Source organism: Nicotiana tomentosiformis, chromosome 9 (assembly GCF_000390325.3).
Source record: "Nicotiana tomentosiformis chromosome 9, ASM39032v3, whole genome shotgun sequence".
Classification (NCBI taxonomy): Eukaryota; Viridiplantae; Streptophyta; class Magnoliopsida; order Solanales; family Solanaceae; genus Nicotiana; species Nicotiana tomentosiformis.
In genome coordinates this window covers 28,124,726-28,196,814 of record NC_090820.1, presented here as the reverse complement: position 1 = coordinate 28,196,814, position 72,089 = coordinate 28,124,726, and the positions used below count along the sequence as shown (strand labels likewise).

Here is a 72,089-nt window from a genome sequence, read left to right as displayed (position 1 = left end):
TGCCACCAGATCGTGATATCATTTTTTGTATATATTTGGCTCTAGGTACCCAGCCTATATCTATTCCACTGTACCGCATGGCTCCGAGAGAGCTGAAGGAGTTGAAGGAGCAGCTTGAGGAGTTGCTAGCAAAAGGGTTCATCAGACCGAGTGTATCACATTGGGGTGCACCAGTTTTATTTGTAAAGAAGAAAGATGGGACTATGCGGATGTGCATTAATTACCGCCAGTTGAACAAAGTTACCATTAAGAACAAGTACCCATTGTCGGGTATTAAAGACTTGTTTGACCAGTTGTAGGGTGCTAGGGTGTTCTCTAAGATCGACTTGAGATCGGGGTACCATCAGTTGAAGATTCGGGATTCCGATGTCCCGAAGACGACTTTCCGGACTAGATATGGCCATTATGAGTTTTTAGTGATGTCTTTTGGCTTAACTAACGCCCCGACGGCGTTTATGGATTTGATGAACAAGGTGTTCCGGTCATATATTGATTTATTTGTCATTGTCTTCATTGACGATATTTTGATCTATTTGCATAGCAGGAGCAGGAGCAGTATCTGAGAGTGGTACTTCAGACCTTGCGGGAGCAGAAGCTATATGCTAAGTTCTCTAAGTGTGAGTTCTGGCTAGATTCTGTGGCATCTTGGGACATGTTGTATCGGGCGAGGGTATTAAGGTTGATCCCATGAATATCGAGGCAGTTCAGAGTTGGCCTCGTCCTACCACAACGACTAAGATCAGGAGATTCCTGGGGTTAGCAGGTTATTATCGTCTGTTTGTGGAGGGCTTATCATCTATTGCAGCACCTTTGATGAGATTAACCCAGAAGGTTGCTCTATTCCGATAGTCCGACAATTGTGAGGCGAGCTTTCAGAATCTCAAGACTGCCTTGATTTCAGCACCGGTGTTAGTGTTGCCTTCTGGTTTAGGGATGTATATTATGTATTGCGACGCTTCACACGTTGTCTTGGGTTGTGTATTGATGCAGGAGGGGTGAGTTATTGCATATGCTTCATGTTAACTGAAGACCTACGAGAAGAATTACCATGTACACAATTTGGAGTTGGTCGCGATTGTTCATGCCCTTAAGATCTGGAGGCATTATCTTTATAGGGTGTACTGTGAGGTTTACACTGATCATCGCAACCTGCACCATTTGTTCGAGCAGAGGGATCTCAATTTGAGGTAGCGCAGGTGGCTTGAGTTACTGAAGGATTATGATATTACCATCCTTTATCATCCGGGCAAGGCGAATGTAGTTGCAGATGCCTTGAGCAGAAAGGCGGAGAGTATGGGTGGTTTTGCATTCATTTCAGCGGAGGAGAGGCCACTAGCTTCGGACATTCAGTCCTTGGCTAAGAGACTTATGAGGTTGGATATTTTAGAGCCCAGCATAGTTCTTGCATGCGTCGTCGCCTAGTCTTCACTATTCGAGCAGATCAAGGCTCGCCAGTTTGATGATCCGCACTTGTTGGTTCTTAGAGAGACAGTACTACAGGGTGGTTCCAGGGAGGTTACTATCGGGGATGATGGTGTTCTACAACTTCAGGGTCGCCTATGTGTTCCTAATGTTGATGGCTTGAGGGTGAAGATCATAGAGGAAGCACATAGTTCTCGAATGAAGAAGGACATAGTTGAGTATGTTGCGAGGTGTCTAAATTTCCAGCAGGTCAAGTACGAGCTTCAGAGTCCAGGTGGCCTACTTCAGCAGATGACTATACCTGAGTGGAAATGAGAGCGCATTACTATGGACTTCGTGGTTGGGTTGCCGCGGACCTTATAGAAGTTTGATGCAATTTGGGTCATTATCGACAGGTTGACCAAGTCGGCACACTCTATTCCGATTGTGACCACGTATACTTCAGAGAGGTTGGCCCAGATTTATATTCAGGAGATAGTTTGGTTGCATGGTGTGATTGTTTCTATTATATCAGGTAGAGGCCCTCAGTTTACTTCATATTTCTGGAGAGCAGTATAGAGTGAGTTGGGAAACAGGGTAGAGCTCAGCATAACTTTCCATCCGCAGACCGACGGGCAGTCAGAGTGGACAGTTCATATCTTGGAGGACATGCGCATAGAATGTGTGATTAACTTTTGAGGGCAGTGGGATCGATTCTTTCCTTTGGCCGAGTTTTCCTACAACAACAGTTATCAGTCCAACATCGAGATGGCTCTATTTGAGGCTTTAGATGGTCGGCGATGTCATTCTCCTATCGGTTGGTTTGAGCCCGGCGAGGCTAAGTTATATGGTACTGATTTGATGAAGGATGCCTTGGAAAAGGTAAAATTGATTTAGGAGCAACTTTGCACGGCACAGTACAGATAGAAGAGTTACGCGGATCAGAAGGCGCGTGATTTATCATTTATGGTGTGCAAGAAAGTTCTCTTGAAGGCCTCACCGATGAAGGGGATCATGAGGTTTGGGAAGAAGGGTAAGTTGAGCCCAAGGTTTATAGACCCATTTGAGGTGTTGAGGCGAGTTGGGGAAGTTGCTTATGAGCTTGCCTTGCCTCCCAATTTATCGAGAGTTCATCCAGTTTTCCACGTATCTATTCTTCAGAGGTATCATGCTGACAGCTCGCATGTGTTAGACTTTAGTACGGTTCAGTTAGATGAGAGCCTGGGTTATGAGGAGGAGCTAGTTGCCATTGTTGACAGGCAGGTTCTCCAGTTGAGGTCCAAGAAGATTTCTATGGTAAAAGTTTAGTGTAGAGGCCAACCAGTCGAGGAGGTGACTTGGGAGGCCGAGGAGGACATGCGGAGCAGATATCCACACTTATTCGGCACTTCAGGTATGATTCTAGACCCGTTCGAGGACGAACGTTTGTTTAAGAGGTGGAGAATGTAACGACTCAATCGATCATTTTGCTTTCTAGAACCCCGTCCCCCTAATAAGACTCTCTGTATGTACCCTTATTGTTTTATGAATTGTGGGGATGGTTAGTTCGGGATTTGGAAGGGTTCGGGTTAAAATCAGAACACTTGGTTCCTTAGTTTGGCTTTAAAAGGGTAAGTTTGACTTCGGTCAACATTTTAAGTAAATGACCTCCGAATCGGGATTTGACGGTTCCAATAGGTTCGCATGATGATTTTGGACTTGAGCGTATGTTCGAATAGGGTTTTGGATGACCTGGGAACATTTTGGCACTTAATAGTGAAAGTTGTCTTATTGAAGGTTTTAAAGTTCTTTAAATTTTGTTTGGAGTCGGATTTAGTATTATAGAGGTCCGTTTAGGATTCCGAGTCTGTGAATAGCTTCATATGGTGATTTAAGTCTTGTACACAAAATTTGGTGTCATTCTGAGTAGGTTAAGTACGATTCGACGCATTCAGAGTAAGTTGGAAGAACTTGAAGTTCATAAGTTGATTCGATTTGGTTTGGGGTGTGATTCTTAGTTTTGATGTTGTTTTATGCGTTCCAAGGGTTCGAGCGAGTTCGTTTTATGTTTTCACACTTGTTGGTATGTTTGGGCGGGGGCCCAGGAGCCTCGGGTGTTAATCGGACTAGGCTCGGACCAAATTTAGACTTAGGAGAAATGGTTGAAGCTTCCAACTTCTGGTGTAACCGTACCTGCGCATGGCCAACCGCAGGTGTGAGCTCGCAGAAGCGAGCACAAAGGTGCAGAAGCGGTCTAGTGAGGGAATCTCAGGAATCGCAAGAGCGGAGAATCTGGGCGCACCTGAGGGCGTGCAGGTGCGATAAAGGAGCCGCATGAGCGTCAAAAGCTGCAGAAGCGGCGCGAGGGTCACAGCAGCGGACCCGCAGAAGCGGGCCAATTGTCTGTAGGTGCAGAGTTTGGCTCAACTGGAGAAGACCGCATCTGCGAGGATTTTTTCGTAGATGCGGGACCGCAGAAGCGGCCATACCTCCGTAGGTGCAAAAATCACTAAATGCAGAACCTTCATTTAAGCTGGGGTTTGAACATTTTTGACTCATTTCCTTCATTCTTGGGGCGATTTTGGAGTTTTTTGAAAGGGATTTTCACCTAGTACTTTGAGGTAAGTAATTACCATCCAATGTAAGTTTAATACATAGATTATGGGTAGATTTTAATATGTAAATTTGTGACAATTATGGGTTTAGGTGAAAAATATAGGTTTTAATAAAAATGAGATTTTAACTACGAAAATGGTTATGGAATGGGATGAAAATTGTATACTTGAGTTTTTAAGGTTATGGGTAATGATTTACTTCAAAAATTTCCGGAATCCGGGTATGTGGAGCCGAGGTAAATTTTAGGAATCTTTCAATTTAGGTGGGGTAATTACTCTTATAATTAAATCATGAACATTTGAGCATGTATTGATTACATTATGTAACATTTGACTAGTTTCGAATTTTACGGCACCGAATTGAGGTTTTAGAGCGAAATTATGACCGGGAAGTGAGCTTTGAGACAAGACAAGTCTCTTGTCTAACCTTGTAAGAGGGAAATTACCCCATAGGTGGTTTAAATTAATGTTTGCCTCTAATTATGGGGGGCTATATACGTACGAGGTGATGAGAGTCTGTGCGTAGCTACTATTTATGTTGTGTCCGGGTAGTTTAGGACCCAAATCATGAATTATTTGAAATGTCGCACCCTATTTGTTAACTAAAGTGCCTACGATATATATTAAGACTGGTTAGAGGAAATTCGAAAGTTTGTTAATGGATTTTGTACTATATTGTGTGCTAGCCTTTAATAGCGTTAAGTCGAATGCTTACAAAGTATCCTCTCTTCTTGTGGAGCGGGCCGAATGCCTCGGCAGTAGATAGTGTATCTATGGTTCGTACCGCTCGATCCTTGGCAATGTACATATTATTATGAATCGGGTCATACGACCTTGGCATAATCGTGTGTGTTAATACTCGGAGTTTAATTATATATTTGATATCATTTCATGGCTTGAAAGGTTAAAAGTATACATGATGGAATTAAACTGGGACTTACCATGTGTGAAAGAAATTCATTGCTTCCTGCTTATTATTGAGTTATTATTATTATTATTTGCATCACCCTTGCTATTTAGAACTTTTGTACTTTTATTGGTAGCCCATAGTAAGTGTCGATGTCGACCCCTCGTCACTACTTATTCGAGGTTAGACTTGATACTTACTGGGTACATGTTGTTTACGTACTCATGCTACACTTCTGCACTGACCGTACAAGATCTGAGGCAGGTGCATCTGGCGGTCCTACCGGCGTGCGTCCCAGATATCCCAAAGTCTAGTGGTGAGCTGCTTCCCGAGCCGTTCTGCATCCCCTAGAATCTCTCTTTTGTATTTATATTTTGTCTATTTTATTTCAGACAGTAGTTAGAGCTTTGTATATTCTACTTGTTGTTCATACACTTGTGACACCAGATTTTGGCACGCGCTCTATTAGACTTTATGGTTTTGGGGGGCATTTACATACTTATGCTTGCACTATGATGTTTTCATTTTAAATCATTCGACTCTCTATTATCAAATTTCTAAACAAATGGGAATTAACTACTGGGAAATTGTTAAAAGGAAGAAATAACGTAGTAAATTCATCATAGGCTTGCCTAGCGGCGATGTTAGGCGCCATCACGGCTTATAGGAGAAATTGGGTCGTGACAATTGATATGTCATTGAGTTATTTAACTTACAGTTTGTGCGGCCATATTTCCCTTTAGTCTATTATAGAAAGAAGGACCTCCTCCTAAATTTGGAATAAAATAAACGTTGGGAAATAATTTTAATTAAACTTCTCATTTTACCTTTAATGTCAAGTTTTACAGTCACACAAATGTTATGGCATATTTAGCGAGAGTTTGGACATAAAAATTGTTAAATGACAAAAAAAAAAAGGTGAAATATTTTTTTAAGTGAAAATGGTATTTGAAAATTAGAGTTTTGTTTGGACATGAATATAATTTTGGATTGTTTTTTAATTTTGTGAGTAACCTGAAGTGAAAATTCTGAAAAATAGCTTTTTGGAGTTTTTACAAATTTGCGAAAAATTTCGAAATGCATCTTCAAGTGAAAAATGAAAATTTTATGGCCAAACACTAATTTCGAAAAAAAGTAAAAAAATTTCTAAAAAAAGTTAAAAAAAAAAAAAAAAAAATCATGGCCAAACGAGCCCTTAAGATTACAAATTTTAAATGTCTTTCCTTCTTTCATTATCTCCGTCCAATGTTAAACAAGGTCACATAACGGAGGGGGTTTATTTGTTCCGGTTTTACGAAAATCGCAGCTCAAAAGAACCTTTTTGACATATTTATTAAATATGAGTACTTGTTTGTGTACTCAATAATGGTAGTGGAATAAAAATTTGATGCTGAGTCCTTCTAAATGTGTAATCTGCTATAATTGGAACTTTTGCTTGAAAGGATCTCCACTAGATTGCTGGGTATAGATTTTAGAGCATATATTCATATTAGATGATGTGTAAGTTTAGTTAAATAATCTATAATATATATATCTCTATATATATATATATATATATATAAGCACAAACCGACAGAAATGTTGATCAACTTTTTTATCATTTAAAAATAAATTTCATATTGAGCAAAATTATTATTTAATTATTTTTATAAAATTTAGGATTTTCAAATAAACTAAAAAATTGCTTATTAATGTTTCCTTATTTGAATTATGCAAAAAGTCCTAATATTTAGAGTATCAAAATCAATTAAAATTTTACCTTATTTGGATTATGAAGCATAATTATAATTACTTTATTGTTATTTTTACTAATATTTTGGACGTTGAAATATAGTTAGCATAAAGACTACACAAATTTTAAAAATATATTTCGAGGTCCTAAATATTAGTTAAAGTAACATGAAATTAATTATAATTGCTTAGCATAATTCAAATAGAGAGAAGATTTATATAAGGTAAAATCTTAATTGATCGTAAAGTCCTAAATATTAGTACTTCCTACATAGTTCAAATAAGAAAAAACTTAATAAGCAAATTTTTAGTTGATTTAAAGTCTTAAAATTTAGGAAAATAGTTAAGTGATAATTTTGTCTAATATGGATTATATTTTTTTAAAGAGTAAAAATTGATCAACACTTCATGTAGGGACATCGTGCTTTTATATATAAATGGATATATATTTTAGGTGTTAGAGTAAACGCAAAAATTTTAGTAAGTCACTTGACCCGCAAGCCAAAAAAATGCAAAGTACAAAATTGTCCTTTTAAATGAGTGGCAGAGAGAGTTTCCCAAGTTTTTTATTTTTTCTCCTCCTAAAGAAATAAAATTTTATGTTAAGTGGATCCCAACAAGTCAAGTCGTTAAGGGTAAAATAGGGATGTAATATAAAATAGTTTTCAAAAGATGCATGTTATTCTTTTTCTTGAAATAGGACAAGGGGAGTTTAATTTGTTGAATTGAAAGTACAAATATTATTAATGTGTGTGTGTGTTGTTACTTGTAAAGGGAGTCTTGGAGAGACTTTTAGTATGTGACGATTTTATCTAAAAGCTTAAGGTGATAGAGAGTGCAGACTTTTATTTTTTTTAATTATGTCTTAACATGTCTCTTCATGTGCGAGGCTGATTCTTTTTTATGAGTCAAGCATGTGAAACTTCTTCTTAATATTGGGTAGTGTGGCAATGAAATCGAGCCCAAGTCCTTTGCCTGTTGTGGTACCATAATAATATAATGGACCTTGGTCATAACTTAACCTTAAAAATTAGCTCATAAGGTGATAATTGCCCAAGATCATATGAGGAGACTAAACCCCATTCGAAATCGATGTGCGACAAACTAAACACCTGCGGCACGCCCACGCCTGCAAATTGGAGCGTGAACAATATAATATGGGAGGCCCACATCAGGTGAACAAGAAGTGGTTAAGTATAGTTTTGATAACTAGGTTGAAGTATGTAACTATCTTACCTAAAGATTTAAACTGTTAGAGAGAGCATATTTTCTTTTTCTTAATCATGTCTCAGTAGAGACTACTACGGCTATATATACCACTCCTATGCGCAAAATTATTTCAGCCTTTTGTGACTGATCTGAACATGAAATTATAAGCAAAGAGGTATTCTAATATTTTAGAACAGAACAAAATTGGTCAAAGAATATTACTTTTACCATCATTTATCGAATGATTGGAGATATAGAGTGGTAAAGTTAGAGTGCTAGTTTAAAAGAACATAAGAAGATGATCACTAGTTTTTGTTGTTTACTTTTATTTATAACTCAAATAAACTTTTTGCTTCTGTAAAATAGAACCCGGATGCAGTTATGTGCTTGGACAGAGAATGGAAGCTCTCTCCAAATGAAGAAAGAGTAGATTAATAAAAAATGTAGTGGTTGGATCTATTTTGGCCACAGGATCAACAATCATCATTTTAGGAACTAATACTCTTTAACATCAGACAAAGTAGTCTTCTTGCTTGCTCTCTCGGTGCAGCTTAAGCTAACGTGTACCGACCTCGTCAATGGCAGGAAAGAAGTCACGCGGACGTCCTAAAAAGCAACAGATCAAGGTTGATGCCAAAATACTTAAGCTTAAAAACATCAGAAGTAGATCATCTGCAGTCATGGAGTCAATATCTGAAACTCCAAAAATGCTAGTAGGAGGTGGAATACTTACCCAGATCCCTTATATCTTAGCCTATGCATCTGCAAGCCAGCAGTAGAAATGAGCAAATCAGGGCCCTATTCCTATGCAAGTTAACTCGAGGGACAGTGTAACACCTCCTCCATCTAGGAGTGTTACTGTTCCATTGGGTAAGGAGCTGGAAGCTGGAAATCAAACTTCAAAATCAGTTGTTGCTACACTGGTAAGGAGAAGGAAGTTGAGAATCAATCACCAGAACACAATATTGTTCCATTGCCGGAAGTTACCAGGGAATCAACTTGGGCTGAGGTTTTTAATGGTAATCGATCAGCTGCTAATGGGATGCCTTTGCATTATATTACCCCTGAATTAGTAGAAGGTAATCTTGTGACCAAACTTGAGAAATCGGACTTGGAAGCTAAAACTTTAATGTGGAAATGTGCCCTAATCATCTATGTAATTGGGGAAAAGCCACGGTATAATTACATGCATAGATATATAAACCAGATGTGGAATAAGGTTACTATGCCAGAGCTCTGTTCTCATGATGATGGTTACTACATTATTAGGTTCCATTCCATGGCTGATATGAACAAAATTTTGTGTGAGGGTCCTTACACAGTCAACAATAGGCCCATGATAATGAAACAATGGAGTCCACAATTTTATTTTGATGCTGAATTTTTAACTAAGATTACTCTGTGGGTAAGATTTTCCAAACTTCCCATGAACTGCTGGGAAGGTAGCTCCTTAAGTAGAATAGCAAGCACAATAGGGATTTCACTGTTTACAGATGAGTGCACTGCTAAACAAACTAGAATCTCTTATGCTTGAATTCTCATTGAGGTGAATGTCACTAAAGCTCTTCCAAGCAAGGTTCCTGTTATGGATGAGTCAGGTATGCTTTTTTATCACATAGTGGAATATGACTGAAAACATGAACTTCGTGGGAAATTCTTAAAAATTGGTCATGATTGTAAAAAAGCTCATAAGGAGAATGTTAATCAGCAGCCCAAAAGAAAAAGGCTGCAACCTATGAATCAAGTGTGGAAGAGCACATGAGTTATGTTAGCTCCTTCACACAAAAATAACCAGGGGCAAGAAGTGATGCTGAATGAACAAGAGATCACTACTTGTACTGATAAGAGCAGGGTAGCAGAGCCAATACTTGCAGAAGGCCAACATAATTTCTTGATAAATGGAAGAAAGCAACTGAAGTAAATGGCATGCCAATGAACTATGCACAAGTAGTTGTCACACCCGATAAGCAAAGCCATGTTCAACTGACAAATGTAGTTATGATGGACAATTTGTCACTACCATCTGCAAGTGGTACATCCAAACCTACTTGATGTCTTGGTTGGTTTAGAACATTAGAGGTACCAACAAGCGGTATAAGCAAAAGGAGTTGGGTACCTATATTAAAGAGAATAATGTTAAACTAGTAGGTTTAGTAGAAACTATAGTCAAAAAGAAAAAGGCAGATGGCATTGCTAATAGGGTAGTGCCAGGATGGCAAGCAAAATTTAACAATGAGCATGTTGTTAATGGGAGAGTGTGGGTATTATGGGATCCTTCTTACTATGATATAACAGTGATAGATCAGTCTGCTCAAGCTATACATTGTGATGTTAGAGGAAGGAAGAACCAAATGAACTATCTTATGACAGTCATATATAGGTTCAACATCATTATGCTGAGAAAACCTCTGTGGTTGCATTTGCAAAACCTTGCAACATAGATCATCAAGCCTTGGCTCATTTGGGGAGATTTTAATCAGTATTAAATTTACAGGACAGACTCCATGGGAACCCCATAATGAGTAATGAGATTCAAGACTTCATAGCCTGTATGTAGTGTTTGAACTTATGTGAATTACCTTGGAAGGGGGAATACTATACATGGTCTAATAAATGACAAGATTCTGATAGAATTTTCAACAGGATTGACAGAGCTATTAGAAATGATGAATGGATGTATATTTTTGGTCATATGGATGGAGGTGGACTATAAAATGCCTTTTATCTCAGATTATTCTCCCATGATGATCACTTTAGGGAGAGCTGAATCCAGTGGCAAGATCCCATTTAAGTTTTTCAATACCTGGGCTGATCATGAGGATTTCTTATCATTGTTTGAGGGAGTTTGGCAGACACAACTACATTCAGACACCATGAAAGATATCTGGTACAAGCTGAAGGCTCTTACGCCAATACTGAAGCAACTTAATAATACAGAGTTTAGAGGAGTAACAACTAAGATGGAACATCTCAGACACAGGCTGTTGCATTCTTAAGAGCAGCTGAGCATGGGTTACTCTAATGCATTAGCATTAGAAGAGAAAAGGTTCCTTGAAGATCTGAAAAGATGGTCACTAATAGAGGAAAACATCCTTCAGCAAAAATCGAGAGCTAAGTGGATAAAATTTGGTGATTCTAAAACCAAATATTTTTCAGCTGGCATGAAGGAAATAAGTCATAGAAAAGTTATTTCAGAACTAAATAATGCCTTTGGAGATAGATTCACTTATCAGAAACAGATCCAATAAGAAATAATTGCCTTCTACAAATCCTTGACGGGATCAAGATCAGCTCAATTGCCTGCAGTGAACAAACAGATAATGAAACTGGAACCTGTCCTCACATACGCCCAGCATGTGAGCCTTTGTGATATGGTCACTGACCAAGAAATATTTGAAGCTCTATGTACAATGGAAAATGGTAAAGCACTAGGTGTTGATGGCTACAATGCACTATTTTTCAAAAGAACTTGGACACTTAATAGACCTGAAGTGTGCTATGCAGTGAAGGAATTCCTTCATTCAGGCAAGCTTTTTAGAGCAATTAATTGCACAGTCATCAGACTGCTTCTTAAGGTTCCTCATCCTACCAATATAAAGGAATATAGACCTATAGCTTGTTGTACTATTTTGTATAAACTAATTGCCAAAGTCATTGCAAACATGCTGCAAAAAGTTATTGTTTCAGTTGTGTCAGACACCCAAGCTGAATTCATTCATGATAGGAAAGTAGCAGATAATGTTCTACTGGCTCATGATTTAGTCAAGGCTTTCTCAAGGAAGAATATTTTTCCAAGATGCCTCATCAAAGTGGACATTCAGAAAGCCTATGATACAGTCGACTGGAGGTACTTGCATCAAGTTCTGGAAGGTCTGGGATTCCCAGTTCAATTTACCAATTGGATCATAGAGTGTGTGTCAACAATGAATTATACCATCCTCAAAAATAGGGAGACTACTAATCCATTTGATGTAGCTAGAGGGATTAGGTAAGGAGATCATATGTCTCCATTGCTCTTTGCCATAGCAATGAAGTATCAGAGCAGGAACCTAAAGACACTTAAGTAGGAGAAAACTTTTCACTATCATCCTATGTGTTTTGGATTGGGCCTAACTCATTTGAGCTTTGATGATGACCTGCCCCTCTTCACAAGAGGAGATTCTACTTTTGTTGTCCTATTGTACCAAATGTTCAACACCTTTTCAGAAGCTTCTGGGCTTAAAGTAAATCTATCCAAAAGCTCAATATATTATGGAGGAATTAGCAATGAATTGAAGCATGCGATTCAACAAGCCCTGGGGTACAATCAAATGTGTCAGTATTGCAATGTCAACCTCTTATTGACAAAATTGTAAGCAGAAGTTCATCATGGACAACAAAGAAACAGTCTTATGTAGGCAAAATACAGCTAGTCCAAACAGTAATCTTTGGCATTCAAGCTTAGTGGACTCAAATCTTCATTATACCTACTAAAGTCATCAAAACAATTGAAGCACGTTGTAGAAGCTATATATGGCTTGGGGCGAATACAATAACCAAAAAGTCATTGGTGGCATGTGATAGGATGTGTTCTCCAAGAGCAGCTAAAGGGTTGAATATGATTAACTTGGCCATGTGGAACAAAGTTGTTATTACTAAGACCTGTTGGGAGTTGGCTAACAAGAAAGACAAGTTATGGATCAGATGGATTCATAGCTACTATATCAAAGAGCAAGAGTTCATGTATATGGGAGAAACAAGCTTGTTGGATGGTTCGAAAAGTGTTTGAAGCAAGGGACAGACTACACCTTATTAGCAATTTGTCACAAGTCACAGTTATAAAGCAAGTGTACATGTAACTACTAGGTGCATTTCCAAAAGTCCCATGGAAAGGATTGATGTGTCCAAACCAAGAAACACCAAAAGCCATCTTCACTATATGGCTTCAGATGCAAGGAAGAATGTTAACAACTTATAGGTTGAAGAAATAGGGAATGCAGATAGATGATACTTGCTGTTTAGTAAACGCGCATTCGCCTACCCAGAGACTAGTCAAAACTATGGGAGCTTCTTCCAATGTGATACCTAAATGTTGTTTATTGAAAAGTTCTTTGTATTATAGCTTTATTTGTACCTTTTTGATGTATGGATGTAGGGTAGAACATAAGAAAATTAGTAAATGATGGTTTCATTATTAGGAAACCAACCAAGATCCACTCTCGATCTCGTGCTCGCAGAATGAAGGAGGCTAAGAGAAAAGGATGCCACTCTGGTTATGGTATGGTTTGTTTCATCAATTCTAATTTTGCAATACATGAGATATCATATTTTATTCTGCGGTACCATTAATTTTGTGATTATGGAGTTCTACAATGAGCAATTTCAAGTTTTTTGACAATGCAAATGTTGCTTTCTAATTCCTACAATGTTATTCCTTTGTGTCACATTGTATAATAACACATATAGGTGAAACATGAGACATTGACGTTGTCTTTTCCTCATTGAAATTTAATTTATCTTCATTCTCATTCCAGAATTTAAAATTTTAAGGGCTTACACGTTACTCTTTTTCGTTAGTTTTTTCAGTTCGTGATTAATGAATTCTCACAAGAAATATGTTTTCTTGCAATCCGATACAAATACTGGCAATCAAACTTTGTGAAATAAATTTATATTTAGGTGAGCTAAGCTTTATACACAATAATGAGTTGTTTGGTAGGATGCATTAAAGAAAATAATGCATGCATTAGCTTTTGGTATTACTAATACCTTGTTTGATATATTTTTTAAAATTTAAATATTACTAATATAAGTATTAGTTATACAACCTATTTGGTATTATCCTTGTATAGGGTAAAATCGGTTCACATTAAATACTCGAATAATAGAATGACACGTGGAACCGAAGACAGACGGAAGACGAAGCGAGTGGAAATCAAAACCGAGGACAACAACTTCGGTAGGCACCGGGCAGACCCCGAAGGGAACATTGTTAACGAGAAAAAACAAATATTTGCCACAAGATGATATTCAATGAAGAATATTTCTCAGTATTAAATATACAATCCGTTACAGAGAATTTTGGCATTGTTCCAAGCTAAATAATACTTTATTTTCTGTCTATCAATATTCTTATTACTGCCTTCGGAAGCCTTTCTCTCAGAACCAAGTTGTCTGCTATCTTATCTCGATTTTGACGCTAAGTCTTGCATTTAATTTAATTTATTTATTATTTTGGGATCAAATCAATTCGCTTGTCCATAAACCACACTATAAATTCAATTGTACCTTTTTACGGGTAAATAGTTTGATGCCCACCGTGGGGCCTAAACAGTTGCGTAATTGAATTGATCTTTGCATCTATTACTAATCTGTTTGATTCTTTGTTTCTTAGCAAAAAAATCATAAAAGATGGCATATAACGATGTCAACATCGCACACAACGTTGAGGCATATGAAAGCTTGCCTCAACACGAGTATTCGATCAGCGACACCCGCAACGAGTAGGACGTAGCCACACCAGTTCATGGCGGGCAATATTCCTGACATCTACATGAAGTGACTCCTCATGATGCAGAAGACAAGCACGTTGTGAAAACGGAGAGGATCCTGAGAGAACAACAAAAGGCCATCATGGGTCATCTCTCACGGCAAGACTAGGCCATGACAAAATTGAGGCAAGCGTTGTCGGGTGCCTCCAACAACGTGAAGGGAAGAGGTCCAGTTCCTCCCGGTGCTCCCGTAAATCAAATAGCGCAAAGGGTTGATAACAACACCTCTAGGGATCTGGTAACAACGGTAATGATCCCTTCAAAACCAAGCTTATGCAGTTTATGCGGGAAATAAATGCTCGAATGGACCAAATTTCAGGTGCACCACCAGGGCTGAAGGGCCCGAACTCAAAGAAATACACCCAATTGTCATTCAAACCGTGTGCGGCACCAGAGCTGATTTCGAAGCGGTTCAAAATTCTAGATATGCCAAAATATGATGGGACTTCGGATCCTCAGGAGCACATCACCACCTATACAACGGCGGTGAAAGGAAATGACTTAGCTCCACACGAGATTGAGTCGATCCTGCTGAAGAAGTTCGGAGAAACCCTCACGAAGGGGGACCTGACATGGTATTCACTTTTACCCGAGCACTCAATAGATTCCTTCGAGATGCTCTCAGATTCTTCATCAAGGACCATGCCGAGGCCAGGAAGGTACAGGCCCGTAAGGATGACATATTCAGAATTGCACAAGGAGAATCCAAATTGTTGCGGGGGTTCGTGACCAGGTTTTAGAAAGAAAGGTTGTTATTACCGGTCGTGCCGGATGAATGGGCGGCTGAGGCGTTCACTAAAGGGTTGAACCCAAGGAGCTCTGACGCTTCCCAAATACTAAAAGAAAGCCTGCTCGAGTTCCAAGTAACTACATGGGTAGATGTCCACAACCAGTACGAATCAAAGATATGAATAAAAGACGACTAGCTCGGTTTCCAGGTATCAACCAAGGGTCTGGATCGAAAAAAAAAACAAGGATAAGTCGAATGATGATTTTGACGTAGATCGACGATCTTTTATAGGCCGGTGTTTGCCCTACGAAAGGGCCAAAGGACACAATAGAGGTTTTCGATCGGCAGACAACTTCACTCTTGATAGAAGAACTACCCGCGACCGGAATAACAGGTCATTGCAGGACAAAAAGGTATAAGGCCCCCGAGATTCCACCTATCCCGGTACAATTTTAATGTTAGCATAGTGGACCTGGTATCGGTGATGAGGAGCATCAAGGAAGCACGGTTCCCAAGGTCGATAAGATCTGACCCCAGCCACATGGACCCCAATCTATGGTGCGAGCATCATGGAACTAACAGCCATTGGACTGGGGACTAACGACATCTGCGAGAGGAAGTGGCTACATTGCTGAAAATGGCCATCTCAGAGAGTTCTTAAGCGACCGGGTTAAAAATAACTATGACCGCAACTCTAACAACGCACATCCCTCAAAGATAGGAGAAGATCCTCCTCGACTAATGATCAACATGATTTTCGGTGGGAACGAGATTAAGGTTCTAACATTTTCAGCAACAAAAAAGACAAAGGTATCAGTGACTCCCAGCAAGAGACTTCGGGAAGTCGCTGAGGACGATATCACCATCACAGAGGAGGACGTCGATGGACTTTTACTACGGCGCAATGATGCCCTGTTAATTTCTCTTAACATTTTGAGTTTTAAAATTAAACGTGTTTTGGTGGACCCAGGAAGTTCAGCCAATATCATTCAATGGAGAGTGTTGGAGCAAGCCAAGCTAACCGAAAGCATCATTCCGGCTACAAAGCTCCTCGCCGAGTTCAACTTGGCAAGTGTGACAACTCGAGGGGAGGTCCTGATGCCTACGAACGACGAAGGGTTTATGAAGACTACCCTATTTGAAGTAGTGGATGGCTACATGGGCTATAACATAATTCTTGGCAGACCGTAGCTACATGAGATGAAGGTTATGCCATCAACATATCTCCAACTTCTGAATTCCCAAACCCATAGGGAATCAAATAAATAAGAGGAGATCAACTGGCAACAAGGAAAATTAATGCGATCTCGGTTACCAGCAGTAAAGGGAAGGAACACGCGGCATAACAATTACAGGAGTCGACGTCCGCTCCTGAACCAAATAAAATCAACAAATAGAGAAGTCATCGGAATCCTATCAGGTACCAAGGTATTTTTAGGTACCGGAAGAAATGGACGCAACCAAATCCACGGAAGAAGAACTCAAACAAGTCGCATTGTTCGAGAAGATCCTAGAGAGGAAGTTCCACTTGGAGATAGGATTAAACCCCGAGCTCAGGTAAGGATTTATAGAATTTCTTAACACTAATGTTGATTGTTTTGCTTGGTCACATGCGGATATAACAGTTATCCCACTAGAGGTGGTCGTACATAAGTTAAGCTTGGACCCCAGCATCCCTCCGATAAGGCAAAAGAAGCGCCCGATTGCCGAGATCCGAAATAGGTTTGTCAAAGAGGAGGTAACTCGATTACTCGATATCGCTTCAATCTGGGAGGTAAAGTATCCTGACTGGCTAGATAATGTAGTAGTAGTTCCAAAAATCTATAATAAATTTCACATGTGCGTAGATTATAAAGATCTGAATAAGACGTGCCCTAAAAACTCATTCCCATTGCCAAATATTGATCAAATGATTAATGACACGACCAGGAACGAGTTGATGAGTTTCTTCGATGCCTATTCCGGGTACGACCAAATAAAAATAAACCCGGGGGATCAGGAAAAAACTTCGTTCATAACGAACTTTGGCACATATTGTTACAATGTGATGCCTTTGGGGCTTAAGAACGCTGGAGCCACTTATTAGAGGCTCATGAACAAAATGTTCGAAAAGAAAATAGGGGAAACAATGGAAGTTTATATAGATGATATGTTGGTTAAATCTTTGAATGCTGGTGACCATCTGAAACACCTTCAAGAAACCTTTCACATCCTAAGGAAGCACAACATGAAGCTTAACCTCAAAAAGTTTGCATTCAGAGTTAGATCCGGTAAATTTTTGGGCTTCCTGGTGTCACAAAGGGGGATCGAAGTCAATCTCGACAAGATTAAATCCATCGAGGACATTCCAGACCAGCTGGCAAATGTGAAAGAAGTGCAAAGGCTAACCAGAAGACCGGCCGCTCTAAGCAAGTTCATTTCTCGGTCCTCAGAAAAATTCCATGACTTATTCCCACTTCTAAAGAAGAAGAAGAACTTTGAATGGACTCTGGAATGCCACCAAGCTCTAAAAGACCTGAAACGGTATTTATCAAGCCCTTCGTTACTATCAAAATCGGAGGAAGGTGAACAATTGCTAGTGTACTTAGTAGTCTCGGAGGTAGCGGTAAGTGTCGTTCTAGTCCGGGAAGACGTAAGTACGCAATCTCCTATCTATTATGTTATAAAAAATTTAACGGGAGCGGAAACTCATTATCCACACCTCAAAAAATTAGCTTTATCTCTCGTAGTCATCGCTCGAAAGCTTAGGCCTTACTTTTAATGCCACCCGATAGTCATGGTGACAACCTTTCCCCTGCGGAATGTCCTTAACAAACCTAAATTGTCAAGTCGATTGGCCAAGTAGGCAGTAAAAATGAGAGAGTTTGACATCGAATATAAACCTAGGACTGCGAGTTTGACATCGAATATAAACCTACGACTTCATGGCCGATTTAAGTCTCGGGCTGCTGCCTTTGGCCACCAAGGAAGTGGTGATGGTGTCGGAAACGATATTAGGAGTTTGGACCCTGTTCATGGACAGAGCTTCCAATGTGAAAATGCTCGGGCTCGGGGTAGTCTTAATTACGCCCTCAGGAGAAACCCTGAGGCAGGCTATAAAAAATATTCCCTTGATTAACAATGAAGCCGAGTATGAGGCTTTGATTGCAGGACTTGAATTGTCCCGGGGACTAGACTTCGAGGTCATTGAATTCAAAAGTGATTCCCAACTAGTAGTATACCAGGTGTATGGAATCTTAGACACCAAAGAGGAAAGCATGCAACAGTATGTAATGAAAGTTCAAACTCTTCTTGCAAGGTTCCGAGAATGTCCAATCACCCACATCCCAAGAGAAGAAAATGCGAAAGCAGACACACTAGCCAATCTAGGCTTGTCAACAAAAATAAAGGGATCAGATTCTGGTACGGTCATGCAGATCATGCACTCGGTATTGGATGTGGACGGTTATTATGAAGTAAACGCAACCAACTTAGTCTAGGACTAGAGAAATGAAATCATCGACTACCTTGAGCACGACAAACTGCCCGAGGACCCGAAGGCATCCAGGGCACTCCGCACCAAAGCAGCCCTCTACAACTTCTGAGGAGGACAATAATATAGAAGGTCATTCCAAGGCCCGTTGGCCCGATGCTTAGGAGCCTTCGAGGCTAATTACGTCATGAGGGATGTTCACGAAGGAATTTGTGGAAATCATTCGGGGAGGACTCGTTGGTGTTAAAATTAGTTAGGGCATGATACTACTGGCCTCGGATGGAACAAGATGCTAAGGCGTTCATTTAGAAATGCGAAAAGAGTCAACGCCATGCGTCGTTAGTACACCAGCTGGCAGAGCTATTGCACTCGATATTATCGCCATGGCCATTCATGAAATGGGGGATGAACATAGTCAGTACGCTGCCTTCAGCTCTCGATAAGTAAGGTTTCTTTTGATTTTAACTAATTACTTCTCTAAGTGGGTTGAAGCAGGTCCTTACCAGAAATCGGCGAGCGCGAATTGCTCAATTTCCTATTGGAGAACATAATTTGCCGGTTCGAAATACCAAAGAAGATAGCCTACGACAACAGGCCGCAGTTTATAGGCGCAAAGGTCACAAAATTTCTTGAGTACATAAAAATCAAAAGAATTACATCTTCTCCATACCATCCGAGCACAAATGGCCAAGCGGAGTCAACGAACAAGGTGATTATTCAAAATCTCAAAAAGAGATTGGAAGCATCCAAAGGCAAGTGGCCAAAGAGTTACCGGGAGTGCTATGTGAATACCGGATAATGACTAAGTCAAGCATGGGAGAGACACTTTTCTCTCTCATATACGGAGCAGAAACTTTGATCCCGGTGGAAGTAGGAGAACCTACCTTGAGGTACTTTCGGGTGGACGAAGAAACAAACAATGAAGCACCTCTAGTCAAATTGGAGTTGCTTGAAGAATGCAGGGACTTGGCGCACATAAGGATGGTGGCCAAGAAATAAAAAATTGAAAGATATTATTATCGAAGAGCCAATCTCTGTTATTTCAAAATAGGGAACTTGGTTTTAAGAAAAGTGACTCAAGACACCTGAGAGCTCAACGAAGGGAAGCTGGGTCCGACGTGGGAAGGCCCCTACCGGGTTTCAGTTATCACCGGAAAAGGATCATATGAACTGGAAAACCACGCCGGAGTAAAGTTGCCAAGCAACTTGAATGTGACCCACATCAAAAGGTATTATTGCCGATGAACACCGCTTATACAGAAAGTATGTGCTACACTCTTTTTTCCGTCATCCAGTTTTGGTCCCAATTGGGTTTTTCTGGTATGGTTTTTAACAAGGCAGCAACAAAAAGCATACTACAAAGGAAACACCATCTGCAAAAATAAGACATTTAAATGATAAGGCATGGAAACAACAAACCACTGCGGGATGGTTAGATAGTCTTTGGCTCGATAACAAAGTTCCTAATGGGAAACAAAGCTTGCTATTGGACCAAAGGTTATCCAATCATTCACGAGTGCTCCTTCCCCACAAGCCACTGGGGGGGTGGTTAGATAATTTTTGGCTTGGTGGCAAAGTTCCGAACGGGAAACTATGCTTGCTACCGGACCAAAGATTATCCAACCATTCACTAGTGGAATCCTCAAAGGATCAAGACTTTTAGTGTTCCAATTTGCATTCTTTATATCACGACCCAAATTCACGTGACCAGCACCCGTCACACTACCCAACCCGAGCGAACCAACCCGTATGTCAAGACCGAGTATAATTTCGGAAGCCAATTGAAAAGCTTTTACATTTTCAAGTCAAGTCACAACATATTTTTCATTTCCAAAATCATACATGAAACTTTTCATAAAAATGATATAATTAAATAAAATAATTATTTACTTTATGCGTGACGTCCACAATCCTATTTTTACAATCCAACACAACTATTTATGGAGCCTCTATACCAAAGAATAGAACCAACACTTGGAATAATTCCAACAAAAGAAAATAAGAAATAACATGATAGCTACCACGAAATAAAAGTGGTGCTTCATAATACCTCGAAAAGAGAGTCATCATGTCCATGTCCACACATCGAGTGTCGTACCTTATGCTGAAATACGTAAAGAAAATGGGACCCTGGAGAGGGGGCCCTAAGGGCTGAGTACACCACGATGATACTCAATAAGTGTCATAGACTCTCTCTAACCGAAGTTCTTGGGACAAACTTTATAAAAATAATGCACCAATATTTGATATAAAATGATAAGAAATTTTATCAATTCATGATCTTTATCATTTTAAATAAAAGCCAAGTGAAATATAACCCACAATATAAGCTTTTAAAATATTTATATCAATCGAAGATTTTGAATAAAATCATACAAAATCACTCTATTCGCATCAAGTCATTGAAATCACTTTCGGTTCCTTAGGCCTAAACATAAGAAAATCATCCTTACCTTTCACTGGGAGTATTATACCATCACCGACACAAGAAGGACAATTAGGTTATGTACCTAGCGTCAAATATTATTTACTCTACTTGCTCATGTCGTCTCATCATAGTATCGTACGAATCGACTCAGCCATGCTAATAATAGTACAAGTACCCCTCTCGAGGAAGAGCACTCTGCCATAGTCTATACCACAAAGTGGCCATCTACGCCTACACCGACATGTGTAGTTTCATGAAGACGAACATAATATATCCGAAGTCAATCTCGGTGAACACAAGTAACTCCCAAAATATTTGATACTTCAAAAATAGATTCATAGCATAGTAACCTCAAAGGATCTATTTTTTTAATCAAATCATAGCATTAATAGAAAATCTAAACCATTTGAACAAAAATTAAATAAACAGCCTTTTACATGTTAAAGCCTTTAGCAATTTAACATCAATCTTTAAAATATACCACAACTTCTATTCTATTTATCAATGTTCAAAAGAAATACGTTTCATGAAAACTTATCTTTAGCACTTAAATAGGTATACTTTTATCAATACGTAAGTTTTGACAAAAACTTATAACATTTACCTTAAGTGTCATTTTGCCAACAGGATTTAAAATAAAATTTTATAAAACAACATGACACTACATAGGCAGCATAATATTTTAGTACATGGAGACATCCGTATTTGTTTGTCCCCACAAGCACAAAAGCACATTTGCAAATAATTTAAGTATTAACTCGAAACATGCTTTTAGAGAAAATCCCTCAAGAAGAGTAAGTTTTAATCAACTTACCTCACTTTCGCTTAATTAATGTTCACAAGCTTTCAATCTTCTTCCATCGTTCTAATATTGATTAAAATGTTCAAGCATCACCAACAAGTCAATATCCTTATTACATCAAAATATGACCTAAAATATTGATCAATATCCATTTATGGCTCATAAGTTGGCTACAAGCCTCCAAAAACTCAAATCGCCGAATAGATTCACATGCTAGTCCATTCAACTTCATTCTTATATTTTAATACCCATTTGAAGTCATTAATGATACTACATCAATTTTCCAATGCCACTAAGTTACTACCCGTCGTCTTCCATAATCAACCCTTGCAAAATATACAATTCGGGCGATTACTTAGTTGATCACTTCCAACTTTTGCTAACAAATAATTTCATAGGTTCATTGTATTCATCAATTTCAACGCCACTATTACTATTCATCTTATCTCTTATTTTCTCAAAAATACTATTCATTCCATGAATTAGAGTTTTATAATCCAATCTTTCAACCATTAAAACTTGTAACAAATGCTTCAAATACTTCTAACTACTCATTTGAAGCATTAGAATTACCTCTAGTAGATCAATGTTGAAAAATCACAACTTTGGTGATTTTTGTGTTTTTGAGGATTTGATGATGAAATCTAGTATTTGGATGCAAGAATGATATTAGAACGCATGTATATTGACTAAGAATCAACCCAAAATATCATTAACAACTTACCTTAGTTGGTTGGACTTGATTTGAGCTTAAAATCGCATCTTCACCTCAAGAACCCTAACCCAAAAACTCAAAATACTCTTTTTCCCCGATTTTGTACTTATAGGCCCAAATTTATGGGTTTCGGACGCGGGCCAGGATGCTTTGCTTCCCCAGTTCACTCCTCCTCCAAGCCCGGATGCAGACCTGGACGCTATGGCAGTAATTCATTGCACACCTTTGGTAATTTGATGATAACTTCTTGTAGGAACGCCCAAATGATGAACGGTTTAAAGGGTTAGAAACTAGACTCAAATATCTTTCATTTTATGGGTTGTTCACCACATAACTCCTTACATTTATCTATATATACTCATCCAAAGTTAGGTCTTACGCGTACTCATTTGAAACTTTTAGTCTATCATGTAATTTCCAACTTGACTTGGATTTAGGGCTCTCCTTAGACCTCACATCACTTATAATATGTCTCATACACTTATTATCATATCCAATTAATATCCATCATATTAATAGTCCTCGTCTGCACATAAAATTATGTATTTAGCACGCATCAACTTTCTTAATAGCACTTAAGCACTTTGAAATTTTCAGGGGTGCTACACTTTACATTCGAACACTAGGAAAGAATGATATGAGAATACGACAACCTGATTGCCACAGAAACTGGGACTATGAAATTCGGGAACAGAAATGTCGCATCGGGATCGGGGACTGCCTAGTCAGCCCTATAGAAACAAGTTGTATATATTAGCCACTAGTAATGGCAATTTCTTTTTCAACAAATTGAATGTTTATGTACTTTTGAAGATAGAAGGAATAAAATAAAGTCCTTTTATTTTTATATTATTTCTTATCCAAATAATGAATTGATTTTATCATTTGAAAGTTAATCAAGTACTTCAAATGCTAGTATCAGAATGAACATGAGACATCCTCTTCAAGAGCACCGTAAGAGTTTATGCCCGAAACCCAAATGCTATCGGGGGGAAATGCACTCCTTGCATAATTCGACGCCAAAAAGTAAACTTTGCACAATGCTTAAACGAAAATCACTTTTATATATCAAACGTGCCAACTACCACAAGTACAAAAATACGAAAAGAAATGAACAAAGGAAAAAGAAAGGAAAAAAACTAAACTATATCACCCCAGAACGTGGGTGAAAGAAGCATCTGCGCCCTCAGGGGAAGTAGGCGGATCTGCCGTCAACTCGGGATCTTATCCTTCATCATTGTCCTCTTCAAGTTCCTCCTCGGTCTCGAGAACTCGAAACCGGAACAATAAGAGTCAGTTGCATCGGGCTGAGCCGGGAGGCGTCTTCGAGCGATTGATGCCAGCTCTAGGGCCCTGGTGATTTCGGCATCAATATCAATGATGCACGCTTTGGAATCTTCTAAGATTTGTCTCCTCATGCTATAAATAGAATGTGTTTTTTCAATAATGAGGGCATCCGCTCGGTGCTGGAGTTCTGATTTAAGCTGCTTAACCTCGGTCGAAAGGCCATCCCGCTCGGATCTCACGGCGCTAAGGCGAAGATCAAGATCACAGATGGTGGTTTTATGAACCTTATTATGTTCCATGATCCTCTTATACCTATCCTCCATCTGGGCACGCTTCTCCTCGGCAACAACGGCTTCTGCAGTCTTGGAATCCAAGGCTGCCTCCAAGTTATTTACTTGCTCAGTGGAGGAAGCCTCGCGCTCGGGAGTAGCAAGCACCACATTTTGAACCTCAAACCATTTAGCCTTAACTTCTTAAAATTGTACATTTAACTAGGAGGCTTCTTGGCTAAGGGCCATCACTTCCTACTCACTCTGCTACAACCGAAGCTCCAACTCACCGGCTGTAGCATCTTGTGCTTCCAGCACCGGGAGACGAGCAGCAACTTGGTCCCTCTCAGCCAACAGTTGATCCCGCTCGAACTTAAGCTTTTCTTAATCGAGGATCAACTTCTGAAAGCACTCAGAAGCAAGGAAGTTGGCCTGCGAAGCAAAAACCCAAGTTAGATCCTGTCATAGCAAGTCAAGAAGAAACAACGAGTAAAAAGAACAAGTACAATATCACTTATACGTTGTGCATGTCATTATTTGTCATACACTCCCCCTGAAAGAGAGTGTATTTTCTTCTTATCTTTCTTTGAAGCCAGCGGCTTTAGGTAATTGGCGAGTTCCACCGGCTAGGACAACAAATGGCACTTGATAGATACCGAGAGGGAGACACTCCTCCTCCTATGAGGATCTGCAGAAGGGGGAGAATAGTTGTGCCCCAAATTCCCATGTTCTGGGGACTGGAGAGGAGAGACAGTCTCCTCTCGGGTGTTAAAATTAGTTAGGGCAGGATACTACTATCCTCGGATGGAACAAGATGCTAAGGCGTTCGTTCAGAAAAGCGACAAGTGTCGACGCCATGCATCGTTAGTGCACCAACCAGCAGAGCTACTGCACTCGGTATTATCCTTGTGTCCATTCATGAAATGGGGGATGAAGATAGTCGATCTGTTGCTACTGGCTCCCGGTAAGGTAAGGTTTCTTTTGATTTTAACTGATTACTTCTCTAAGTGGGTTGAGGCAGGTCCTTACCGAAAAATCGGCGAGCGTAAAATGGTCGATTTCCTGTGGGAGAACATAATTTGACGGTTCGAAATACCGAAGAAGATTGCCTTCGATAACGGGCCACAATTCATAAGCGCAAAGGTCACAAAATTTCTTAAAGACTTGAAAATCAAAAGAATCACATCTTTGCCATACCATCCGAGCGCGAATGGACAATTGGAATCAACAAATAAGGTGATCATTCAAAACCTTAAAAAGAGACTGGAAGCGACCAAAGGCAAATGGACCGAAAAGCTACCGGGAGTGCTATGGTCATACCGAACGACGGGCAAGTCAAGCATGGGAGAGACACCTCTCTCTCTCTCGTATACAAAGCAAAAGCTCTAAACTCGGTGGAAGTAGGAGAACCTAGCTTGAGGTACTTCCAAGCGGACAAAGAAACAAACAATGAAGCATTGCTAATCAAATTGGAGCTACTTGACGAACGCAGGGACTTGGCGCACATGAGGATGGTGGTCCATAAACAAAGAATGGAAAGACACTATAATCGAAGAGAAAATCTCCGCTATTTCAAAGTGGGAGACTTGGTTTTAAGAAAAATGACTCAAAATACCCGAGAGCTCAAAGCAGGGAAGCTGGGTCTAATGTGGAAAGGCCCCTACCAGGTTTCAGTTGTCACCGAGAATGGATCATATAAACTAGAAAAAACCAAGACGGAGTAGAATTTCCAATTAACTAGAATGTGACTCACCTCAAAAGGTATTATTGCTGATGAGCACCGCTTAGACTGAAAGTATGTGCTGCACTCTTTTCCTTTACTTTAGTTTTTATTCCAATTAGGTTTTTCTGGAAAGATTTTTAATGAGGCAGCAAAGGAAAGCATACTACGAAGGAAACGCCATCGACAGAAGTAAGACCTTTAAATGACAAGCCACTATGGGATGGTTAGATAGTCTTTGGCTCGATAGCAAAGTTCTTAATGGGAAACGAAGCTTGATATCAGACAGAAGGCTATTCAACCGTTCACGAGTGCTCCTTACTTACAAGCCACTGGGGGTGGTTAGATAATCTTTGGCTCGGTATCAAAGTAAACGAAGCTTGCTACCGGACCAAAGATTATCCAACTATTCACTAGTGGAATCCTCAAAGGAGCAAGACTTCCAGTGTTCCAATTCACATTCTTCGCATTCGAACACTAGGGGGAAATGATATGAGAATATGGTAACCTGATTGACATAGAAATTGGGACTACAAAATTCATGAACAAAAGTGTCATATCGAGACCAGGGACTGCGCAACCAGCCTCGTAGAAATAAGTTGTATGAATTAGCCATATAATGGCAATTTCTTTTCGAACAAGAAAAATGAATGCTTATGTACTTTTGAAGATAGAAGGAATAAAATAAAGTCCTATTATTTTTATCTTGTTTCTTGTGCAAATGATGAGTTGATTTTATCATTTGAAAGTTAATCAAGTACTTCAAATGCTAGTGTCGGAATAAAAAAGAGACGTCCTCTTCAAGAGCACCGTAAATATAAGAGGGCCCTCTCTTATGAAACCCTCACAGTAAAGGGTTGGTTCCGGAAACATTTATGCCCGGAACCCAAATGTTATCGGGGAAAATGCTTCCTAAGCCTTGCATAATTCGACGCAAAAAAGTAAACTTTGTGTAATGCTTAAACGAAAAGCACTTTTATTTATCAAACGTGCCAAGTAGCACAAGTACAAAAATACAAAAAGTAAACAACAAAGGAAAAAGAAAGCAAAAAACTAAACTATATCACCTCCAGAACTCGGGGGAAAAGAAGCATCAGCACCCCCAGAACTCGAGAATGAGAGGCATTAGCGCCCCTAGGAGAAGTAGGCGGATCTGCCATCGGCTCAAGATCTTGGCCTTCATCATTATCCTCTTCAAGTTCCTCCTCGCTTCCCGAGAACTCGAAACTGGAACCAGAAGAGTCAACTGTATCGGGCTGAGCTGGGAGGTGCCTTTGAGCGGTTGACTCCAGCTCTAAGGGCCTTAGCAATTTCATCGCCAATATCAATGGCACTCGCTTTGGCTCTTCCAAGGTTTTTCTCCTCATGCTATACATAGAATGTATTTTTTTGATGATGAGGGAATCCGCTCGGCGCTGAAGTTCTGATTTGAGCCAATCAACCTCGGTCAAAAGGCTATCCCGCTCGGATCTCGTGACCCTAAGGCTGAGATCAAGGTCACAAATAGTGATTATATGAACCTTATTGTATTCTATAATCCTCTTATACTTATCCTCCATCTAGGCATTCTGCTCCTCAGCAACAACAACCTCTTCAGCTTTGGAGTTCAAGGATGCCTCCAAGTTATTCAATCTCTCAGTGGAGGCAGCCCCACGCTCGGCAGCAGCAAGCACAACATTTGGACCTCAGACCATTTAGCCTTGGCTTCTTGAAACTGTACATTTAACTCACAGGCTTCTTGGATAAGGGCCGTCACTTCTTGCTCACTCTGCTACAGTCGAGCCTCTAACTCTCCAACTTCAGCAGCTTTTGTTTCCAGGACCGGGAGGCGAGCAACAATTTGGTCCCTCTCGGACAACAGTGGATCCCGCTCGAACTTAAGCTTTTCTTTATCGAGGATCAACTTCTGAAGGCCCTCGGAAGCAAGGAAGTTGGCATGCAAAGCAAAGCCCAAGTTTGAAACTCTGTCATAAGGAAACAGACAGTTAAAAGACTAAGCACAATACTATTGTTGTGTTGTGCATGGTATTATTTATCATACACTCCCCCGAAAGAGAGTGTATTTTCTTCTTATCTTTCTCTGAAGCCAGCAGCTTCAGGTAATTGGCGAGTTCCACTGGTCGGGACAGCAGATGGCACTCGGTAGATACCGAGAGGGAGACACTCCTCCTCCTATAGGGATCTGCAGAAGGGGGTGACTAGTTGTGCCCCAAATTCCCATGGACTAGGGACTAGGGAGGAGGGACATCCTCCTCTCGGGTGTCTGCAGGCGGTGGGGGTGATGTAACAACTATTGATGAAAAAAGTATGGTCGGCGTAGAAGGAGATGAAGCTGATGAAGTTGTGGGATGAGACGCAGTTACGGCGGAGGCTGTGCTGGTTGCTCACTAACCAAAGATGGAAGAGGCCCATTACTCGGCCTCACAATACCGGGAGCAACAACTGGGATCGGGAAGGGAGAGTTGACATTCTCCACCAAATCAAATTCTCCCTAGAGCGCTTGGGAATCATACTCGGTTGGGTTTGTAAGCTCTTTAGATTGAGCATTATGTTGAGCTGATGAAGGATGTTGTCTCCTTTGTAGGGAAGCCCCTTAATCACTGGCTTCCCCATCATCATCAATCACCATAGTGACTGTGGTTGGCTCGGGCGCGGCTCTCTTCACCTTTTTGTTCTTGCCCTCGGCCGAGGAAGAACGTCGCCTTTTTGGTAGCTTGTTCTCCGGCCGGGGACTCCGAGAGGAAACGCTTGCACCAGAAGCAGATCCGGTGGTGCCTATTCGGGTAAGAGCCTCCTTCAGCAACCTTGTAGCCTCCACAGGATCAGCCAAAACATCCTCCTTAGGGATGGTAACAGATCCCCGAGGGAGACCTGAATTCAACAAAAAAAGATGTTAACCAATTTTCTTATGCACAAAAATGAAATGAAGACACAATCAGTTTCACGAGTCAACTTACCATGATTTTTGGCCTTCCACATATATTTTGGGGTCCAGTTCTTTCCATCGATGTTCACAGAATCTTCGCCCTTGAATGAGAGTTAGAGTCTGCCATAGACATCTAATGTGACTTAAATCTTTATCTACACACCAAAAACTCCAAAATTTGGCTAGCTCCCCAAATTTTTAGAAATTTTGCCAGAGTTTCCCTTGTAATTGGGGCCTATCCACCTGCCAGAGAATCTCAAAAATCAATCCTAAACAACATATAGATAACACCACATCGCACCATATACATGAAAACAACATCCATGACTCTCGAGGCCAACTCTATGACCTTGCTTACCTTGGTCGTATCCTTGACTTTTCCTTCCTCCATTACGAGGACAATTGGGCACATCACACATTATGCCTGTTATGTGTATCACTCCTTTAATCCTTAGGCTTTTCTCATTTCGTAGCACGACGTGCAAACATTCCTTGATATTAATAAGGGAACTCTGAGACTAACTCGGAACCTTAACACACGATTGAGGATAGAAGAAGAGAAATATTTCCTAAATATCGTTGTAGCCTCCCTATTATAAGTGTGGTCGGCAATACACCGATAAGAGGGACTCTACTGACACAACTCCATGACACCTTAGGACTCTTAAATGGTGCTCTGATACCAAGTTTGTCACGCCCCGAACTTGGGGAGCATGACCGACGCTCAACCGAGTGAACCCAGTAGAGCAAGCCTACGCTACATCAACCTCTCATCATAACTCATGCATGCTTTATTAAAACATAATTAGATCTTGACTTTCATATTGAATACATTTGGCTCAATGGCCCATGAATTTTGTTTTTCTCATGATGGTTACATAGCTTCATAAATATCTGTGAACATAAATACATGACGAAACTCAAAACTTAAGTACATGACCCATAATGTGCATGGAGCTTCTATGGCAATAGATACCTAAGTACATAAAACCAACTAAACTCGAATACCCACTGGAATTGTAGCGGACTCACCATAATCTGCTGCACAGAAGATCCCTATCAAAGATCCATATCATCCTGTAGAAGTATACCTGCATCCATTGAAAGATGCAGCGCCCCCCGCAAAAAGGGACACGAGTGCATGTGGAATAGTACTCGTATGTAAGGCAGACAAAATAACATATGAGAATACGGTAACTCAAATAAGAGGCAAAGTACATCAAGAAACTATAAAACATCCAATAGAATCAAATTTCAAGTCTTATTATACTTACATCATTCTAAACTTCTTTTAGGATCAACTGATCCATATGAACTATACGTGGAATACATAATATAATGTAATTTAAACAACATGTACAAACAAGGCCAATGAAAGTGGCACCTATTGTCTGCGTTAACAATGCACCTCACTAGACTGTCCATATCCCTCTCTTATTTTACACCTATACATTTATAGACCGTCCTTAGTGTTCACATATCATATTATACACATATACATCTTATAGACCGTCCACTGTGTTCACGTATCATATTATACACCTATTCGTTTTATAGACCGTTCATAAGATTTCATACACAATACACCTATGCGTTTCATAGACCGTTCATAGGATTTCATACACAATACGCATGTGCGTTTCATAGACCGTTCACAGTATCACCTATACAATACACTTGTGCGTTTCATAGTCCGTTCATAGTATCACCTATACAATACACTTGTGCGTTTCATAGTCCGTTCACAGTGTTTACTTACACAATACACCTATGTGTTTTATAGATTGTTCACAGTGTTTACTTACATAAAACAAATACACATATGCGTTTCATATACCGTTCATAGTGTTTACTTACATAATACACATGTGCGTTTCATAGACCGCCCACATTGTTTACTTACACAATACACTTGTGCGTTTTATAGACCGTTCACAGTGTTTACTTACACAATACACTTGTGCGTTTCATAGACCGTTCATAGTGTTTACTTACACAATACACCTGTGCGTTTCATAGACCGTTCATTGTGTTTACTTACACAATACACTTGTGCATTTCATAGACCGTTCACAGGATCATAACACATCATTATTCACATGACCATATATATAAACCCAAAGCGACATCACTAGCACTACTTTTAAGGTCATAAGTTCCCGGATCATTGGAACACTTCATGTTCATGTTCATGCTCATCATGAAGGAATACAACTCATTACGTTAACACGTATGGTAAATCAATAAGTCAATTTCAATGGAGCATGGTCCAAATACGTTTTCCATAAGATTTATCGTCAGCATAGGACATCCCTCTTCCATTTCATTATATACTCTCTTGTCATCTTAAGGTCATTAGCTAAGTTCATGATTCTTGAGGACTTAACATCAAAGTTATTTACATACATTATTTCAGAAGCATACAACTATAGTTGAAACCATTGGCACATACGACACCTCATAATCCTCATTTAGGCAAACAACCATATTTCATGTTCATACCATCACTTTCTTATACTTGCCATGGGTGATCATAGGACATCAACAACATTTAAAGTATTTAGGAACATCATAACCTCTCATCATAAGGGAGTATGAGCTTATAACACATTAGACACATAAGTACAAATACATTATCTCATAACCTTTCACACCATATATCACTTCACAATTACTTTCAACTACTTACGACATCATTATTTCATTGGCTCCCTTGGCCATACATATTATTCTTCATTCATGGCACCGTGACCGTATATCATATTCCGCACTTTCATTTCTTTACTTTCAAGGATTATCATCATAAACATCATCATATAGAATACTCTTGAAATACCTTTTCCCAAAAGGGCAATATACAATTTCAACTCATGAATATGTAAGAACTCAAAACATATTGGAAATACCTACCAAACAAAGTATTAGTTAGAACAACCATATTTGGACATGACTTGAGTACAAAAGCCTTTGGATAATTCTAGATGTAATACATCGCCAGCCCCTTAAAGTTGTCCCCACTTTTCACTTACACACTTTATCTTAAGTCTGTTCCATTTAAACACTTTAAATAGGTCTTTACTGTGTCATTTAGATACAATGCGCTGGCATGGCAAGGCATGTGTTTCTCATATTTTTCAAGCTCATGAAATCATCCCAAAAAACAAATTGTACATATTTTTTGCCGGAAACACAAATAGCTTTTGCCGAAAAATTTTCTGATGAACTTCTCTTTTAATTTTTCAGTATTGTTCACACGATTATTACCGTGTACTCCTTCAGATCTGGGTATACTACTACCAACACCTTTAAATCTGGCCACCACCATAAACTTCTCATTTTTCTTCTCGTTTTTAGATAAGATTGCTGCAATTCTAGCCAGAAGATTCAACATCGGCAGGTGCTTCTTAGCGGCCACCTTTTTTTGTTGAGAAAAACAAAAAAACAACTTTTTATTGCTAAAGAAAGGAAGAGCAGTTATAATTTATTAGGCAGGAAGCTTAGAAGCTTCGATATCTGCATCTTGTTTAATCAATTATAGTCATTGTCATCAAAAGCCATTTGAATCGGCAACGACCCAAGTCATCAATGATGGCCAGCATAATTTTCCTCATTCCCAAACTCCTTTCGTCAATGGTGCCGTTGGGGTCACAATCGAAGGTCTCAAAGATGGAATCGCAGAGGTGGGTGAGTTCCTCCGGCAAGGCTACAACTTCGATTCCGAAATGAGCCTCTATATGGCGGAGAGACTCGAATGCTTTGTGAAGCTCAGATTGGGATAAAACGTCGTCGTTGTTGAGGTCCAAATCGGTGAATCCTTTATCGATTGCCTTTGAAAAAGCTTCTTCGTCGTTCACGAATCATTGATTCGTCTTATGGTCACCACTCCCATTTTGTGTGTGTTCAGCTTCATATTTTTCTTTTCCTTTTTTCAAAAGTTTTTCTTAATTCCATGTGTCCCTATTTTGTTCGTCAAGATGGCGTGTGAATTACATGCAACTATTGGGTTTGACTGCCTGTTAATTTTGTGTCTAAATGACAAAGAAAAGACTTATTTAAAGTGTTTAAATAAGTAAACTTAAAATAAAGTGTGTAAGTGAAAAATTTGGATAACTTTAAGGGGCTGTGGATGTATTACACCATAATTCTATTTTCGGAGTCAATTTGGAATAGCTGAATCAAGTCTCATTTGATAATACTTCACACATCATTTCATTTCATTGGCACTATTGGCCACAAGTATAACTTTTATTTTTTTTGGCACGGTGTCCACACTTTATATCCCCAACTCACTACTTTCACTTTCAAGCATCTTTATAGATTATCGACAACAAAAAATTCCTAATCATGACTTTTAGCACACCTATGAGCAATTAAGAGTCTTAAGCACATTGAGACTTCTTACACAATTTGGCATAATAGCCTTTACTTGAAACACTACTTGGAGTCATAATATTTTTATACCCAATTCATGCTTTGAACACATTCCCGAAGGATAACATCATATGATATGAGCATCCGGAATACATTTTGAACATATACCTTTCAACACAAAGCTTATTCGGAATAGTTAATTTTATAATGGATAATTCGGGACTAACAAGAACATCATGGAATACAATTCTAAGAGAGAAATTTAGCCAACATATCTTTGAGCTTTCCTTAAATTACTACAACATTCCAAAAATCTTAGCAACCCCAATCTATTTTGAGACATAACAAAATTGAACACAAATTAGGAAGATATTCATGGTTTCAGCTCATTTGAGCATTTAATCAAACACTAGGTGTGCAAATTTGACGATAAGATTCTTCTACAAGATTTTCTTCATTCCACAAGCTTTATTTCACTTCACAACCCAATCTTTACCCATTTGGGCTCAACAATCTTCCCACAAACCTTATTGGTATCTACATGTATACATAATACTATTACACCCAAGAATCATACTCTCAGTCACCCATCATTTACCTCAAACTCGAAATTGAAGACTAGGGTTAGATCCTTACCTTTTGAGTGAAAATCTTGTGAGATTTCCTTGTTGGATTTCAAAGCTTGGACAAGATCTTGATGAACAAAGTACTTGAGCTACTTCCTCTCTCTAGAACACTTTAACTTCTCTCTAAAAATATAGGTTTTTGCCTTCAAAATGAGCCCCAAAGGCTATTTATCAAAATGGGGTCTGGTTATAAAAATCAGAAAATGGACCCTCCGATCTCAACTCTGCGGTCGCAGAATGGACCACATAACATGTATGTGGTTCACACAATGGACCGCGAAACTAATGCCCAGAACTGGGCTGCACTGGTTAGGTCTGCGACCATTCTGCGGTCCGCAGACCACTTTTGCGGTTCGCATGATGATTTTGCGGTCGCAGAATTGACCGCTAAATCACATTTTGCTAGTCTTGGGGAATTTTGTCATAACTTCTTGTAGGAGTGTCCAAATGACAAACGGTTTAAAGCGTTAAAAACTAGACTCAAAGAGCTTTAATTTGATAGGTAGATCACCTCCTAAGTCGCTATAATTTAGTAGCAGCACACGTTTGAAGTAGGATCTTATGCGTATTGAGACATCCTTTCCACTTAATGTATCCAACTTGTTCCACACAAATTCTTGCCATTCACAAAACTCCTTAGTATGTTCCAACACACCTTAAACATATATTTTCATTTCAAAATAATGTGGTTCTATCCCATGGGTCTCCTTTAATACTCGAACTCGTTATTCCCAAATATCGTTGGCGCACTTTAAAATCTTAAATCATTAGAAAATTTTAGCGGGGCCTTACACCGTGATTACCTCGAGAATCGGCGAAAATATTGCTAAATCGTGGAGTAACACATGTTCAGGGTATTAAATACGGAGAAATATGCGTCTAATCAAGCGTTAGAAACTTTTCAGAAGGGTTCATAAAATTTTCCACCAAGAAAGGAATCTTACCAACCTCCCGATGACACAAAGATGTGCCACCAGAAAGCAGGGGGACTATCGAGTGGAAACCGGAAGACGGAAGACGAAGCGAGTGGAAACCAAGACCGACGACAACAGCTCCGGTTGGCACCGGGCAGACCCCGAAGGGAATATTGTTAACGAGGCAAAACGAATATTTGCCACTAGATGACATTCAATGAAGAATATGTATATAATTCATTACAGAGAATTCTGGCATTCATAACTTGCCGTTACATATTCATCAATGACCCCCATTATTGTCTTTTAAGAGGGGCTTGATCCTAGGACCTTGTTCCCTAAGTTTAGCTATAAATAGTGAATTCAACAGCCATTGTAAGGGAGGAAATTTCTGACAAACTTACGCTACACATTATTCAAGCTAAATAATACTTTATTTTCTCTCTATCAATATTCTTATTATTGCATTCGGAAGCCTTGCTCCCGAAGCCAAGTTGTCTGCTATCTTATCTCGATTTCGACGCTAAGTATTACATTTTATTTAATTTATTTATCATTTTGGGATCAAATCGATTCGCTTGTCTATATAAACCACGCTATAAACTCAACTGTACCGTTTTACGGGTAACAATCCTATGTATAACTAATAGATAAAAAAATTATGGTATTAGCAATACCAAGGCTATTATTGCATGCGTTAACATGGTTAAAGACAAATTGTCCTTAAAGTCCATTGAAGCTAAAAAATATGAAGGGCACTTTTGTCAACAACTAATTTTCTTAAAAATTACTTATGTAATACATTTTAATCTTTAATATACTACAACAAGCAGTGAATAAGAAATAATCTCTTCATAACTAATGCTTGCGTTAATAATCCATGCATTACGAATCTTTGCATTACAATACACCTTATTCAATTCTTATACACCCTACCGAACCAACTGTAAGAGTATAATCTATCTGGCAGATTAATAGAGCACTATGCCAAGCTGTCTTTGCACTTGGCAGTACGTAATAGTTGGCACACCTTAATTAACTAATTAATTATTGTTGATGACTAATCATCAATTTTCTAGATTAACCAATAAATTAATTCCTCAAACCGGATATAATTCGGACTATCCAAAGTCAAAAAGAAAAAATAAATTAAAAAACAAAGAAAAATTGACCCATTGTTGTGTTGCTTTTCTTCTTCAACTTCTTTGAATGAATCAAAAACCAATGCCGTTTCTCAGCTTCTATCTTCTCTCTCTCTAGAATTCAACAACTCTCCTTTCTTCTCCAAAATTCTCTCTCTAGATCCCCAATCATACATATATATTGCGATATTTAATCAATGACGTCGACGGAGCAGTTGATGATGGGAGACGGCGGCGGAGGAGGAGGAGGACCGCGGTACGTGCAGATGCAATCGGAGCCGGAGCCATCAACATTATCGTCGTTTTACTCGTTTCATCAGGATAGTAGCCATGAATCAACTCGAATTTTCGATGAATTGCCTTCGGCTACGATCATTCAGGTCTCTCGTCCTGACGCCGGCGACATCAGCCCCATGCTTCTCACTTATACCATTGAAGTCCATTACAAACAGGCACTAATCTATTCTTCACTCGATTTTACTTCGCCTTAGCTTAATTTCAAATCATTTTGATTCGCGATTTTGTTAGAATTCCCTCAGATTTGTTAGATAATAATTGTAGGCAGTCAATTCCGAAATCTGTTTATTTTTGGATAAGTAGCATTATTTTGGACGCATAATTGGACGATAACATTACCTTATAATTGGACGATAACATTAAATGTGGATTTTTTGCTAAAGAAAGAAGCTGAAAAGAATTTCGGATATCTAATGAATCGTTGAGTTTTTGTTAGGTGATCATTTGGGCAGGTCGTTTCTGTGTTAATTTAGGCTGTCAAACATCAATTTTAGTCTTGATTAAACTAAAAGATGTATCTTTGAGGTCAGAAGGGCAAAAGTTTTGTATACCAAAGTGTATTATGAGTAAACATAGAATGGATATAGAGTACTCATATAGCTGACTCCAACTCGTTCGGGTTTGAGGCCTTGTTGTTGTTCTCAGTGAAAAGGGTTTGCATTTGCTACTAGAAATTGTTGGAGCTAAATAATTTTGATATCTGATTTCCCTTACATTATGTATTCTGAGTGATAAATGACATGAAAGGAGTAACTCACTAAGTCTAACATTGAAGAGTAGAAGGTTGTTAAAAACATTTGTTATTTGGAGCTCAAAGAGCAATTTCTTACTTAGTAGTTGTTTTGTAATGGCCTTGATATCCTTCCGGAGAGACCTTATTCCCCGAAATATTTGTCCTCTATCTCTTTCAGTTGAGGCATTTCGTCTAACAGTGTTATGTTTTTTTTTCTTCCTGTAGTTCAAGTGGCAATTGGTGAAGAAAGCGTCACATGTATTTTATTTACATTTTGCATTAAAGAAGCGTGCATTCATTGAGGAGATTCATGAGAAGCAAGAGCAGGTATATTTGTCTTTTTCAGTGAAATATTGTTGGTTCCACATTATATAGTCGCTTGTAGATCTGATAGCAGCGCAGTTCTGATTTGAGAGCTGTTGCTATGGTGGACTTTTCATGACATTCTGACTGACACATTCTTTTAAAGGTCAAAGAATGGCTCCAAAACTTGGGGATAGGAGATCATACAACTGCAATTCAAGATGAGGATGAACCTGATGATGAGGCTAGTCCTCTACGTGCTGAGGAAAGTTTCAAAAACAGGTGATTCTTCATCTAAAACCACTTCTCATGATAAAAGGGGAGCATTAAGTACATCAGTTCCTGTTATAATAGTTATCGTTCTTACAGGTGGTTTTTTGTTCAGAGATGTTCCATCAAGTGCTGCTTTGCCAATAATTCGGCCAACCCTGGGAAGGCAACACTCAATGTCAGATCGAGCAAAAACTGCTATGCAGGGTTATTTGAATCACTTTCTTGGAAACATAGATATTGTCAATTCCCAGGAGGTATCCTTAAGTGGTTTTTCTCTTGCTTTCCTTTGCTTTGTTTTTTTTTAACTTGAAGAATCCTCAAATCTTTTTTCTCCGCCTTAATCATAAGTAGAGGACACCGGATGTTTCTTAGTACTAACTTTTACTCGGCCTCGCCCTACTGAGGGCTCCCGTTAATGACATTTAGCCTTAGTGCCTAGTTCCGTGATGTCTAATCTTGCTGGACCTTCCTCTACTTCTCAAGATGTCTTTCCCTGAGTAGACTCTTTTATTTCTAATGTTTCAAGGTGGTAAGTGTATTGCCCTGCTTACAGGATGTTTTTCTGTTTACATAATTGATTTCCATGAAATAATCTTCAAGATGTATTTAAAGGACTTGCTTCCTTTATTTGTGAAAATGCATGAGAAAGAACCTCACTGACATTACCATCTAACCAATGTCTAACAGAACCTCGTTGCTCCGGGCCTTTTTGTATAGTCCGTTTGGAATTTAGATGGTTCCAGTAAAGCGACGCAAATCCTCAAGACCATAGGAACGGCATTCTCATTCGCGTCGGACAATACCAAAAAAAGTTGTTCATCATGTATATTTGTAGTAAATAAGAGTTAACATATTTTAGTTGAGGTTCCGTGTGTGCTCCTCCATCAAGAAGTGCCATGTATGCCTGTAAAAGATTACGAATCTTATTTTCAAGTTCCCAATGTTTTAGCTACCTGATAAGGTTAGTGGTTGATATTCAATCTGGAAGTTTCACTTCTAGGGAGAATATTTTCACTCTTCTAAGGGTAATAACTAAAAAGGAAAGCCCAAACTTAGGATCTTTGAACTGGTAGTTTAACACTTATATTCTCTCTATGCACTTATTTTCCTCCCCCCACCGCCACGCACCCAAAAAAAAATCTGCCTTCTCTATGCAATGAACAGATGAATGCCCTCCACATAAATGAATCAATGACTTCTTATCTAAGCGCAATGGAAAAAAGAAAGAAATAAAGTGGTGATTAAAAATGATTTTAGAGGATTCAGTTGGGTCATAACCAAATTCCTTGGTCATTATTGCAGTATCAGAAGTCACATCAACCAAATGCTCTTTGCCATCTTTGTGATATATGACATATCTCTTTTCGTGCTATTAGCCGGCAGTCGCAGTAGGGAATTGTGGATAATTCTAATTGAAATAACATTTCTCGGCAGTGTCAACATCAAGAGTCATAGCCTTAGTTTTCTAGATTCTCATCTCTTTTGACCATCTTGCAGGATTTCAACATTATATCTCTTCCTGTATGTTGAAATATATTCTAACATATACTTGTTAATTTACCTTGGTTTTGTACTTGAAGATGCCTCAGCAGCTGTATTTTTAGTCATTGTGTTATGCTACACACACTCTTTCCCCAAATTATATTGATGTCAAGTGTGATAGAAAAAAGTTACATGTATAGACACTTGACAATACCTTATTTCACTGGAGTTAAATTGCAGGTGTGCAGGTTTCTGGAAGTTTCTAAATTATCCTTTTCTCCTGAGTATGGTCCTAAGCTGAAAGAAGACTATATTATGGTGAAGCACTTACCAAAAATTCAAAGACACGATGATAGTCAGAAATGTTGTTCATGTCAGTGGTTCGGCTGCTGTAAAGACAATTGGCAGAAGGTAGCCTTACTTTTTGGTTCATACTGGTTGCAAGATGGTTACACATCTATTCAGCATCACAGCTGTCAATTTGTCGGTTAATCTTCTACTTGCAAAAAGAACTTAGAAGGCACTATAATCTACAGTGAAAATTGAGAGTTCACGTATTTTTCTGATATATATATTTTTTAATAATAAATATTTTCTAGATTTTACTTTTTTTTTATCGCAGGGGTGTCTGAAGCACTATTTTGTCGTGGAGCATGAAAGCTTCAAATTTCTTTGGAGCTGTCTACTGATTTGTATATCAGTTAGCGTTAATGACTAAAATAGAGATGATTCCGCAATAGTAGCCTTCACTTTCTCTAGAGTAATGGTTCTGAGACTCACGATTTGTAAAATCATTGATGAGGCAACTTTCTTGAAAATTGTAAGAGGAATTTTTAGGAAATCTCTAGTTTGATTTTGTGCTTGGTTTTGAAACAACACTGAAATTAGCTGCCTTCTTTAGGCCTGAGGTTTTGCAAGTAGAGTATATTTGTTTACTCTATAAATGAAGTTCTTGTTCTGTCATTATTGACACAATTCTTTTCGTTTGTGCCCCTCTCATGTTATCTTTGAACTCTGGGCATGATGTAAGGGACTGGTGGACGGGCTGAGGTAATTGATTTTGACATCTAGTTTTGGGCAATTTCCATTAGCTGGAAAAAGACTAGTGCAGTTCGATACTCTCTCTTTCAGCCTCGTGTATTTTGCTTGTTTGTGTGATCTGAATTTTTCTCTTCTTATGCTGGTGACGCTTTATGTATGCATTTCTACTGTTAGTGGGGGTGTTTTTCTGGATCTTTCTTTTCCAACATTTTACAATGCCTTATAGAGCTTCGAAATGACATATGACATTGTGTCATATCTGAATCCTGGCAAGTTCTATGTATGGCTTAGGATTTGGGCCTTATTCTTATCTTCTAGTAATGTTTTCAGGTCCTCTAGGGCATGGAGTAAATGTCTTAAACTTTGATGGAAATATCCTGTTTGATTCTTGGTTGGATTCTTTTCAGGTGTGGGCTGTATTAAAACCTGGATTCCTGGCTTTCCTCAAAGATCCATCTGACCCCGAGCCGTTAGATATAATAGTTTTTGATGTATTACCAGCTTCCGATGGAAATGGAGAGGGTCGCGTTTCGTTAGCAAAAGAAATAAAGGATGGAAACCCTTTACGTCACTATTTTAGGGTAAGCAGCTTCTGAAACTATGGTGTTTTTTTTTTATAAAAATAAACTGATATTTTGAAGAATACTACTCTAAATTCTGTAGGGTGGCAATTCAGCCAATTCCTCTAGAGGCATTGAGATCTTGTATTTAGTAACTTCTACTAGTTAAAGATGCTTGGGATGCCACCTTGTGTATTAAAGCATAAGTTTTTCTCAGGTGTCTTGTGGTACAAGGTGTATCAAACTGAGGACTAAGAGCAATGCAAAGGTTAAAGACTGGGTAGTAGCAATTAACGATGCAGGGCTTAGGCCACCTGAGGGTTGGTGTCATCCGCACCGTTTTGGTTCTTATGCTCCTCCTAGGGGCTTGACAGAGGATGGCAGTCAGGCTCAGTGGTTTGTTGATGGTGAATCAGCTTTTGAAGCCATAGCGTTGGCTATTGAAGAAGCAAAGTCAGAGGTCTGCGTTTATGTCTGAATTTGTTACAGAGGTCACTTTTATCTAAGTGTTCAAAGTAAGAAAGGATTTGGGTGATTCCTTGTTTTGACAGATCTTTGGGTGATTCCTTGTTTTGACAGATCTTTATGTGTGGCTGGTGGCTGTGCCCAGAACTTTATATGCGACGTCCCTTTCACCCTAATGCACCCTCCCGGCTTGATGCTTTACTGGAAGCCAAAGCAAAACAAGGAGTTCAGGTTGGTGGTGAAAGCTTGTGTAAATGATTCATTAGGTTCTGATTTATTAGTATGTAATATGAAAATGGGGAGGATTTATTATCTTTGGTTTTGCTCTTTTGACTTATCTTTCTTAATCTATAATAAAGGTGACGTGCTTTTAACGAGAAAGGTTCTACCACTCTAGTATGAGAAATTTTAACATGCAAATCAAAGTTTTCTTTTCGGTTATAAAAATATTGATGTGTCCGTGTGAATGTACTAATTATAACTAGCATCTCATTCTGCTAATGTATCAGTCCTGCCAGAATTCAACTTTTGGAATGATTTATTTATGGCTGGTACCTCATGATGTACCAGTTCTTTTGCTAACCCCTTTTTTTGGGGTTTGGGAGGGGGGGGGAGTTGGAGAACAGTTGATTCATTTCCAAGTTCCATAGGTTTAGGTAAATAGTCTGTCAAACCTGCATCAGCTCGAATTTCTAAGCACAAATATTTTGTGGTAGTCGTTGCATATCACTTGATTGAGGTCTGTATTTTCCCAAAGTTAGGTGTTACTTCTTATTTTCTTGTCTGTTTTCCATGTGATGTCGTTCTTTCTTCATATTATAGAAGTCTAAAACGCTTTTACTTCATTTACTGATGCAGATTTACATCCTTCTATACAAAGAGGTTGCTATTGCTTTAAAAATCAACAGTGTGTATAGCAAGAGAAAGCTGTTAGGCATCCATGAGAATGTCAGGGTGCTTCGTTATCCAGATCATTTTTCAAGTGGTGTGTATCTATGGTATGTGTTTCCTAAACGTACTTATTGCCTTATTTTTGTTATTCTTATTGGCAATTTTGGCTAATCTTTATTTACAGCTAATGGTTATGTATGGTACATATAGGTCCCATCATGAAAAAATTGTCATTGTTGACAATCAGATTTGCTTTATCGGAGGACTGGACCTGTGCTTTGGCCGTTATGATTCATCTGAACACAAAGTGGGTGATTGTCCACCTCTTATATGGCCTGGAAAAGACTATTACAATCCAAGGTGTTCTTCCGCACTAACTTGTCAAGAAAAGTGCATTTTTGCATATTATTTGGAACTAGTCACTCTGCTTTGAAATGTCATAGATAGTCAAATGCGGAACTCCGAGCAATGTCTAAATCCCATTTTAGTTTTTAAGGAAAAGTATACTCCATCCGTTTCAATTTATGTGAACCTATTTTCTTTTTAGTCCGTGCCAAAAAGAATGACCCCTTTCCTTATTTGGAAACAATTTACCTTTATGCAATGATTTATAGCCACACAAAATATATGTGCCTCATTTTACACCATAAGTTCCAAAGTCTTCTCTCTTCCCAGTCAAATAGGTTCACATAAATTGAAACAGAGGTAAACTTTCTCGAGAATATTTGTTTATTTTCAGGTGCACATAATTAAGAGATTATTGTATAGAAATTCTAACATACTTGTAGCTCAAGTATCAGCTTAGGGAAAATGGTGAAATACTCTGTACAACTGACAGCAGTACAATATAATCCATTTGGTACTCCCTCCGTGCAGATAACCCGTCAGTCTGCTGTCTTTTTTTGCTTTAGACATAGAGAACTGAGGTGTGACTTTTAAAGCTGTGTTATCAACAATAGAAAGAGATTGTTATGTGAGAAAATAACAGAAGGGAAGGGAAGAGAATAAATAGCTAACTTGATGAAAAAGGAATGCAAGACGAAACTCTACATAAATGTGAGATAGATTTCACATCTTATATTCATTCAATGAGGAGTGATTCGGCACTAGCTCTAACACACCAATTTCCTGATATTCTGACACCACTCTCTATAAACTTAAGTTGGGGAAAGGAAACCATCTTGTGTCTTCTTATTTTGAAGAACTCAACAAGAAGAAAGAAGAATAAACTCATTGGAAGATTGCGTTAATTTTGTCCTTTAATGCCTGAAAAAAAAGTTTTGATCACCCGAAATTCTCTTGAAAAGTTGGTAGGAACAATGATCTTATGCACAGCATCCATTGGACTGGTCTTTGAGAAGAGGCATAAGGCATTATGCCGTGAGAAAGGTTAAGAAAGAGGCAAGAGTAGTAAAACTATAAAAGGAGAGAGAATATTGGCCGGGTAAGTGACATAAGGCCGCTTGCCAGTCGGCTGAAGTTACTTAAAGCTCTATATGATCATGGAGGTTCCAATACCATTTGACAAAAATAAGAGGACAATAAAAAGAACATGATTGGAATACAAGATACACCTACAAGTAGGTATGAGATACGTTCACACGTTATATTAATTTGAGGGACTAACTTAACACTAACCTCTACTTTCTAACATTTTAAGACACTAACACTTCATATTCTAACAGCTTCTATTTAAAGGCTTGAAGCTGCATTTGAAATAACAACTTCAGTCACTCTAAACAAATAAATGGGAAGTTACTACCAAGGATATACTGGGCATAAGTTTGCTTAATTCATTTCCGGCCCAAGTTATACTGCTCTATGATAGGTGATGAAAGCCATGCGGTTGGTTGGTTCTTTTAGATGAATGCTTTTCCCATTTCAAAAAGCTAGTACATGAGTTCCTCTTATTCATTCTTCACACCTTTTCCTTTGAGAACCAATGTGAAAATTGATCATCTTTGTAGTCCTGCTCTAAGAAATTACTTCTGCTTGAACACTAGTTGCTCATGTAATACAACATTCAGGGAATCTGAACCAAATTCCTGGGAAGATACCATGAAGGATGAATTGGATCGGAATAAATATCCACGCATGCCATGGCATGATGTCCATTGCGCCCTCTGGGGACCGCCGTGCCGTGATGTTGCTCGACACTTTGTTCAGCGCTGGAATTATGCGAAGGTTCATATTTGTTGTAAGCATATTTTTTTTTCTTGGTTGTGATTGTATTATCATGTTGACTTTTCCTGCAATTCCTCAGAGGAACAAAGCTCCACGTGAGCAAGCAATTCCACTGCTTATGCCTCAGCACCACATGGTTATTCCTCATTACATGGGAATGAGCGATGAGATGGACAATGGAAGTAATGGTGTTGCTCTTCCTCGTAAAAAAATCAAGAGACATGATTCATTTTCTTCAGGGTCATCTTCCCAAGACATTCCTTTGCTTATGCCTCAGGAAGCTGAAGGGGGTGAAAGTTTTAAGGAAGAGCTAAAAATAAATGGCTTCCATACAGGGAATGATTTTCATGATCAGCGGAGCAGGTCTAGCAGAATCCCTTTCTCTTTCCGGAGGACCCGAGTAGAACCTCTAGTTCCAGATTTACCAATGAAAGGATTTGTGGATGATTTGGACCAAAATCTGGAGCTATCTTCAAATTTGGTGCAGCCTGGCATGAAGAAGTCGGACAAAGATTGGTGGGAAACACAGGAGAGAGGTGATCAAGTTGTTTCCCTTGAAGAAAGTGGGCAAGTTGGTCCTCGTGTTTCATGTCGTTGCCAGGTGAGTTATAATCCGCCCATGCCTACATATCTATGGATGTCAATTTTTTCAGTTTCTCCAAGCTTCTACTTCTTTGTTTGTCTTTGCTATATTTTCTGGTGTAATGAACCATCTGTATGTGTTGGCGTGAAATTAATTTAAATGGAGAACATAGTCAATGGGGATATATACAGCCAAGCCCAACATGTTTGAGATTGAGGTGTAGTTATTGTTGAATGAACCATCTGTATGTCTGCTGTTTAATCAGCTAATTCTAAAACTGCCAATAAAATTGGTTTTGGAAATTGATTGTTTAATATGCTGGAAGAGGAATCTCATGAATTTTCCTTTCTAAAAAAAAAAAAGGAATCTCATGAATTTTCTGTTTTAGAAAATTCTCCATATATTTTTAGTTGACTTTAAGAATTTCATGCTGGCATGCCTGCTAGCTTTAAACTGTTTAAACTGAGGAAATGCTGTTTTAGAGTCCTTACTAGTATTGCGTGCATCTGTTGGTAGGCTTTATTATTAAACCTTTGTTCAGGAACTAGGAAAAAGGAAGGGAAACTAAAAGGATAGAAAAGGAGATAAGTTATTTTCTTTTCTTTGTTTGGTTTTGGTGGAAAACAAGAAAAGAGAGGAAAAAACTTCCACCTTTCTTTCTCATGAATTTAAATTTGTTGGTCCCAGTGGACAATGATGTCTTCCCTTTATTTTCTTTCTTCATTATCTGTTCAAACCAAACAAGTTAAAAGGGAAATTTTTTACACCTTTCCTTCTTTTCTATTCCTTTTTTCTAGCTTCAGGAAACACACAAGAGAGGTTGAGAGGATTCTTGTAATTGTCAAGTGAAAACAATGGGTTTCTAGTCCAGTGGGTTTACACCTTTCAGCTTTCCCAAGTACACAATCCGAAGTGTCTTTTGTAACTCAGTTGCTGATGATTCATATCAACTGAGAATGTAGGAAAGTCCAAGTGTGGATTCTTCTTGGGAGAGACTTTTGAGTGGTAGAAACACATCTCCGGAGCCTAAGTTTAGTCTCCGGAACCTAAGTTTTGTCAACCTATAGAAAGATATAATGGAACTGTTGGCCCTGGGGCTTTGGTCTAGTGGGTAAGAAGTAAGAACACAACGCTTGATATATGGGTTAGACGCACGTCATGGGCTTTGGTCTAGTGCTTTACTGGCTCGCTGCCGGTTATCAAAGGCAAAAGATGTAATGGAATTGTTGAAGTTTTGATGTCATAAAATACCTATTACTGGCCTATTAAATGCTGGGGGTCGACTATTGATGGAGATGGAATAGGTATTTCCTCCACTTTACCAGGTCCAACTTCTTATAATATCTAATTGTATAGATACAAAAAAGATTTTGGTCAATGTTAATTGTCATTAGAAATGAATGAATGAACATTGTTTTAGACTTAGAAAAAGGCTTCATTCCATGGTTTAAATTAGGATATTCGGTAGAGATGGTAGATCTATTCTCTTCTTTTCCCGTGTGAACACAGTTATACAACCATACAGGGTTACACATAGAATTAGAAGGTTAGACGAAATCAAATTCTTATGCAAGTAACAGAATAATTGACGACATTCTGACCAAATAAATGGTGCAGTGATAAGAATGTGAAGTGCTCTGGAATCATAACCTAAAAAGGTTAGTGAAAAAGTAAATAAGCGACAAAAGATGTGATGATGCCAGCTGAGTGGTGACAGGCTTGAGTCACCTATCTCTATCCGCAGCTCCATCTGCATACCTAGCTGCATCCTTGTTGAGCATCTTTCTCTTTTCTGGTTGCTAAAAAGCAGATGAAATTGGAACATCTCATGTTAAAGAGTTTTCATGGGTGCCTGTGCTCATATACCGTCATGCGCGGCTACTATACACTGCTTGATATAGAATAACGTGCCTATGTAGATACCGTAACAGTTAAGTTTCTTCTGTCCTTAATCTTTTCTTGAATTTTTGTAACATCTTCACTGAAACAATAAATTTTCTGCAAGTTCACTTTATGCGCTTCTAGATGTGATGTTTTATTCTTTGTATAAGTAATCTCTCCAAGTCTTTGTGGTTAAAAATATAATTGAGCCATAGCAGATGGTTTTTTTAAGGATTGTAGTTCGCTTCAGTAATGCATATCGAATATCCAGTTGTTGGTTTGAATCCCTTTATAATTGCATGTGATGGTTTTATGTTAGATGGGGTCTTTGATTTGTCATACAGTTAATAAGGTATTTGCTTTCAGGTTATAAGGAGTGTCAGTCAATGGTCAGCTGGAACAAGTCAAATTGAAGAAAGCATACACAATGCTTACTGCTCCCTTATCGAAAAGGCTGAACATTTTGTTTACATAGAGGTATGGTTCTTGTTGATGAAACCGTCATATTAGCTGGTGCCCATTGGCTGAATTAGGATGTGCAGTTTGTTTTTTCCTTAGAATACTCTACTCCTTGCGTGCAGATTGTTGTTTGGCACTGCTGCCACTTCTCCCTCCCAACTTGTTCTTAAGAAGGATACTGTCTTGGTCTTTAGTTATAAAGTAGCAGGAGTGGTTTTGCTTGAACATTCTTTTCCTCTAGCCAACAACATAAGTTGTTTCTGTTCTGATATTATGCAAACATGAATTTGGTGTCTTTGCTGGAAATCTTCTCAAAGTTGTATTGATTTAATAGTTAATGCACTGCAACTTTATTATATTATTGACTCTATGCATGAATCCAAACTTCTCTTTCTGCTTGTTTTTTTTTGGTTTTAAGTTTTCTTTTTTTTGCCTGTGGGTGGAGGCTATAGTCAGTTGATGGTTTCTCATATTCCTCCGATATCTTGCTGCAGTCAAGCCTGGGATCTGTTCATTGAGAAACATTAAAGTTTGACATCTGTAATTATCTGATGGAAGTTCAAATCATGTTATTTTACCTTGAAAGCTTAAATTTTTTTAATGATTGTTTCGATAATATTTATCCACCTTAGGGACGATACAGTCTTGAGTTCACATGCTAATATCTTTATGACATGACTCTTGTTATGCCTTTTAGACTCTTAATCTGAGTAAAATTTTCCTGGATCAGTTGGTGACTACGTCCCATGTCCTTATGTGATCTAGTTGTAGTGCTTTTTTTTCCAGTTCTTTGCCCGATGTCATCATAATCAATTTCGGATTGTGATTGCAGGAGAAGTACATATTAGGACATAGCATTGTTTAGCAAGCCATATATGTAGGATTGGAAAATGTTTCTGTATGATTTAACACGTTATATTCTGTTAATTGGTACCGTGGACACATTCGATGGTTGAAATACCTTATAATCAGCTTTAAAGGTCTATTGACTACTTAATGCTTCAACTTGGAGAGTTACAATATGCTTTGAGTATGTGGAAGATGACTCAACTATCATATTCCTATAGTAGTAATGCTGAATTTTGAATAAGATATGCTGTTAGACCAACTATGAATTGCCTTAGAGTTGTGCTTTCTATTTCTTTCTCCTAATGATAAATTTTTATTTACGGGTAACTGTGAACAACCTTATTTTCTTTATTTACTGTTTTTGAGCAACCATTCAGTGTATCTGACACTGTATTATAAATTTGTTTCAGAATCAATTTTTCATTTCTGGTCTATCTGGGGATGAAATTATAAAAAATCGTGTTTTGGAAGCACTGTACAGGCGTATTATGCGAGCTTATAATGAAAAGAAGTCCTTCAGGGTTATCGTTGTGATACCGCTTCTTCCTGGATTCCAGGTAACAGTGCTAAATGACTGACCTACATTTTCCTTGTGGATGTTTATATTTTTCTACTAAGGATTAAATTACAACAGGGTGGTCTGGATGATAGTGGTGCTGCTTCAGTTAGAGCTATTATGCATTGGCAATATCGAACAATATGCAGGGGATCTAATTCGATACTGCATAATCTTAATGACCTCATGGGATCTAGAATGCACGACTATATATCATTTTATGGTCTCAGAGCTTATGGAAGACTCTTCGATGGTGGTCCTATTGCATCTAGCCAGGTATCCTTCCATCCATCCTCCTAGATTCTTAACACACTCCATGAATCGTGAACACTTCACTTTCCATATCCTGATAGTCACAGGACATCTTACTAGGAGTTTAGGCTGTTATGTCATCTGGTTTGTAAGTTATATGTTCTATGGTTGTGAAGTTTTTGTCGGCAATGTCAAAACGTATCGTACAACTGGGTGGTTATGTATGAGTTACACCTCTATTCTCATGTGTCTAGGCATCAGAACTGCTGCTTAGTGTTCTAGGGCTAAGGCTTGTACGATGTGCATCTATTCCTTTGCTAGGCCTTTTTTGTGTGGAGTAAAGTGTTTCATTAAAAGAGGCTTCAAGGAGATGCAGAGATACAAGGAGTATAGTTACAGGGGACAATAGACAATAGATGAAAAAGAGTAGTAAGCCTCTATACAAAGTGTCAGTCTAGGATAAGAGAGCTAACAAAGTCCAAAAAGTGTCCAGTACTAATTACTGGGGACATCTTGGTCCAACAAAAAGGATTAAGTAAGCATTTAGCTTTGATAGGCCTTTTACAGTGGGTAAATCAAGAATGACAGTCTTCAAGACATATAGTTTTACTATTAGTAAAAAGATTGTCTTTGTTATGGAGAAGGGAAGGAACCGGGGGGGGGGGGGGGGGCTGAGATGGCGAATCCAAGAGTCCTGCTTGAGACAATGTTTTGGCAGTGGTACCTCCAACCTGCTAAACAAGAAAATTTGTCTATAAGACTAGAACACTGCATAGGTCTTTAGGGTACTTTATTTAGGACACTTCACCAAAAGTCAATATTGTTTGCTGAACAGATCTGAGATCAGTTCAGGAGAAATCTTTTTGCCTGAAATGGCATCATGCTTTTACATTTTAGGCCCCCATTTTAGCATGATTTCTTTAGGTAGTGATCTCCATAATGGTGCTTTCTGGAAAAGTACTACTCAAGTTTTGTATCACAACTTTGGTGTGTTTTTGCTTTTAGTAAAGTAATTTTTTCAAGCACTTCTATTTTCTAAAAAAAAAATAAAACTTACCTCAAACAGTGTTTTATATTTTACTTTTGATAGTGGGCAAACTGTCTTTTGAAACGGTATCTTTCAGCTTCCGTCAAAATGATTATTTTTAATCCAAATCTCTACGGATACAACTAGAAGATCAACGAACCCTGGGAAAAAGTGCATTGCCATTCCAAAAATGTTAGAACTCAAACACACCATACTTCCACACTAGGCCTTGGTCTACTCAACCTTAGCTGCATTTACTGGTTATTATGTAGTTCTTGTGCATAATCATGTTTGCAGTTGTTTCCTTGGCCTTTAAGAAGAGCTTATGTGATGTTAAAACCAAAGATCTGAACTTAAGATCATTAGTGATTTTGTCAGTCGGAATATAAAGTGATTAATTGTTTCCCCTTTTTCATTTAGCTTATGTGGGAATGTTCAGTTGATGGTGAACTTATGTCACTCTGTTTCTCCAGGTATATGTGCATAGCAAGATCATGATTGTCGATGACCATACAGCCTTGATTGGATCTGGAAATATAAATGACAGAAGCTTGCTTGGTTCAAGAGACTCTGAGGTATTGTTGCTCAGTCATTGATCCTAAAAGAAGAGAAACTCTTTTAAATGATTGGAGCCTTAAATAGTTGATAAAAGCATAGTGTCTAACTGAAACTGCCTGCATAATGTGGTTAATTTGCATATGCTGTGCATACCCCTGCTCTGTGTATTTTCGTGATGGGTTGAAGAAAACTTTTTCCTTTTCTTGTTTGCTTAATGCCCGGTCTGAGTTTTACCTAATCTTTCAAGTTTCCTTTGAGCTGTTATATCTTCGTTTAAACTGTCATTTATCTGCTAAAGAATCTTCGAAGTCTTCTTAAAGACTCTATTGTGCATCATACATGTGGAAGACAGCCATAGCTATTCGTTCTTCTACCCACTCGTTGACAGTCTTACTGCTCTCACCTCTACATTATTTATAAGTCGCCTTAGCTCTCTGAAGTTGTATCTGGTGACAAGTTATGTTGTACTCATTGTATTGACTGCTATTACCCAACGTCTTCTTTAATGATCAGTAAGGATTGTGATTTTATTGCAGATTGGTGTACTTATCGAGGACAAAGAGTTTGTCAATTCATTCATGGGAGGCAAGCCTAGGAAGGCGGGGAAATTTGCATTAACTCTTCGCCTTTCTCTATGGTCTGAGCACCTTGGTCTTCGTACTGTTGAGGTGCTAAACTGTTGGCCAGTCTGAAGCTTTTTGTTCTAGGCTATTTGAATTTTCAGCTGATTAATTGTAGTGCCTTGCTAGGTTGGTCGAATTAAGGACCCGGTGATTGACTCAACGTACAAGGATATTTGGATTGCAACCGCTAAGGTATGTGTGGTAAAATGCTTCTTTGAATTTCATGATTGAAAAAAGAGTCTTTGTTTGCAATTAAAACAATTACCTAGTTTTAAAATCAAAGGAGTTATTATTTGCAAAACGAATTATTGACACTCGAAAACTTTACATGTGTGCTTTAACACGCCAACCTTTTCTGATACTTGAGCAATGTGTTATTGTCAGACAAATACAATGATATACCAGGATGTTTTTTCTTGCATACCCAACGATCTGATACATTCCAGGTATAGCTAGCTGCCATCATTTTCTCACCCCATTTACTCTCTTTTTCCTTTCCTTTTTGATCTCATATTCCTCTAATGTCATGCAGGGCTTCACTCCGACAATGCATGGCATTCTCGAAAGAAAAACTTGGTCACACGACTATTGATTTAGGAATAGCTCCAAGCAAACTAGAATCTTATCAGGATGGAGATATCGAGGGTATAGATCCCATGGAGAGATTAAAGTCTGTGAAAGGTCATCTTGTTTCCTTCCCTTTGGATTTTATGTGCAAAGAAGATTTAAGACCTGTGTTTAATGAAAGTGAGTACTATGCATCAGCTCAAGTTTTTCATTGAAGCTTCAACTTACGGACCATGAAAATGAGAATCATTATTAAGTGTTTCAATGGGCGATGCATCCTACAGAAAATTATAGTACTGTGTTCTGTATCGCAACATTGTACAAAAGCTGGGATACACTTGAGAGGATATTTGGTGAATTCTGGAGAAGGTGCAAAACATACTAAGATAAGCTTATGTATCTAGCTAACAAGGATAGAATTGTTGATACTGTGTTCATTAGGCCGATAGGGTCCCACTTCACAAGCTCAGATGTCAATGTGACTGTTGGATCGGACCCGTGATGCGTGGTTCATAGCCATGTGCTTTGAGTTACTAGCGCCACCCTTTCTCCACTGGATCTGTTCCATGTAGTAGCCAATTGTTTCAGTTTTGACCGGCATTTAGGATAGATAAGATCTCTATTGCCTCTTCTGTGAACAGTTTCTTCGATACATTCTCCACACCGCGCGTCGTGATTGGACACTACAGCAACTGGCTTCTGTTCACTTATATTCATGTAATGTACAGATATAATGCAGACTCTGCATTACTCTTCTATGAGCAATTTCTATTTATGAGTCCCAGTTTTGTTTTGGGAAGCACTTATAGGTTGTATAATCGATTATTAGGATCCAGAATTAAATGAACTATTACTATTCTTGCTCTTTAATTGTATAAATAAACTTATATTCATGCAGTGTAGAGAGAGAATGCGGACTCTGCATTACTCTTCTCTGATCAATTTCTATTTATGAGTCCCGAGTTTAGGTAGAGGTAGTATAATCGATTCGTGTCAAGAATTAAATGACTATTACTATTCTTAGCTCTTTTAATTGTAAGGGTCATGGTTGTGTGGTATTCATATCTTCGTTTTGAATAGAACCTTGACTGATTTTGATATAACGCCATAGTTGCATCATCTTTCTTACTATTACTAAGTGTCTAACACTATAATTATCAGTTTATAAGTGCATTTAGGGGTCGTTTGGTAGGGTCTATAAGAATAGTACAGAATACAGTGTATTAGTAATGCAGAGATTAGTAATGCATGGGTTAATAATACAAGCATTAGTTATGCAGATATTATTTCTTATAAACTGTTTGGTGTAGTGTATTAAAAATTATAATGCATTGCATAATTTTTAAGAAAAATAGTTGTTTACAAAAATGCCCTCCATATTCTCTAGCTTTAAGGGATTTTAAGGACAATTTTGTCTTTAACTATACTAATGCATTGCATTAATAGCCTTGGTATTACTAATGTCATGGTTTTCTATGCATTACTTAAACATAGGCTAATACCAAGTATTATGTATAACTAATGCAAGTATTAGTTATACATAGGTTGAAAAAATGCACCAAACAAGGTATTAGTAATGCACAAAGCTAATGCTTGCATTATTTTTTCTAATACCTCCTACCAAACGACCCTTAGCGTGTAAGCAATCCTTAATATCCCAGGCTGTAAGTGGTAGTAAAGTTTGTTATAGGTGTACAAGTTACTCATTAAAGAGATAAGTAGAGATATTACTGCCTGAGGTGCTGCACTTCCATATGCTCAACATCATAGCTTAATGAAAATAGCACATGCTAGTAAGAGGGAAAATGAGGTTTGATAGTTTAAATCATCATTATACTGTTAACAACAGCAATAAACAACCTTATTATGATTACACTTATTACCAATGTGCTTAAGTATTAGAACTCGAAATCTTAATTTCTTCGAAAGACAAATTATATATTGCATGGGTATGAAGTAGACATGAATAAATAGGTGTTAAGATTTAAATAACTGACATTAATTGAATAATTGTTAATTGAATTGTACACTTGACGTTTATGTCAAGCCACTTCTCAAACTTTGAACATTTAGGTACAGACTACTTAGCGACACCATTATTGTTAACTACAATATAGTCAAACGTTTTCAGTGTTTGTATGATTAAAAATAAAAGTTAACGTTTAATTAAAACTAGAAATTAAATGAATTTGTACACTAGAAATCATTTATACAATTTTTAATATGTACATTGATTATTCCTTTTTTGGGATGAAAAAATATTTTAATCGATTATAACTTTAACTAAAATCACGAGACATAGACTATCACATAACGCTAATCTAATGGATGACATTGTGAATCCTTTTTATGCATCCAGTTTAACGCTAGGAGAGGTAGTTTTAAGTACCTTGAGTCTATTATTCAGGGGAATGGAGATATTGATGAAGATGTCACACATCGTATTGGGGCGGGATGGATGAAATGGAGACTCGCTTCCGGTGTTTTGTGTGACAAGAAGGTGCCACCGAAACTTAAGGGTAAGTTCTACAGAGTGGTGGTCAGACCAACGATGTTGTATGGAGCTGAGTGTTGGCCAGTCAAGATCGCTCATGTCCAGAAGATGAAGGTAGCAGAGATGAGGATGTTGAGATGGATGTGCAGGCACACCAGGTTAGATATGATTAGAAATGAGGCTATTCACGATAAGGTGGGTGTGGCCTCTATTGAGGATAAGATGCGGGAAGCGCGGTTTTAAGTGGTTTGGTCATGTGAGGAGGAGGAGCACAAACGCCTCGGTGAGGAGGTGTGAGAGGTTGACATTGGAGGGCCTACAGAGAGGTAGAGGTAGGCCAAAGAAGAGGTGGGGAGAGGTGATTAGGCAAGACATGGCGCAACTTCAGCTGACCGAGGACATGGTCCTTGATAGGAAGATATGGATGTCGAGGATTAGGGTAGTAGAGTAGGTAGTCTAGAGTGTTCATAAAAGTAGTATTGATACACAGTCTCGCTTTCTGTTGTTGGTAGTATAGGTTTTTATGACTAACCGTTGTTTTCTTTTATTGTTGATTACCTTACTATCTTGTTATTTTTATTCTGCTTTTATATGGCTTTTTGGTACTGTCCTTTCGTGTCTATATTTTTATTAATGTGATGCTTATGCTTTCCTGAGCCGATGGTCTATTGAAAACAACATTTGTATCCTCACAAGATATGGGTAAGGTTTGCGTACACACTATCCTCCCCAGACCTCACAGCGTGGGATAATACTGAGTATGTTTTGTTGTTGTTGATTCACGCTGATAGGGGTTTAAGAGATGGCTTATACGTATTTCATGAGCGACTAAACAAGGAAATGAACAATGCATAAAATGCATGGGTGACTTCCAACAGTGAAGAAAACTATTGGGGGAGAATTGTAAATACACGTTTTTCTATAAGTAGAAGACGAAACAAAACCCGTATCGAAGGTTGCCCGACGCCGAAGCTACCATCTTTTTACATCTCTGCAGTCGACACACACACACACAGAGTGAGGTTAGCCATTTTTATACCAACTCTTCTTTACTTTCGAAAATAGTTGTCAAGATTGCATTTTCCAGCCTTTTTGGAAGTGAAATATAATTGCAAAATTGATTCCCATCTAACCCCATTTTGTTTTATCTTGTTAGAGTCTTTTTTTAGTTTTTGTTTATTTTATTTTTAAATTTTTTGCTATCTCGGTGAACTTTATTGCTCCTACTTCTCCTGATAATGCGTTGAAACAGCGATTTGGGATGAAAAAGAATGGCTTACCAAATGCTTTGGATACTTAGAATTGGCCCTCAGTCACATTGCTTAATTGAAATATGCTATTAGAGTTACATTGAGGCATAAACTAGTTTATGATTGATAACCATTTTGCTATTATGTCATCGTTATTCTTATTGTTTTACGGTCTGTGATTTTGATGAGAATATTAGTTTATGATGATTTTAGTATGATATTATTGAGGGTTGACTACCTAGAGTTATATGATTATACCTACTCAGTGTCAGTCGCGGAGCCAATAATTCTGAGTAGGGGATTCAGAAAAGTCAAAAATGTCATACGCAGTATAACTTTCTGACGAAGGGAGAAATGTGCCTATAGGAAAACGAAAATGGGGTAGTTCAAAGATGAAATCGTTCTTATATGTTCATCATACATGATGCAATTTGTAGGAACGAACAGGAGCTTGAATATCCTTTCTTCCGGTTGCTTTTAATGGCGACAGTAGCTTCTGGTGCTTTGGTTACTTTGGAAGAGCTGGTTCCATCTTCGCCATACTTTAAACACGGGGTCTCTCTTCGCGTTACTGGAAAGTGGGTAATCAGTCTTCGATATCAATGATGATACTTATCTCATTTCTAGCACTTATTTATCTACCTTGCCTTTCCTGAAATTTCTGATTTTTACCTGCTATAGTCTTTAATTGATCTGCCAATCTATCTTTTTGCTGAAATTATATCTAATTCTCCCCTAAACATTATGAGTGAGTGACAATTTTGTCAAACACGAGTGAAGCTCTTTTGAGTAGCTTCTGCTCAATTTAGCCCCATTGGTTTAGTCAGTCTGGAGAGAATCTTACCTTCTATTTTCCTGTTAATTGAATATTTGCTGCTTTATCTAGCTTAAATGGAGCGACATAGTCCGTGAGGATTCATATAGTTGACCCTAACTTGCTTGGTATTGAGGTGTAGTTGTTGTATCCTTTCTACAGTAGTCCAGTGAAAAGTTCCAGTAGGTCCTTGTGGGATCAAAAGGGTCGCCTTTAGTTCGTCCATCTAGGGTGCTGCTTGTCAATAACAAGCTCAGCGAACTAATATGTAATTTAACCCCGTCCCAGCTTCACTTATCCCTTAAAATTGTTCTTACCTATACCAAGGAGGTGAAGCATCATAGTGCGGTTTTTGTGAGTTATTCAGGAACTTACTTTTCTAACATAAGGAAGTTAATTGATACTCAAGGCTTGCTATTCTTTATTTTCCTTCTAGGCTACAAGAATATAATGTGGGGACTGCTGTTGCTGTGATTGTTGATAGGAATGCGTCATTAGAAATTGACACACGGCACTTGAATCTCAATCTTCGCGTTGGTTCCATCTTCCAATTTATTGGAGAACTGCATCTTGAACCCGGTCATGAGGTATGAAAACCTGAATATTCATTTCGTGGCACAAGCGGCTTTAAGTTTCTTACAGTCTCTTTTATCTTAATATTACTCCCATTCTAATATCTAGTTATTACCCACTTCCTATCCCAGGAAAAAGAACACAAAATGTGAGGTAAATGGTGACTCATCTTTGTGAAGCTCTGAGAAAACACTGGTTCTGTTAAGCCGAAATTATAGAATGAGACATGACAATTAGATCTCTATGTCACTGCTTGTTCTAGTAGTGTCTATTTGCATAAGCTGATTATTTTGTTATCTTTGCCTTCAAACCGTTAGAACAACAACAACAACAACAACCTAGTATAATCCCTCTAGTGGGGTCTGGGGAGGGTAGTGTGTACGCAGACCTTACTCCTACCATGAGGTAGAGAGGTTGTTTCCAATAGACCCTCGGCATCCTTCCCTCCAAGAACTCCCCACCTTGCTCTTGGGGTGACTCGAACTCACAACCTCTTGGTTGGAGGTGAAGGTTGCTTACCATCAGAGCAACCCCTCTTGTCTCTGAAGGTTGCCTTCAAACCGTTAGAAGAGCATCAGATATCGGAATTTCAGCACATTGATTTCTGATTTCAGGCCATTCTAAAGGCACGAGTTGGACGAAATGTAGATGGAATGGATCTCAATCTCTATCGTCAGTCTCTGCAGCTTTTGAGAGACTTTCAAGCTGGGCAGTTGAATAGCTGAAGGATTTATTATTATTGATAATAATCTTCCAAAAGTAAGGCTTCAGAATGTGGAGAATGACTCTTACACCTTTATTTTCCTTCATTTCATTTCATGTTTGTTTTTATTTCACTGATTTTTTGTAATTAAACAATATTTAGAGGTTGATCATATTGTTAGCAAACTGCATAATGATTATTAATTGATCAATTCAAATTATATATTTTTATTTTGTGTTTTCATATAATTAATATTCTATAGTGGTAAAGTTAATTAATATGTTTTTAACTTAAGTAATAAAATTTTGATATGAGAAACTGGAGTAATTGAACACATTGCAAGCTGACAAGTACTTGAGCTTTAAAACTCAATAATGATAGTTTTTACATATTTGTTACTTTGATATATAAAATTTATTATGATAAATTTATTTTAATATCAACCGCGTATCGCGCGAGTACTAATTTAACAATAATGTCTATGTGTTATTGGTTGAAAGAACGATATAAAATAAGGAGTTGAGATATTGTGAAGGAAATGATCTCTGCTCAAGTGTGAGGAAATTAACTGAAAATATATTCTAAACAACTGAAAATTTTCAAAAAAAAAAAAAATTATTGGAAAAATATTTTCCTGATACTAAACACATTTTTTAATATAGTTAAGCCACATATTCTTAGGTTTTCCTACTTCCTTCTCATCTATCTCATTTATTTCATAACAATTTGACCCCATACATCGGATGCAAATAAGTTTTTAGCAAAAAATGGTCGAATCCAAGACCATGCATATTGTAGGTGCTAAAGCTTTTCTTCTTTTACTTGTCTTTTTCTTGATTTAATTTTCTTAAATTTTAGGGTCCTGATACTTAAAAACTATCAATCCGTATATTGATGTTTTAAGTAGTGTGAAGAGCAAGTAGAAAATTGATTTTATAATACTTTAATTTTGCTTTGGTTCTCTACAAAGCCTCTATTTATTCAATTCTAAATCTATCATGTGGCATAAAATCTCTACAAACTATTACAAGTCACGTAGATATAAAGAAATGCGAAGAATTAACTTAAATAACCGTCCAACCAACAACTTAAACTAGAAAAGCTGGTGGATATATAATATGTATTTAATCATGTATAATTAATATATAATCTATATATACTGGCCAACATTGAATCCGGATGGCTATTTATGTAAACATACCTATAAATATGGGCTAAGCCCAATTACGAACAGCTTAGCCCATTTCGTTTGGTTCCCTAATTTAGGTATTGTTTTTTTGATTCCAATCTCCTCCGAATCCAACAATGGCGATGACCAAATTTGAAAAACTACCTGAAGAAATCATAGTTGAGATACTCTCCCGTCTGCCGGCGAAGTTAATCGGCTAATCCAGGTGCGTATCAAAGCAGTGGTGCTCTATTCTCTCAGCTCCAAAACTCATTAAAGCTCACCTCACTTTTCATTCCCACAAATATGAAGAAGAAAAACTCATTACCGTCTGTCGTTCTCAGTCTCTTCACGCTTTAACCTTTAACCAAAATGGAAATGGTGTCGTTTCAAGAAAGCTTGACTTTCAGCAGCAGCTTTCAGACAACTGGGTTACTGTTGGTGGCTCCTGTAATGGCTTGGTCTTGGCTGTAAATGACAAACAAATTGCATTTTTAATTAACCCCACGACCTTAGAGTTCCATAGAATTCCAGATTCTGCTAATGCTTCAATTGGGCATCGTGGCTTTAGAATGTATGGTCTAGGGTATGATGTTCGTAGTGATGATTATAAGGTAGTTACACTTTCTTATTATGCTACTGGTATTGATAATACACCTGATATTTTTAATACTTCTGTGGCTGTGTACTCTGTGAGAAAGGGTCTTTGGAGGAGACTACTACAGAGCAAAGAGAGTCTTTGGGGGAGACTCTATTCTAATGATTGTGCAGTTCCTGACCGTGCTTCTGGGGTTTCGGTTGAAAGGGCCGGTCCCCTGACGTGGCAAATGGGGTTTTCGTAAGAGGGATTTGGGAAAATGGGGTTTTGGTAAATGGGGCTTTGCATTGGTTGGCTAGTGAAGGTTCTGACTATTCACCTGTAATTGTTGCTTTTGATATACTTGAAGAGAAATTTTTTGAGGTGCCAGGACCTACTACTATAGACAAGGGTACACATGTGGTCAGTAAGCTTGTGGCTCTCAGAGGGTGTCTTTGTATTTTGTCTGAAACAGAAGAAACAGATACTATTTGGACAATAAAGAATACTATTTGGACGATGAAAGGCTATGGGATTGAGGAGTCTTGGACCAGGTATGAAGTTAAAGGACCGGATCTCGCTGAGTTGATACCATTGTGTTTAATGAGTGAGGATGATGTTGTACTAGATGTATGTGCAAGTTTGATTGTCTACAATAGGAGAGAGGATCAGTGGAGGGATATAACGGATGATAGAACTCCTACTATCTCGTATAGAGCTGGAACTAGAACCTTCAGGGAGAGTCTTGTTCCTCCCACTTTCTGAGATGATGCTATATACAGGTACTACATGAACTTTTTTTGCGATTTGTTATTGATTTTTAATTATTTGAATGGTATTGACCCCATAGAGTTTTGTAAATAGGAATACTTTTGTGTCATAGAGTTTAGTGATGGTAATTTTTCCTGAAGAAAAGATAACAGTGATTAAGGGGTGATGAATGTTTGGTTTATTGCATTGAAAATGGGATACATGGTGTATGATGAAAAGCATGCATTTGGTGTTAAGTTGGATAAAGTTTTCTTTATAATTTACCCTAATCTTTAAAGTAAATAATAAAAAAAGAAAGAGGTAATCAAGGATATTTTACTCTTTCAGGTGTTTTATCCAAAGATTTCTAATCCTCGTATTCGAAACCCATGTTGAATATAGTCTGAAATAATACCAGAATTGAGTACAACATAATCCTGGTATTGCTTATACTGGAACAAAAATCCAACCAAACGCTGGATAAAATAATCTCGAATTTTAGACCATGATTGTTTTCTAATTCCTGTAACCAAAAGACCCCTAACTGTATTACATGATAAGGAAAAACTTGGATTAGCGAATTGCCCAGCATTACAGAATGACGGTGCTTTGAGGAAAAAAGAACAGTTCAAGTTGTGAGTATATGCAGTCTTGAAAGGAATAGCTTTAGATGTTTACTCTCTTCTTTGAATCATGAGTTAAAAAAAAATTCGTGAGTTAATCTCACAGTCAACTCAAGTAAAGCAGACCACTTCTGTGCATGATGTTTTTAAGCAATCCGAGGGATTTGATGGTTGATATAACACCGAGGGATTTGATGGTTGATATAACTCCTATATGTATGAGGCTCAAACCTTCATGAATAGTCTTGTCTCTCCTTCCTTTGGCAAGGGAGGTGAGGGTTAATATATTGCATAATGCTTGAGATAATGCTGTATACAAATATTCCAAGAATATTCCCGGGTTTTCTTGTTCATTTTTATATATTTTTCAAAGTGATTTTTTAATTTGGTCCCCATATTTGATTCAATAAGATGAATGCCACTGATCCGTACAGTCTTGTGAATGGTAATTCTTCCTTCCTGAGGAAATCCTTTAAAAAATATTCTTCCTTCCTGGAGAAATATACAGTGATTACTTCATCAGAAAATATACCGTGGTAAACTGTATTACGTAAAAAGGAGTTACTCGTACATATCATACTTGGATTTATGTCAATTCAACATTATAAGATGGTGGTGCTTTAAGGAAGAAGAATAGTTAACTTTGGGCATATGCAGTCTTCAAAACAAAGTTTTATATGTGTCCATCTTCTCTGAATCATGAGCTAATTTCAGTGTGAACTCATCTAGTATTATTGTTGGTTCTTCTTCTATGCTTTACATTTTAAAGCAATGTGAAGGTAAAGCTGCTCTAATTCTGGAAAAGAGTTTATGTCATCTATCTCCTTGATTATGACTACAGAGACTCCTAAAATCGAGATTTATCAGTACTTATCGCTTAAGAAGGTAACTATAGACGAAGCGGATGCTTACTGAACTCTTGATACAGTAGGAATGGATCATCCGCAGTAGTATCAATGATGCACCCGCCTCTCCACACACACAGAAAACAAAATTTGGTTTAGTTAATTATAGAATTAATTGTAAATGGCACAAGACATCAGTTTCTGGCTTTGCATCAATTTCTTATAGTGCCTCATAATACCAAACTGACATTGTTCTGATGCTTGCACAGGAATTCATCTGCTTCCGTGGACATGTTGTGGTGCTTCTATTGAACGGTATCTTGTGTTTGTGCAGAGGCCTGAATCTCTGTCTCTCTCTATATATTTTTCTTGAGCAGATCCTGATATTTGAGATTTATTTTGTTGACTGTATATCTCAGTTGAGTTTCTGAACATTAGATGAGTAGATGATCTGAGTAACTATTTGCATACTGATTTGACGAGGGAGGGGTTTACATTAAGGTTTAACTATCATTTTAAAACAGTAAGATTGTCCTTTTTGTTACAGTATCAAATTTTCCAGCTTTGCTATGTTTTAGCTTATCAGATTATAGCTCTGCTTATCATAACCAACACCTCTAATTGTCGATAAATTCAAGATTCAAGCCTTTCCTGTAGGTGATTAATGGAGAATGAGGTCAATAAGTAAATACAGGAAAATGTTTATGCTGTCTTCCTACTCTATTGTATAATTTGTCCATCTATGACTACAACGACTCTAAAGATCAATTTATCAGTAGGTAGTACTTATATCTGAAACCTACAACAACATACCCAGTATAATCCCACAACTGGGGTTTGGGGAGGGTAGTGTGTACGCAGACCTTACCCCTACCCGGAGAGGTAGAGAGACTGTTTCCGATAGACCTTCGGCTTAAGATAAGGTGGAAAAGAAGAAAAGGAAAAAAAGATCTGAAACCTATACCTGCAATTCTGAATATGAACCTTTGGTTTTTGTCAGTTACTTAAAAAGATCGCCCTGAGACATATTTTCTCTTGCTTATGCTTTGTATTGTTTGAGAAAAACAACATATTAATGCAATGACTGTTAGCAAAATGCTATTATTGAGTTTTTCCAATAATATTGTGCGTATTGTCTTCAGATTCAACCATTCTGACTATTTTAGCCTATCATGCTATTACCATGTTATTTTTTTAATAAATATTGTGCCTTTTTTCTTTATATGATGCTATTTCTTTCTGTTTAAGGCTTTTAGCATTAAGCAGAGAATTACGATCTATATCAACTCATTATCCTTAAATTAATACAGTATTCATAAGCCAAGGGTCCCTTAATCTGCTTGTTATTTCTACTTTCTTTTGTGTCAAAGGTTATCTAAGAATTTACATCTTCTATCTAAATTAAGAGAACACGTCATATGCTTGGTTTCCAAATTCAATATTGTTGTTAATTTCTTAGCTGCAAAATTAGCTTCATCAGCAGTTGGGCAATAGCTGGTTTATTTATGCTTCAAGTTGCTGCAAAGTATTGGTTGGCTACCGTGACATAGCTAGGAATTTCGCTAAAAGGATTCAAGATTTAAACTGTTAATTTTACTTGCATCAAAGTTTAGTACCATATATTATGATTTTTCTTTGGGAAAAAGGTCAAATATACCCCTGTACTTTCAAAAAATATTTAAATATATCCTTCGTTATACTATGAGTTCAAATATACTCCTGTCATTATATTTTGGGTTCAAATATACCCCTCATTTAAACGGAGTGATACGTGTCATCGTTCTATTGGCCAATTCTAAATATCTCCTAATTAATTAAAAAGACTCATACTCGTAACCATACCCATTACCCATACCCGAAAAGTAATTTTCTAAAGTAATTTTTTTTTTTTTTTGTAAAAACTGAAAAAAAATTAATTTTTATTTTACTAAAAACTGAAAGAAACAAAAATATTTTTTTTTTCAGTTTTTACATAAAATATTGCTTTAAAAAAAACTGAAAAATATTTTCTAAAGAAATATTTTTGCAAAAACTGAAAAAAAATTAAATTTGTTTTTACTAAATATTCAGAATTTTCTAGGAAGATCCAGCAAGAAGCAGCTCAAGTATTTAGCCTACAAGCTGCTATGCTACAACTAACCAGGCCGCAGAAGAAATTGATTCGAGGAACTTCACACAAGGGATAAGCTCGTTTTCAAAACTGAAAAAAACTTAAATTTTATTTTTTTTTAAAAAAATTGAAAAAAAAATATTTTCCTTTATTTCATTTTTTAGTAAAAATAATTTCAGTTTTTTTAGTTTTTACAAAAAAATTACTTTAGAAAATATTTTTCAGTTTTTTTAAAATAATTATTTTTGTAAAAATTGAAAAAAAAATATTTTCGTTTTTTTCAGTTTTTAGTAAAAATAATTTTAGTTTTTTTTTCAATTTTTACAAAAAAAATTGCTTTAGAAAATAATTTTCAGTTTTTTCAGTTTTTTTAAAGCAATTTTTTTGTAAAAACTGAAAAAAAAAATATTTTCGTTTTTTTCAGTTTTTAGTAAAAACAATTTCAGTTTTTTCAAATTTTACAAAAAAAATTACTTTAGAAAATTGCTTTTCGGGTATGGGTAATTGTATGGTTATGGGTATGAGTCTTTTTAATTAATTAGGAGATATTTAGAATTGACCAATAAGACGATGACACGTGTCACTCCATTTAAATGAGAGGTATATTTTAACCCAAAGTATAGCGACATGAGTATATTTGGACTCATAGTATAATGTATATTTAAATATTTTTCAAAAATACAGGGGTATATTTGGCCCTTTTCCCTTTTTCTTTTCCGAGACGAACCATGCATCAATTTCTTCTAAATCAAACCAGTACTGTTCTTCCAAATCTTAATCCAAACACTACAATGGCTTGTTAAAGCAAAATTTATTCTAAAATTAAAGCAAAATCGAACCGCTTTCAAATTCGAAACGTCCTCCAAATGTTAGGCCTAATGTAAGTGAATTTATTTTGAAAATAGTTTCTTTCTCATTATCATAGTATATACAAGGGAAGCTGGTAAATGTCTTGGCAAAGCCAAATCCATTTGAAGAGTTGAATAGATTCAGTAGATTCTTGAAACAGTCCAGGATACAGAAAAAGTATGTATAAGAAGGCAGTTTATTTACTTTTAGCAACACATTGACCTTGAATTAGTACTTTGATTTTTATATAGGAAAATGGGGGTAAAAACTTGCGTGCATTCTGCCGTTTATACTAAACTAATAAATATATGACATATGTTTTCATATACACTTTTATCATTAAATCATACAAGGGCAGCTTGGTGCACAATGTATCCCGTATTCACTAAGAATTCTGGGAAGGGTCGCACCCCCAAGGGTGTAATGTAGACAACCTACCTTAATGCAACAATCCATTGTCTGCTTTTACGGCTCGAACCCTTAGCCTATAGGTCGAATGAAAATAACTTTACCGTTTCTCCAAGGTTCCCTTTTATAATTAATTAATATACATTCTCACCTTAATTATGACTTAACAATAATAAATTACTAGTATTATTTGATATTACACCGAGTACGCCTAAACTTTTACTGGAAAATGCTCAAACGCTCTAAGAACATGACAACTCTTAACATTATATCATTGTTTTAAGAACATTCTTATGGTATGGTACATGAAATAAATGCACCTTGTGACATCATATTTGAGAGGGACATAATTCCAAATAAATGCCTTGTATTGTAGGGTATCTTCTAAATAATAAAGGTGCAATTACATGACATTACTGCCCTATTCTGATTAGATTGTGATATACAACATGCTCAACTGGCTCTTGGCTTCCCCAATTGATACATCTCTTCATGTTTTGCTGTCCATTTCTATCTTTATAATGTAGCAATTACTACTACTTTTGGTCCCTCAACCTCAAGACTGTTGTATCCTCACTCAATTCCACTTGTTAAACATGGCATATGCATTTTTCCAAGTTGCTGATTGATCTCTCTGGAAGGAGCCTTCAAACAACGGTAAAGTTGTCTTTGTGTGACCTATAAATCGCAGGTTCGAGCCGTGCGTGGAAGCACCGTGTTAATACTTGCATCAGGTTAGACTGTTTACATTACATCCCTTGGGGTGCGCCCCTTCCCCGAACCCTCCGTGAACACGAAATACCTTGTACACCGTACTGCCCGGACTGATTAATTTTATGGATTCATGACTCAGGTTCCAACAACTAAACTCACCATCTTGTTTAAGTTATGTGTTTATAATTCAATTTTTTCAACAATTCCAGTAGGTTTTACATAAATAAATTCAGATATAGATTAAAAGTTATAGGTTCAAATGAGTCCACGTTGGCTCTGCCCTCCTTACTCTCCCTCCCAACAAAAGTATATTTGCAACGAGTAGTCAATTTTGGAGGTTGACTCGATTTTTTTATTCATTTACTCCTTTTAATTATGAGATTTTTATGTTGAACTAAATTTCAGATAAGCAACTTGATAAAAGACGAGCTTGAGAATTTAGGTAGGGTTAGAAAATAAAGGCACACTACGGAAAAAAAAATTTCCAAAAAAAAAAAAAGGAAGTCCAATAAAAATTCACTTATTTTTAAACCAAACGCCACCTGTTTTTTAATTTGTCATTCTAGTATAGTACGACAAAGAAACAAAGACATAAATGAGATAATCATCAACAATGAACATAGTTTAACGTTAATGAACCGCCGAACCAATTATATGGAGAATGTCAAATAGTACCTACGTTTATTTAATAAGAACATTTTCATTTCTTTTAAGTAGAACGATAATGTTTATTATTCTAAGGAATAAATTATTCTGATCAACTACTATGCAATAACGTACTAAATTTTCATCTATTTAGAACCATAAAGATACTATATCTAATTACCAAGCCTATTAATTAATCAATTTCATTGTACGCCATTGTCAAATTTTATATTCATTAATTTAATATTATTATTTTTGGTTAGTTGTTAAACAAGTAATAACAATGCATGGCCAGTATTAATTTGATATCTTAAACTATATGCTCCTGCAAAATTTACTGACCCCAACGATATAAATAAACAAGAAAAAGGAAAAATTCAAAGGTCAAAGTGATAAAATGACGTAAATACCCCTCCCACGATCTTAGTTTAGTGATTTTGCAAAGGGTGTTTTAGTAATTTAGTGCTTCGATTAAAAAAAAATTGGCATGCATCGAAGGCGCCATATATATATATATGAGACTGCAACTCTTGATAAATGAAGAGTCAAGAATGGAGCAGAAGTTGCTTAAAGCTTCTCCGTCTTCTTCTTCATCGCCGATCAGTTTTTGTCGCCGGAGTTTCGCCGGAGCTCTGCCGGAGACCTGTGTGCTTCCTAAGGCTTGCCAGGATTTCGTAATCTGAATACATATACCGACCAAGAAGAGAAAATAATTGCTTGGCCAAAGAAAGGTACTCCCTCTGTTCCACTTTACAGGATACAATTACTATTTGGAGAATCAAAAAAGTTATTCTTTGATATATTGTGTTTATGCAAACGTGTAAATTTTATTTTAACAACTTTGCATAGGTCCAAATTCAAATTAAAAATTAGTTAGTTTGACCTTCGTATTCCGAACTGACTATGTCACAACGAAAAGACTAACATTTTTGGATTTTGTTTAGAAAATTTGGTTATTGATGTTTGTTATTCATTATGACAGTATGACACGTTTAGCTATAAAGAGTATACGTGAACTTGGCTTTTTAGTCTTGATCGAACTAATTGGGTTGGCTTTATATATGAATTCTATATGTTCGTCCTGTTATATTTGGGTTTATTTCAGTGGAATACTAGATATTGTATTTTAAGGAAAATTATGGCCTCTAAAGCTAAAGTTTTAAAGGTGTTTTAAAGCTAATCACATTTATTACTTTGATAAGTGCTGCCAAAAGAAACAAGATAGTACGTAATAACTTACTCCTTTGTTGTGTTTGCTCCTAAGTCTTGATCGAGTAATTCGTTTTTTTCTTTTTAAACTGTCGAGACAGAGAGGAAATGAACTAATGGAAGTTTGGGTTGGAGATTATTTATTACTCTAGTGTAGTACTCCATATGTTTTTGTTGTTGAGCAGTTTGAAATATTTGATAGAATTTTAAGTTCTCCTTATAATTTAGAAGTATTCTCTTCAATCTTGAACTAGTATCTCTCTCTCTTTTTAGCCAAAATATAACAAGTATGCCTTAGAAGGACAATTAATAGATACATCTTGTTCTTGCATAAAGAGATTGTTTTGTGTGTGTGTGTGTGTTTGGGGGGGGGGGGGGGGTTCTGGACCTACTAATGGAAGCGGTTTAATCCAGGATTTGAGCATGTGGGTTTCAAGCTAAATATGCTTATACATTTAATGAATTTCTTAATATAAATACAGAAGTACTGGATTACGTGAACTCATACCTAATACTATAGATCCGCCCCTTGGTCTAGAGGGTGGAAAAAGTTTGCACAATTTGGTTGACACTTTTTTCATAGGGGATAAATCACTTGTGTCTTATAGAATGAAGGATAAATAAGTTGAACACAAGAAATACAATGGATTAAAATTTGTTTTAAGTTCTAATTCGACGACCAAAACTTCATTTTCTATAACATGTTAAGGTGTTCTCTTACTTATTTGTTTGGTTATTTTCTTCATTGGAGTCACAGGAAATCCAATGTCTTCATAACTGTATATTTGATTTTATCTGCAGGACTAGTCAAGAACAAAGAAATGGTGCAGTTCTCTTCTGTTTTTAATGGTTTCAAGAAAAGTCTAGCAATCAAAAATGGAAGGAAGAGTGGACATGATTTCGGAAGGGAAGTTGCGAATACACTGGCAAAGGAAGCCAAAAAGAATGAGCTGATGTTAACTTCATCTGGCTGTGTAGCATGTGGCTCTAAGAATTCGGTTTCTTTTTTCTCCAAAGGAGGGAAGAAGGGTATCAATCAAGATAGATTTATAGTATGGGAGGTATGATCTTTAGCAATATTCGTTGTAACTTCTCAACATATGGATATAAAAACAAGAATATTATGAGGTTTATATGTTTTGTATTTTAGGATTTTGGATGCCAAGATGACATGATCTTCTGTGGAGTGTTTGATGGGCATGGTCCTTGGGGTCATCTTGTTGCTAAAAGAGTCAGAAAATTGATGCCACCAGCTTTACTTCATAATTGGCAGAAAAGAGTTGTCAACTACATAGATGGTGATGGAATTGGAATAGATAGAAGCTGTTTCCAGTTTGACATTTGGAAGCAATCTTACTTTGAGACTTGTTCCACCATCGATCAAGAACTCGAGCACTATGCTGACTCTTTCTACAGTGGTACAACAGCTCTAACACTCGTTAGACAGGCAAGTAGTTTGCTTCCAAGATAGGTTAAATATATGGTGCCTGTAACAGTGGCTATAATTTACTAAAAATGTTTACTTTATGTATTGATTTGATAATCCCGGAGCCTCGGAGCAATGGTAAAGTTGTCCCCGTGTGACCTATAAGTCATGAGTTCGAGCCGTGGAAGCAACCACTAATGCTTGCATTAGGGTAGACTGTCTACATCACACCCTTTGGGGTGTGGCCCTTCCCCGGACCCTGCGTGAACGCGGGATGCGTTGTGCACCGAGTTGCCCTATTGACTTGATAATCCCAATCCATGTTTACATTCTCACAATATAAGTTTGAAACTTGTAATGCTTGAAGATGTTCCCCTTTTCCTTCAGTAAATTGATTCTGGTGAAGAAAATTGGATCTAGTTTTCCTTTTTTTCTTTCTTCAGTTTTATAATAGTATATTTAGCTGCCAACTACTTGTCTCCTGTCTGAAAACTTCTATATGTGACCTACTTCAGGGTGATCTACTGGTAGTAGCAAACGTTGGAGATTCTCGAGCTGTATTGGCAACAACAGATGATGATGGTAGATTGGGACCAGTTCAGCTAACCGTTGACCTCAAACCCAACTTACCTCGTAAGCTCTTTTCCATGTTCACATAATATTGTGTTTTCATTACCATACGTAATTTAAGCATTTTCCAAAAGACTAAAACGTCTTTAATGATTACAGGGGAAAGCGAGCGAATAATGCAGTCAAGAGGCAGGGTTTTATCATGCGACGATGAACCAGGGGTGTACAGAGTCTGGATGCCCAACAGAGGAACAATAGAAGGACCTGGATTAGCAATTTCAAGAGCCTTTGGTGATTACTACTTAAAGGACTTTGGCCTTATTTCTGAACCTGAATTGACATCCAGAAGCATAACCCAAAGAGATCAGTTTGCCATTTTGGCAACAGATGGGGTATGTATTACTCTCCTTATAATGGTGCCAATGAACCTGTTCCTTAGTCCTGGAATTACTGCATAATGACTGGTTTAACTATGAAATAACTAAACTTAACATGTAAGTCACATAATGAATTAACTAGATCTTTACCAAGATGTTCAAATTGCATCTTACATGAGATACTTGTAGACCTTTTATCAAATTAAAGTGATGCTCCGAGGTGCTAATTTCCCCCAACCCCGCTCCTGGATTCATGCAAATTGATTGCCTCGAATCCAGGGCCTTGGGAGCAACACTTAATTTGTATTCCCTCTGTCTCAATTTATCTGATGCTCTTTCCTCTTTAGTCGATTCCATTAAATGACACATTTCTAAGGTTTGGAATTCTTTAACTTGAAAGTTCCTTTTTAACCTGCTTTTTTAGCCATAAAAATGTCAGGCATGTGTTTTTCTTCAACGCCGATATATAAAATGAATGGAGTGAGTATTTATAAGTAATGAAATTGACAATAACTCATTGTTCATATTGATTAGGTTTGGGATGTCCTCTCAAACCAAGAAGCAGTGGAAATAGTTTCTTCAACACCAGAAAGGGAAGATGCAGCTAAAAGGTTGGTGGAGAGTGCAATCTGTGCATGGAAACGCAAAAGAAGGGGCATTCCCATGGATGATATCTCAGCAATTTGCCTCTTTTTTCATAGCATTCCTCCTTCCAAACAAGAAGATTGTTTAAAAGAAAAGTTCGAGAAGAAGCTTAAATAAACTACCAGCTGACTTGCAGTCAGGGGCGGAGCCAGATCATTAGCTATGGGTTCGATGTTGCTGGAAATCCATTTAATGTAGGTTCAGTTTGACAAATTTAGAATCCGTAAACTTTAAATTTTGGCTCGGCTTCTGCTTGAAGTTGCTGCATTTTTCTATTTTCTTTTCCTGTACTGGTTTGTACATAAGTTCATACATACATAAGCTCATGTTTGCTATATTCCATTCAGGCAGTGAAATAAAAAATCTTGAAAATTAACTTCAAAAGTTATGTTCTAGTACTTTTGTCAATCAAAATTTAAAGTTAAAGAATATGTTTATTTCTGTTTTCCAGCAGAGTAGAACAATATCTTCTCAATATTATGTATTCAAACTTTAAAATGAAAAAAGAGAAATCGTGACTAAGAACTTCAGTTCTTTATATATTTCAATCCACCGTCAACGTCCACTTTCTTCTTGCTTTTTCAACTGTTAAGCAGTTTGAAAAGAACCTTTCTGTCCCACCTACGTTTTTGTTTTTTTGGGCATGGACCTTTAAAATTCCACAACAATAATGTTATAAAATAAAAGCAATTTAGTAAAACATGAACAAGAAATGGAGATAGAGAGAAGGAAGATATTTTTTTTTTCAATTGTGTGTATTTTCCTATCTATTATAAGACCTTTATATAGGCATGAAAAGTGAAGAAAAATATGTCATTAAGCATTTGAGATGAAGATCATGGAGGAAGAGTAGACATACACCATAATTTAATTTTTCTTATAACACTCCCCTTGGATGTCCATAGATAATGTGCCTCGTTAAAACCTTATTAGGAAAAACCCTCTAAAAAAAATCCTAGTGAAGGAAAAAGAGTACACATGTTTATAAATACGCCTTTTGGTTGCCTCGTTAAAAACCTTCAAGAAAAATCCAGCAGGACAAAACCTTGTAAGGAAAAAAGAGTACAACGCGTATTAACTCCCCCTGATGAGAGCATCAATTTACATACTTGAGCTTTCGCATCCCAATCTTATACACTAGTTTCTTGAAGGTTGACGTCGGTAGAGATTTGGTGAACAAATCGGCCATATTATCACTTGAACGAATCTGTTGCACATTGATATCACCATTCTTTTGAAGATCATGTGTGAAAAATAACTTTGGTGAAATGTGCTTTGTCCTATCTCTTTTTATGAATCCTCCCTTCAATTGGGCTATGCATGTTGCATTGTCTTCATACAAAATTGTGGGTAGTTTGTCACACTTCAAACCACATTTATCTCTAATAAGATGTATTATAGACCTCAACCATACACATTCTCGTCTTGCTTTATGAATATCAATTATCTCAGCATGATTAGATGAAGTAGCCACGATTAATAGCTTAGTCGATCTCCAATATATGACAGTGCCTCCACATGTAAACACATAGCCTGTTTGAGATCGAGCCTTGTGTGGGTCAGATAAATACCCAACATCGGCATAACCAACAAGATCGGGATTGCAATCATTGCCATAAAATAAGCCCATACCGATAGTCCCTTTTAGATACCGCAATATGTATTTGATTCCTTTTCAATGTCTCCTTGTAGGAGCAGAGATCTATCTTGCTAAGACATTAACTGAAAAAGTTATGTCAGGCCTTGTAGTATTAGCAAGATACATTAGTGCACCAATTGCACTAAGATAAGGTACTTCAAGACCAAGAAGCTCTTCATTATTTTCATGAGGTCGAAATGGATCTTTATTTATATCGCGTGATCTCACAACCATCAGGATACTCAATGGATGTGCTTTATCTATATAGAATCGCTTTAAAATCTTTTCAGTGTATGCTGATAGATGGACAAAAATTCCATCTTTCATATACTCAATTTGTAG

At 37.6% G+C, this 72,089-nt stretch overlaps 4 protein-coding genes and 1 long non-coding RNA gene across 7 annotated transcripts; all 5 read left to right on the top strand.

Annotated features, from left to right (window-relative positions):
- Positions 1–25,358: 25,358 nt before the first annotated feature.
- LOC138898526 (uncharacterized) lies at positions 25,359–25,799 on the top strand. Its single transcript, XM_070184601.1, has one exon. It carries the CDS (start codon positions 25,359–25,361, stop codon positions 25,797–25,799), a length of 441 nt encoding a protein of 146 aa, XP_070040702.1.
- Positions 25,800–35,824: 10,025 nt separating this feature from the next.
- Positions 35,825–52,249, top strand: LOC104093145 (phospholipase D zeta 1). Of its 2 annotated transcripts, XM_009598859.4 has the most exons (20): positions 35,825–36,226; positions 37,030–37,131; positions 37,274–37,389; positions 37,493–37,634; positions 39,103–39,273; positions 40,311–40,484; positions 40,681–40,923; positions 41,043–41,159; positions 41,787–41,926; positions 42,030–42,179; positions 43,847–44,003; positions 44,083–44,604; positions 46,834–46,944; positions 48,186–48,332; positions 48,410–48,607; positions 50,084–50,185; positions 50,705–50,836; positions 50,918–50,983; positions 51,176–51,237; positions 51,324–52,249. In XM_009598859.4, exons 1-20 carry the CDS (start codon positions 35,972–35,974, stop codon positions 51,571–51,573), a joined length of 3,357 nt encoding a protein of 1,118 aa, XP_009597154.1. In that variant the 5' UTR covers positions 35,825–35,971; the 3' UTR covers positions 51,574–52,249. The 2 variants fall into 2 exon arrangements, with proteins under 2 accessions (XP_009597154.1, XP_009597155.1); XM_009598860.4 differs by lacking the exon at positions 35,825–36,226 and having other exon boundaries at positions 37,477–37,634; positions 51,324–51,962.
- A 2,492-nt stretch (positions 52,250–54,741) lies between these two features.
- LOC104093144 (CST complex subunit TEN1) lies at positions 54,742–57,422 on the top strand. Its single transcript, XM_009598858.4, has 4 exons — positions 54,742–54,874; positions 55,540–55,680; positions 56,353–56,503; positions 57,104–57,422. The coding sequence occupies exons 2-4, from the start codon at positions 55,583–55,585 to the stop codon at positions 57,212–57,214; spliced, it is 360 nt and encodes a 119-aa protein (XP_009597153.1). The 5' UTR covers positions 54,742–54,874; positions 55,540–55,582; the 3' UTR covers positions 57,215–57,422.
- Positions 57,423–58,464: 1,042 nt separating this feature from the next.
- LOC104093143 (uncharacterized) lies at positions 58,465–61,725 on the top strand. Its single transcript, XR_685576.4, has 2 exons — positions 58,465–59,719; positions 61,425–61,725. It is a non-coding gene; the product is annotated as an uncharacterized lncRNA (long non-coding RNA).
- A 4,691-nt stretch (positions 61,726–66,416) lies between these two features.
- On the top strand, positions 66,417–70,492 carry LOC104093142 (probable protein phosphatase 2C 34). 2 transcript variants are annotated; one of them, XM_018769771.3, is made up of 6 exons: positions 66,417–66,540; positions 67,892–68,151; positions 68,241–68,537; positions 69,032–69,149; positions 69,246–69,478; positions 69,998–70,492. In XM_018769771.3, the coding sequence occupies exons 2-6, from the start codon at positions 67,912–67,914 to the stop codon at positions 70,223–70,225; spliced, it is 1,116 nt and encodes a 371-aa protein (XP_018625287.1). In that variant the 5' UTR covers positions 66,417–66,540; positions 67,892–67,911; the 3' UTR covers positions 70,226–70,492. The 2 variants fall into 2 exon arrangements, with proteins under 2 accessions (XP_018625287.1, XP_009597152.1); XM_009598857.4 differs by having other exon boundaries at positions 66,417–66,612.
- The last annotated feature ends 1,597 nt before the right edge of the window (positions 70,493–72,089 follow it).

Excerpts from the sequence above, each read along its gene's own strand:
- LOC138898526 (XM_070184601.1), top strand. The coding sequence starts at position 25,359 with ATGGACCGAAAAGCTACCGGGAGTGCTATGGTCATACCGAACGACGGG.
- LOC104093145 (XM_009598859.4), top strand. The coding sequence starts at position 35,972 with ATGACGTCGACGGAGCAGTTGATGATGGGAGACGGCGGCGGAGGAGGA. Across the intron at positions 41,927-42,029 it reads TCAAGTGGTGTGTATCTATG|GTCCCATCATGAAAAAATTG; the intron begins GTATGTGTTTCC and ends TGGTACATATAG. Across the intron at positions 51,238-51,323 it reads AACGATCTGATACATTCCAG|GGCTTCACTCCGACAATGCA; the intron begins GTATAGCTAGCT and ends AATGTCATGCAG.
- LOC104093144 (XM_009598858.4), top strand. The coding sequence starts at position 55,583 with ATGGCGACAGTAGCTTCTGGTGCTTTGGTTACTTTGGAAGAGCTGGTT. Across the intron at positions 55,681-56,352 it reads TCTCTTCGCGTTACTGGAAA|GCTACAAGAATATAATGTGG; the intron begins GTGGGTAATCAG and ends TTTTCCTTCTAG. Across the intron at positions 56,504-57,103 it reads ATCTTGAACCCGGTCATGAG|GCCATTCTAAAGGCACGAGT; the intron begins GTATGAAAACCT and ends TTCTGATTTCAG.
- LOC104093142 (XM_018769771.3), top strand. The coding sequence starts at position 67,912 with ATGGTGCAGTTCTCTTCTGTTTTTAATGGTTTCAAGAAAAGTCTAGCA. Across the intron at positions 69,150-69,245 it reads CCTCAAACCCAACTTACCTC|GGGAAAGCGAGCGAATAATG; the intron begins GTAAGCTCTTTT and ends TAATGATTACAG. Across the intron at positions 69,479-69,997 it reads CCATTTTGGCAACAGATGGG|GTTTGGGATGTCCTCTCAAA; the intron begins GTATGTATTACT and ends CATATTGATTAG.